Genomic DNA, 72089 nt, shown 5'->3' with positions numbered 1-72089 from the left:
AGTATAGGTGAGTAGAGACAATACACTGTGGAAATCACCTGTGTTAAAATACCAGCTATTTGTGGCATAAACAAATGAGAATGAAAAAGATTTGAACAACTCGTTCCACCTTTAATGTGACACATGGTGTACAAAACAAACCAAGAGTTAGTTAGTTAGCAGATCTAAGTCAAAACTAATGTTGAGATCTTTATTTTCTTTATCTTTATTAATTATACATGTTTTTTTATTTTGAAAGCTAAAAATCATATTTTGAAAACATAACCATGAAACACTACTTTGATTTGATTTATAACATAAAATCCCTACATCAAGATTTGTGGCTGTAAGGTTAAATTATTATGGAAATATTTGATTCAAATCTAATTTTTATGTATAATTTTACATTTCTTAAGGTTCTTAAAGTCTCCTATATCCAAGTGTTGATGTTCAAGGTCAATTTTCTAATCACTGTTGCTTTTTAATAAAAGAAAAATACAGAAAAACAGCCAGTTAGACTTTTGGAATGACTGAAAAAAATTCAGGACAGAAGAAATTATAATTTTTTTAAAAGTATGTCGGTCTTCTTTCATCTTTTATCAGTTATTAACTAATAATAAAGTAATATGAGTGAACCTTCAATGGACAAAAAAAGACCATCAGAGCTGCTTTTGTAAATTTGCTACTCTATTATGATGTTGACTTAAACTAAAATCATCTTTTCCTTTGAACAAAAATTATTTGAAAATAACAAAAGCTTTAATTTTTTGATAATGTAATCCTCACATTACCTGATGAAAAATCTGAATGAAAACACATTTTGAAAAACTCAAAGTAATTTCAGAGTTAAGTCATTAATGGGTAAAACAAGAATCCAATGTTTCCTTTTCAGATTCATACAACGGCGTTTATGTTTGTTTAGGAAAACCTTCCCAGCCCAAACGCAGTCAAACGCTTGAAAGCAGCCATTAGGCAGTCACTGATGAATCCAATTTTCCTTGAATAAAGCAAAGCCGGTGTCATTCAGCGAGTCACTTAACCTGAAAGGCTTGTGTAAACATCCTGTGCGATAAATGGGCATTATCTTAGAGGAGGCCAAAGGCTGGTAAGGCTGGGAGTTGATGGAAATAACTAGAAAACAGCTATCGCTTCCACTTCCTGGACTATACGGATGGCTGTAATGAGTTTTAGTGTGTGTGTTTTGGGGATCAGGAGATGATGAAGAGGGCACTGATAGAAAGTAAAGCAGAGGAGATGAGGGGGGAAAGGGAATGAGGTGTCTGGGATGTTCAGAGTAATAACAGGGCTCTGAGGTGGGTTTGTTAGCAGCCATGACAGTCACACCAGTCCAGATTATTCCTGACTGATGTGGCTGGAGTCTGTAGGGTTGTGATTGATTATGATGCTTACCTAAAAGTGTTTCCTTCTCCCCTTTTCATGGTAGTTTTATCCAGATTAACTGCTTCAAGGCTGCATTTGTAGTTATTAGCAGCTGCTTCGGTTCAGTTTTGCCTAAACAAAAAAAGGGATTGACTATTTGTTGTGTTCTGGCAATTTTGCACCTCTGACATGATGTGAAGCAGAGATATTTTGGTCGTAGCCCAGTTAGCACAGCCACTAGCTTAAAAACCAAACTATTAGCCCACTAGAAATTTGCAGAACTTTTTCTTACATATGTTGCAGTGGGAGAGACTTGCGAATAATTCATAGGGGTTCTGTGCTTTAGTTTTTGTGAAGTCTGAAATGACCTTGCCAGCCAGAACTTTGTTGTTGTTCTTACAGCCTCAAGTAAAAGAAATAACTTTGCTGTTCTTGCAGAGCATGTTCAAGTCCTGACAAAAGGCAACTAGAACAAAGGATACCTATAGGCTAGTGTTTTTTAAAATGGGGCCTCTAGGGAGAGCTAAGGGGGCCTTAGAAAGCTGGAGGGAAGATGAGGGGAAACAAAGCAAAAAATAAGAATTTAAACTTTGTAACGATATTTTTGTCATAAACTCTAATCAGTTAAAATAGTTTATTAAAATGTTATTTGCTCAACTTTCTGATTGGCTTCAGTAGCTTGCTCCTCAAACAAGTGTAGCAATATCGAAATAGAGACGTTTCTGACAAGAACAAGACTGAAGGAACTGTCCTGCTGTATAGTAACTGGAAGCCAACTAAATCAGAAAGCATGACGCAGCATCTATGCTAGATGAACATAATTGTTATTGGTACATAAAAAATGAGAAAAAAAACCTGTTAAAAGTTTTGTTTCTGTATACATTTTGTAGCATTTTCTGTGGGTTTGTAAACGGATCCCTGTCAAGAAGCTAATGCTGTTTGGAGGGCCGTACATGGAAAAATGTGGGAATACTTCACAAGAACACACAAGTAGGACTCTATGGAAGATTACTTATATTTACTCATATTACTTACATTTAATAGCCCACAAGAACAAATTGGCCCAGATGACGTGTCAAGAACAAGACGCAAGAAAAAGTGCATCACTTTCTAATTGCAGTTCTGAGAGAGAAAAGATTTTTCCATTCTTTGGGATTACATATTGCCCCTTAGCCTATTACTGTGTTATCAGCCTATTTACAATGAGTTACTAGTATTCTAGACAGTATGACTTAACATTTTCTACCAAGATTCAGCAAATTCAGATTGCGAATTTGTGCTTTAGTTTCAGCTTGGGGAGACCAAACTTTAAGTGTCAGCTCGTTCGTCTCTGCTTCCTCCTTTTTTCCGGCTGCCACCAGTTTTCCGTTGCACTGTAATTGGATACTCTTCATCTCCCTTCTCAGACTCTGCTTTGAATTTAAGTGGAGCTCAACCCTAGCTGTGATAAAAGTGTGCAAGTGTAAGTGCCTGTGACAGCTCACAACTCAGGTCACGAAGCATCTCAAACGGTCTTAGCCTGCCAACAAAGAAGCTGAATTCTGTCGCAGCCTGAAGGTTTAGGGTCTCAAAATGGTTAAATTTAGCTGCAGTTTTAATTCAATGGTTTTAATTTAGACTTTTATTGCTTTGTTCTCCTTATTGGAATGCAAGTGCTAGTTTGAGCTTGTTTTGTAGGCTGGAAGCACATAAATAAAAAATCATGCGACAGCTCTTGCATGACAGACCCGTCATTATCTGTCCGTCAGTCAACTTTGCAGCATATGCATGCACACACTGAGCACATACACACCTAAATGCACACATCAGGGGCAACTCAGAATATTTTGAATGAGTGTTGTGTCATTTATTATCCAATATACGGTCAGGAGCAAAGAGAAAAACAGGTTGAAGAACCAGACCTGGCACCTCGCAACCATTCTGACGCCCGACTCAGCGCAAAACAATTTTGCTCCTCATTTCTGTTCATTTTATAGTCACTGGATCTCTGTAGGATGTCAGAACAAATTCTTCCTCTCTGTTTGTGGACTGAAGGTGACAGGAGCTCGGGATCGGGTGGTTGACATTGGTGGAGGAACAGAAACAAACAGACAGAAGGAGAATTTTCACATTTAACGCCCGTCTGCCTGATAACTCGGAAAGATTTTTTTCATATTCCTCCTTTCAACTTTCTTTAATCTCACCTGTATGTCATTATAGTTAGAAAATTTGTAATTATAAACCATGAGTACCAATGTCAGCATCCAGCAGCTCAAGGCTTCCCTCCCCTCATCATTCTTTGTATCCTGAGTGTAAATCAGAGCCTTAAGCAGGCAATATCCTCAGCCAGTCCCAAAGCGCTCTCTTATCTTTAATCCATATATTGCCTTTTCAATGCAGCAATTTTCCCATCTTTTCCCTCAAGACTTATGAACATCAGGTTTTATTGGTTGAAGTCTTCGACAAGTGGAATTAGAATGGTGTGAGGGCAGGTGGAGGAGGAGCCGCACATTTATTTGGAGCAGAGTGAGAAATATGGGATGCCTATTAAAGTTGTATTTTTCCCAGCTGTAAAAAAGTCTCGATCAAACGGGAGCTCGACTGTTTGGGATGTGTTTGGGAAAAGGTCACGCCGCTGCTTCGCTCTCCACACACAATCAATTTGATCCTGTGAGGCCAAAGGGTGTAGCAATTGAAATGACTGATTATGCCTCACTTAGCACTTTAAAAAATAGTCATTAGTATGACTAAATGCCATGAGAAAATAGGTAATCGGCAATAATAAAATGTGACTGACAGCTGGTTCTTACCAGGCTGTGATCTTTATAATGCTGCAGCTGTGACTAAACAGGTAATTATTAGTCTTATTAGCTCAAATGTAAAATATATTCTACATTCATTCTGTGCATGTTTGAGTTTGAGAATTCAGTCATTTGTAAATTATCAATATTTTTGTGCATTTGAGGATCGGTTACAAAACGTTCAGCTTCATCCTGCATCGCTCTAATTGATGTAACTTGAATCACGCCTAATTTTAAACCTGAAGGAATGAAGGTTTAATTTTTACAGAAAAGCAGCTGGGAAAAAAAACAGGTTGGGGAAATAAATTTGCACTAAGAACAACAGATTGTTTGGTTTAGCAAATTTAGCAAAGTCTGTTTATAAATGTGAAAAGAAAAACATGATGACACATTAATAGATTATTAATAGTGTGTGTATATTGGGATCAAGGCTGTACAGTTTGTAAGGTTTGACTCCATCAGGACAAATATGTTATTTTTCCCCAAACATTAACATTTCTTTCTAGTTCTTCTTCTTTGAGGATTGACCTCACAAATGAATTCAATTTAATGCTCTATTTGCCCCTAACGTAGGTCAACTCATTACTTTCACATTTAGTTTTATTCCTTCTGTGAGATCTGGTACTAGTTTCACCAGTTGATTATTTCACTGATAACATTTTTTATAATATAATATTTTCAGTGAATTTAGTACTTCTTTTATCAATATTAAAGGAATTATTTATTCAACACAACCTCCTATATCTTGCTGGAAAGCAGATAGTAAATTAGTTTATTCTTTTTCTAGTGTACAAAGATATTTAAACTGGAAATACTTGGTAGGATTTTGTGTTTTTTGCAGCTGTTCTGGGTTCAGTTCTCATTTTTGCTGCAAGTCCTCCCCTTTACTCTCTCGCTCTGTCCATTACCTGTCTGATTAAAGCTCAAAGCTCAGTACAACATGTGCTCCAAATATATAGACACCAAAATTACTGCAAATTTGTGCACATAGTTCCCTAAGCAAAGAGAACACATCTCCCACAAACTTTCATTTGATAACTGGTGTTTGATAGGCTCTGATTTTTCTCAGGTTTTGTTGATTGTTCTAATGTTTTGCAGAAACAAGTCCTGTTTTATGAAAGAAAACTTCTGGATAATCAGCACGCTGATGCTTTGGTTATTCTATCCAGCATGTCAGCAGTGTTGGAGCAGATCGGCATTGTCCTGGGAGAGAAGAGCAAATTCCCCATAATCTGCATTGTGATGTCTGCATGTTATTGTTCTTCTGGTTTAAGCCCTGATTAGACAGCAGACTGAAGGTATTTGTTCTGTGACATGCCTCCGATTACCGAGGCACACAAAGTACACGACCAACACAGACAGCCATGTGTTCAATGACTGATCACAGGGAAAAGGTCAACTGGAAAAAATGTGCATCACGCTACATGTTAGGATACCTAAAGACCATGCTAAGTCTTTGTGCAAGTCACACTGATGCATGTGCTGTGATGAGTGTGGAAACACAGGTAAAAATCTGACTCATAGGTGACTCAGCAAATCATGAAGTCCTGCTACGATGACTGAGCATGTTCCAGACTGCTGCAATGGCAGATTATTCAAATCTGCTCCTGACTAATGACATGAAACTAACATGTTCAAACCATATTAACAGACATATAAGTAGGCACACGTGCTTTTCAACATGTACTGCATGATAAATCCACTCTACTTATGTTTAAGCATATTGTTTTTGCCCTGTCTGTCTTAAGTTAAAAATAAATTCAAACTTGGGAGTTCTGAATATGCTTCATTCATCATTTTGCTTTTGATGAAAATGGTTGTTTCTTCTAGATCCAGCCAAAAAGAAACAACTTTTCAGGCCAGAGCTTATTGTTAAGGAAACAAAAGCTGATGCTCAGCAAACTCTTGCTTCCAGTTTATCACTGACTGGAGCTGGTTTGGTGTAACAGGGGCTGGAGATACAAAAACTACTCTGACAGCCTGCTGAAAAGTCACTTTAGCCTTTTTTTCAGTTCTTTTCTTCCTCACTTCCGACAGACAACAAAGCAATGCGTTCTTGTTCATAAAATCCACATCTCTTAATGGAACACGAACGCACACGACTATAGATATTCGAATACAGCATAGATCACCAACAGTATTTCAGGATTTTATGAACAAGATTTCATATTTTTTGCAGTGCTTCTTTTGCTGTGAGTAGAGGTGAGGCACTGGAAGGGGAAACAGGACATTTTGCATGTAATCTGTGCGGTTACTGCTGACTAATGGATGTAGGACCCCAACTCTGTCCTACTGCAGTGTAGCTTCAGGGTTATTTCACAGCTTTCTTTGCCAATAATGTGAGCACTCAGATGGTTTTATGGTGATATTGAGGTGTCATATGTTAGTAGCTCACTTCTCCTACAATTTTCTTGAACGTAGTGTTGCATACATGTGACTTATCTGAACTTAAATTAGCAATAACTACCACATAATAATGCTTGCTTAATCCCCAAACCAAATTTTTACTTTTAAAGATTACTTCTTTGTTCCTGGAATCAAGGTGGGTCCCAACCATGTAAACAAATTTAGGTCCCCACAGCACAGCTAATGCAAACTGACACACACATGCACACACACGTGTGTCGTTCACCAGAGTCTGGGACTGTAGCAATTAATGGGGCAGCAAATGAGATTGTTACTGATGTGTGGTAGCAAGTTGAGTGAGGGTGCGGAGGTGTTGCAGGAACACAGAAGAGAGCTCGGGGAAAGCAATAGGTGTGAAGATGTGATGCAAATTAGAAACTTTTGCATTGTTTAAATGGGAGTAAAGTTACAGAAAAACATTTTTCTGTAACTTTCTTATCCCTTCAAAACAGGTGTGAACCTAAAGAGGCTGCAGGAGGAACAAGAAAACTTCGAGATCCTGCTTTGCATTAGTTATGGCCAAATGAAATTTGTTCTCTTACATTATCTCCACATTTGTCACCTGATTTCTTTTTCCAGAATAATACTAAACAATTTTAGCTACATGTGTACATGAAATATGCAGGAGACAGTAGAAGAGTCTGAAGAACATATATGTCTGAAGAAGGAGTCTCCTCTCAGCGCTGGCCTGGAGCGTTTTTCACCCGTCTGACGTACCTGACTCAAGTCTAGAACAAAATTACAAATGTCTGATTTCAAAGTGCAGACGGGTCGAACGCGCTGCTAGAGTTCAGTATGTTACCCAACAGAAAACAAGTAAAGCCATACAGTAGTTAATTAAACTACCACAGAATGATGCAGTAGAGAATGCTGTGCTCATTAATGGATCATCCTCCATACTTTCCATCACTGATTAAACATCTAATAAAATATCAGTAAAAAATCAATCTTTATTCAGCCGTTATTGTGCTTTCTGAATATTGAGGAGTTGCAGTTTGACTGATTTTTAGTTTGTTTTGATCTGAGGGTCAATTACATCTGGAGGTGTACTTTTACCGCCACCTTATTTCTGGTCTTTACGCAGACTAACAGGGTGAAATTAGCATTTTACAAATATGAAATCAATACCAAAAACAGACAAACAAATAGATTAAAGGACTTTACAGTGCTCTGGTGCAGGCGTTATTGAATGTCTGCGACTGAACAGAATAATCCATTAATAAATTGATGGACTGTTTTTCTCTAAAAATAAAAGCACAGTGACTGATGTTAATAAGGGAACCAGGCCCACTTAAGGCTCTTAAATTCGGCATTTGCTTTTTATCTGCGTTCCTGTCCTTTCACTCACACACTTATTATGATCCATATCCTCCATATCCTCTGCCATAAAAAATTTCTGATTGCCTCTGCTACTCCATTTGTCTCTTCGTCCTCGCTTCTGATCCTTGGTGACTGAAGAAGTGGCCCTGGAATATTGCACTCCAGAGGAATAAAAAGGGTCTGCAACAACGTCTTTCCTGAAAGCCCATATTTTGCTGCAGGTGGATGCTGCTTCATGAGGACGAGCCATCCATTTATATCACTTAACCCAGAGGACACACTATTAGAGAGCTGTACAGGAAGTAAACACGTTCTGCACATACACAACCACTCATGCAAAACAGTAAGAGGCCAAAACTCAGGCAAGAACACACTTATAAAGACGTGCACTGATACATCAGTGTTTCTTATATTTTAACCCTTTCATGCACAGCGGTCACTGCAGTGGTCAGCTGTCTAAAAACCATTTTCTTGTATTTCTGTGTTATAAATGTAGACAAACCACTAGTGAATCATACAATACATCATCAACTACTGGCCATCCACTGCAAGTGCAAGAACATTTTAGTTAAATCCAAAATGGCAGACAGATGAAAAAGCAACTCAGGAATATTTGGTCCCTCTTTCTACTGTAGAGGACTCTGCAGGTAAAAAAAAAATATAGTAACATCAGCTAACCTCTAAAGACTGATACTACTGATGAATTTTCCAAATAACTTTGTATTTGGATAAACTTACAACTGATGACCTAGAAAAAAATCCTAAAAATATGTATTTTTTTACTACCTTTTTTGTGCTTTTAAAAAAATCAAAAACACTTTGGAAAAAATCCTGACATAAAGGATCATCATTCATGCATGAAAGGACTGAAATACCTAGTTGAAGTTTTCTATAAGTGTAAGTACTTTTCGCCTTTTTAAATATGATTAAGACTTTATTTTATGCAATTTTGCAGGGTGCATGTTTGTTGGTATGAAAGTGTAAAATTGGACGACGGGGCAAGTAACTTATTTCGATATCACACTCTGATATTTTCATTTAATTATTGCCTGACCCTATTAGACTGAATATGCAATAAACATTCAATAATATAGAAATTCCATAACAAACTGAGTATTTCATTTTGAAATCTCATACAGTTCGTTTCTGGTGTGAATGCAGACAGGCGTATAACCAAACAAACTACAGGAAATCTACGTCTTTTAGGACTTCACAAGCTACAGTTGCTGGGAATGATAGTAGAAATGAGTTGCTAAAGCTACTGCTGTACGTACAGAAACTGTACTTGATCTTCTGTTTTCTGCTTAGCGATTCTGTGGGCAGCAATTTGTGGGTCAGGGGGGTGCAGAGCATCTCATCTTCATCTTATTCAGCTTGCAGCTTTTCCTGATTCTGTTCCAAGATTAGAACTATCACATTGTGAAACGTGTTATACGAGATGCTCTTGACATTCAAAATGGTATTGCAGTTGTAATAACAGCATAAATGTGAATAAAATTAACCACACTAAACAAAAATAATAAAGTCCACCTTTAAGACTTTCCTGGTCTGAATACACCGTGAGTGGGCAAATATTATATGCTGAATTATTGAGAAAATAGGTCAGCCTGCCATGCTGTTGGAGCCAATTTAAGCATTCAACATGGAGTGGTAAGTGATGAAATGTGGGCCCAACTTGACTGCATCTTCTCCCATCCTGTTTATCCAGTAAATAAACGACAAGGAGTCCAGGAGAGGGACACTGATGTCGTTAAGATGTTTCCGTAGTCAAAGGGTTTCATAATCAAACATGTCAGGATGACAGGCTTGTAACCACTAAATCCTGTCATGTTGTGGCTCTAGGAAAATAGGAAAATGGTGGAACATTTGAATCAGGAGGGAATCTTTCACAGCTCCAAAAATGTGTTAAATATCTTCTGATTGCATACATAAGCTCTTGTTTATCTCCAGCAGTTAGTGGGACAGATGCTTCCTCAAAGACACAGACTGGACAGTGTATGGACAGAACTTAGACAGGGCAATTAACTTTAAAATGATATTTTTGTGGCATCCACAGAGAATCCACATATGAACAGAGAGAACAAACAAACTATATGCATCAACCTTTTGCTGCAAGGCAACAGATCTATTACTCTACACCTCCTTGTGGTCTCTAAGAGTTAAAACATCTGAATAGGAAGAGTAAATCTCCTCATACATCTTTCTTAGTAACATAACTGCTTCTGTTGTTCTCCTCATCTGCTGATATTTGATGATGTTTGCCATCAGTTTTGGAAAATCCTGGTGGGGAGCTAAAGAGGACAGAATTTATGCCTCAGCACTGCAATCAACGTTGCCGTTACCAGACTGCAAAAACTTTGAGGTAATAAAGAAAATGACCCTCTGTGATGGAGTGAATTAAAGCAGAAGCAGTAATTCTTTAAACTTCAGAAATGGAAAAATCAGTGCAAAACTGTTCGAGAAGGATTTTTAGTGTGAACCGTCTAGTTTATAGCAGCTTTATGGTACTGTCCTGTTTTAAAATAACTGCTTTTTAACGCTTGCACAGAGGGTACACATAAACACATGTATACACACTTGGAGGCAAGTAATCTTTCAGGTGCTGGCACACTTGCACACATAAAAGTACAAAAAAAGTAGAGTGGCACATTAGCGGAGGGCCGTTAATGAACTGAGTCCCTGCCAGCAGTAATGAGGGTGCATATTTAACTACATTAACATCCCATTCTCTCTCACCAGTGCAGCAGGCAGGGCGTGACAGCGCTCACAGTCAGACATATTACAGTTATTTGTTGCAACATTGATCCGAGCATCAGGAAACTGCTGCCTTACCAGCTTACGGGGAGGCAGGGGGGGATTTTTTTTTTTTTTCTGAATCTCTAAGTTCTTTGGATTTGCTCTGAGCTTTGTTTGTATTTGTAGTAATGCTCTGAGAAGGTGTGCTGTTTGCTGCAGGGCTTTCCTTTTATGAGCGTCACAGCAAAGAGAGACTTCTGATGCAAAACTGAGATATTTATTTCCTGCAATAAAAGAACAGTTGGTGGTATAATAATAAAAGAACAAATAGTTGATGCAAAAAGAAATTAGAACTGCCTCGTACACCAAACCCTGCATGCCTTTACAATTGAGCTGCACAATTCATCAAATTTTAATGGTCATCACAATGTTAATGTGCAATAACTCAATTCCAAAGGAAGGATTGGCAGCAACATTTGACAAGCTACAAGATTCCAGATGTCATGTATTAAAACTGCTTGCAAATAATATATTTTGCCAGCTACATATAGCTTTCCTTCACTGTCCTTCACGCCTGCTTGTTATGGCAAACACAGCTTCCTTAGCACATAAGCCAAGCTGACATTAACATTTTTGGACAAAAATATAGCACAAGCTTTCAGCACCACGTGGTACACAAGTGCACCAAATATTGCAACAACAACCCAACAATGATGTTAACATAATCTCACAACATGCTGTGGTCTCTGCACTGATCAATACTTACTCACCACAGCATGCTGAACGCTTGAAACTCAAAGTAAAACTGACAACGTGACCCATTTTCTGCCACATATCTGAATATTTAGGGAAACTCTTTTAAAAAGGAGCTTGTGGTTTTGATATTGCAGATCTTTTAGCTTACTTCATGTTGTTGGACAGAAACTATTTAAATGATTTCTTGATTAAAGAGTTCGAAAGGTAATTGGGCCTTGATGTGGGTAATAAAACTGAACCCCAAAATGTAGTTAAACACTTAATTTGATGAGTTAATGAGATGATTTTTTTACACAGGGCCAGGCTGCTACGGGTAGATTTTCCTCTTAATACATTAATCCATCATTTAAAAACTGCATATTGGATGTACCTGCATTTTCTTTGTATTATATTAATATTTAATTATCTGAAATATTTAAATGTGACAAAAAAAAAAGGAAAAACAGAAGCCGTGAAGGACGTAAGTTTTCAGCCATGATAGTCCAGTAGACTTTGTTTGATTGGGACCATATTTGCAACATATGTTACATTTTCAGCTAGTTCGCTTTCACACTGCACTGTATCATATGATCCAAACCCTTTAAACAAACCTTTTCCCTCCCTCACCTGTGGGGGCGCTGCACTAAGAACCACCGAAGGAAACAAAATGAAAGCCTCTGAAGAAGACATGAGCCCAACTTCCATCTTAACAAAATGTAAACAAAATTGGAGCAGCGTCAGAATTGTATGATTTCTCTTCTGTCTTTGGCAAAAGACCATGAGCCATTTTCCCCACTAGCACTAGACTCTTGCATTTGTTTCGGTTGTATTTACCCAAAAGTCCCTGTGCTATCATCCACTTCCTGCTTTTGGAGCAGACTCTGGTACACTTGGCATCGGCATGCATTCGAACTGCACCACAGTTCACTTCAACCGAACTGAGATTCAGATTTTCAGGCATAGCAGAGTTTGTTTTTTGGTCCTCATCAGAGTTAATTTTTGCATTCACACCTCCCCAAATGAATCAAACATTCAAGACAAATGAGCTAGAGTTGGATTAAGGGTGAACGCACCCTAAAACGCAGAGATTGATGGGAAAAATGTGGGTTGATAAAACTGCAATTGAATGCAGCCCTACTTTACAGTGTGACAATTTGTTTTTGAGCAGGCAGATGCCAGTTACATTTCCAGTGTGCAATGACTTTAATGAGAGCTTCTTGATGCATGACACATCATGTACATATTTGACCATGAAATGAAAGCATAATTACATCAGGGAGAGGCTTTTGTCTTTTCATTTCCTCTCCTCTGTGCTCTGTTCCTCTCAGGTGGCCCCAGCCCCTACAAGAATGCACTCAGGGGCAGCCTGTTTCCTCAATCTCTCTTCTCCTCCCCCTGGCACACTTGTAGACTCGCAGAGCTCTTTGTAAAAATCATTGTCAGGCCAGGGCTGTAGAGAGTGGAATAAATAGAGAGAAAGGATTTGACTGTGTGATGGGGCTGACTTGTGGATAAAGGTCAAACAGACTGATGGCTCCAAAGCACAAGGACACAGGGTTATGACAGCTTATATCACCGCCGTCTTTGCCGCCAGTGCCATCAGCGTTGTCTCCATCACTGCAAGTTTTATATTACTAGTAAGTGGCATGAGGTATCTGACGTTCCAAGGCTTCTGCAAATTGTTCTCTCGACAGTTGGAGCTGGTATTTCTCTCTCTCACACAGGTTTTACTTTGAGATGAATAGCGATGTTTAAGTGGTGGCTGGGGATGCCGTCAAATTGTCCTTGAGTGTCACACAATAGACACAAAACGGAGGAGAGAGTGGCGAGAATGGGAGGCGGAAAGAGATAAGAGGGAGAGGGTTAACAAAGAGGTTGTCAGAGACTGAGGTGCTTTGTCATTGTCGGGAGCATTTAATGAGCAAGAATTAAACAATGACAGCCTGTAATAACCTGAATGTTGCGCGAGCTGATGCAAAAACAAGAAAAAAAGAAAACTCAAAAGTCAAGAGTTTTCTTGAAGCTGTTTGGCTAGTTTTGGCACCAGTGGTACAACCTGTTCATGGCCTTATGCACACCCTTTGTACTTTTTTTTTTCCCTTTATAACCATAAGTTTTAAGTGTATTTTGAAGAGTTTTTATTCGTCAGACCAACATAAAGTGTTGTGTAATCATAAAGTGGAAGAAAAATAAAACACACTTCCACATTATTTTCGAATAAAACTGTGGAAAGTGTGGCATGTCTTAGTATTCAATCAGTTTTTACAATGACCTTTGGGCGTTTCCACTGCAGGAAGCCTTACAGGAACTCTGGTGGTTTTCCACAAGTAAAAATCTACCCAGAGATCGCTGGGTAGGTAAGACGTTTTTATAAGTGAAATAATCTGGAACAAGTACTTTTTAATCAATATTAAGGAATAGTTGACTTAAAACAAGCCCCTATATATATCGCTAAAAAGTTTCTCCAATGCATGAACTCATGGCCATACAGTTACCCAGAAAAGTACCAATAAATAGTTCTTATTGTTATCACAATAGTATCACCAAATATCGTGAATAAATGTCAAGTCCATATTTCCCATACCTACTGGGAAATACATAATACACCCCTTCTAGTTGAACAAATCCAACAGATAACAGAATAACTTAATTTACTTGATTGGAGGTTCATGAGTTGAACTGTTGCTTCAAAATGAAATTAAACATTTAACAGCTCTAGTAGTTGTAAACACAACTAGTCTCTGTTATACACTCTTTCTCCTGCAGACAAAATAACCACAGAGTCCTAATGAGCACGATCCTGCATGTTTTCCCCTCGCAGTCTGGTGAAAGGTTGGGCCACCCAGGTCTTCTGCTTTCCAGCTGATTCCAATTAGATGCTCCCATTAAATAATACTGTAATGCAGCGGTTTACCGAGAACAGAGGAGAGAGGAATAGAGCGCGTTAAGAAAGCCTCTCTTCTCCAGAGGTTAATCTTCCATTTTCAGCCTAATTTACAGAGCACCAGGAAACAGGCATGTAGGGAGAATGAGAAACAGGGAGGCAAAAACAGCAGAGGTGGTTTGATCTGAGGGGAGAGATGCATCAGAGCTAAAAAAAAAATAATTACATTTACACAAAAGAGAAATAAGAAAAAAGGCCTCAGCGTCTCCTGGATTCTGACCACGCAGCAACACCACATGTAGCTAAAACATTTCATTTGTTCTCTGTCTGAGTGGAAAATGACTGGTTGTGATCCAATCAGACGGCCTGTCACCGAGACGTGAGACTGAGCGAATATGAGGAAACGTTTACAGGCCGGCCCACCCTGCGGCAAGCATCAATCTCCCCTATCAGATTACGCGTGCACTGAAATAAATCCAGAGCGACTGGCCGATATGCAGATCACACCGCTTTATGTAAATGACGGAGGAGCTGTCTCCAAGGTGGGTGGAAACTCTGGCAGAAACGCCAGTCGACACAGTCACGTTCAGAGCAAGAGGGACTGCTGCAGACGACTGCCGTGGCATGGCATCAAATGTTTGAGAAACAATGCATCAAACACGTGTCAGATGAGGGAACAATAATATTGTGAATATGCTGAAATAGGTCAAGCTCAGTCCAGCTGATCTGAGATCTTTGTGCAGAAGCTGCATGCGTGAGGAGAGTGCATGTCTGCTTTGAAGAGAAGTTTTGTGTCTGAGTACACAGCACCCCCTAGAGGATAATCCCAAAGTCCCGTTCAACTGTGCATGTATGTATTCTGCAAAACACAAAATCTTACCTAGTATTTTTGTGTGCAAATATTTTACACTTGAAATAAAATCAAATTAACTTAAAAGTAACATTTCACCAAGAAATGAGTTTGTTTCAAATCAGTAATTTCTTAATACTGATGGAAATAGTGCTACACTGGCAGATTATTTCACTTATGGGAAAAATGACTTGTTATAAATAAAGTAATGCGTCACTCACAACAGTACTATTTTCATCAATATTAAGGAATTATTGACTTCAAATAAGCTCCTAAATCTTAACAGTAAAGTTATTTGTATGTTAGTTTTGTCTGATTTTAAGTGTATTAACAGAGCTCTAGAAACAACAGAAATACTTGGTAAGATTTTTTTTGTGGTAGATCTGTGTGTTTGAGATTTGGAAATGGAAAAATGGTAGCACACATTAGACTGAGCAGAGACTCAGTGATAGTTTTGATAATCTGGATTAAATCCTTCTGGGACAGTATTAAACACCACGAGTCATGCACGCACACACACACACACACAGTCTATATTTTCTAAGATTACAATACTACTTTTGATACCAACTCATTCATTTTTATGTGGATTAGATCTCTTCATCTCTCGTCCACAACTTTGGGTTCATTCCATCTGAAACGTGAACACACCTGCTTCGTTCTCTGATTCCACCGATCAAAAATGTAATTTAGTTTGTTTGCATGGAGATTGCACCACCTACAAACTCCTGCATATCTGTGTTTCCTGGGTCGTTTGGAGAACTAAGGGGTGGGCAGAGCTCTGCCTGGCCCAGAGGGAGCATTATAGGTTTGATTGGATTGGGGTTGGGGATTTGTGTATTAAACTGAGATTACGATGTGATCCAGCATTTCACAGGGAAATCCACTCAACAGTAGTCCATTGACCTCTGCGCTGCCTGGTTTTATTCACTTCTGCCCTGCCCCACTGGGCTGTGGCCTCCCCACTTGTCTTTACAGTTTATTTACTCCGCCCCAGTGTGTGGTGTTTTCTTGTCTTGTTTTTCTACAACCCACTGAGTTCAGTTTTAACCGACATGGTGTTCCAGTCTGTTTTATAACAGAGCGGATTTACACACCCCTCTTCTTGATAAGCCAAAATACAACCATGTTAATAAAAAAATTCAAAAATGTTCCTATTCATTATGCACAGCAACTCATCTCAATATTCAAAATTAGGTCATAAATTAATGTTATGATAATAAAGTTTTGACATTTGCTAATTGATTCATAATCGTCCTTGTACATATTTAGAGGCATTCAAATTATTTTATCCGTCATTGTTTTACACACAAACCAAAGCTCAGAGTCAACAACAATAGGAGAAAATAATAGGAAATTTCCAGTAAATGGATAAAGAGACAATAAGTAAATTTGTCAGGCAGGCTGCCCAGAGGCTGACAGTAACGCTGAAAATCTGGTCAGTACTGTTTTGTTCTGCATCCGTTCTCTATTAGAGTGGACTAAGAATTTGTTGGGTTGTTAAACAAAATCATTTTCTTCCAAATAAAACATTTAGGCCTGTTACAATTTCTGAAAACTAGAAGACTGTTTTATGGTCTGGTGGTTGCATTATGTTCTGGGCTTTTATTCTGAAGGAACTGGGACTCTTGCAAAGTTCAGTGAAATTATCAACATCCGCAAATCGGTTCCGACTCTAAACCTCTAGATCCCTGTCAGAAAGCTGGGGATAATAATGAACATTTTGATTTTTGCGGGATATACGTCAAATCAACTGTGGAAAAGGGTTGCAGCATTTTATCATCACTTATCTATTAACAGGGTGTGTTCCCTTTAAAGCAAATTGTAGCAAATTACTCATTTGAATTTCATTTTTCATCTTCTCTTTTCATTAAGTTTTACTCACTTCAATGTTATTTATTAAAATTAGTTTGATTAATTATGGAATAAACTGTAAAAAAAAAAAGACTCACTTGGTCATCAGCATTTCAGACACTGTTGTAAACAGTATTGACCTCTAACTGATTGTAAAAGCTTGGCAAGCAGCTTCCAGCTGAAGACCAAAGTCACAATACAGACCAAATTATTGAGATGCATTGTTATTGATCCCGCTGTCTGAGTCTCTGCAAGCAAACCATTGAATACATTTGCAAAAAAAGATCAAACTGTGCCTTCAATTGTAGAAACCGTCTAGGGCGGATGAAGAAACCAGACAATGACAAGTTTTGTCCAAGTGCAATAAACTGTACATTCATCCCAGATCAATGTAAAGAATCTAAATGCCTTATTTTCTATAGAAGCATAATTTTACACTTAAAATTAACAGCAGTTCTTTTAACACTGAGGTTTGGAGATATTTACCATCCTCTTTCTCACGAACTACGTTTCCATTACAAATCGCCAATGTTGAAAAAACCCAATTTCGCAATTGCGGTGTCTTCATTAGATAAGAAACACAATTAAAATCGCATGTTAATAAGTTTGTTCATGCAATAAGTCATCAATAAAACATAATGATCATGTGACTCATGATGCAAAAAAGTGCTTACATTGCAGTTTTGTAAAATAAACCCATTTCAATACAGCCAAAAAAACACTTCATCCTACCATCTTTCTATCAAAAAACAAGAGTTTTATCGAAAATGACGTTTCCATTTAGTACATTTATTTTTGGAAATGTCATATTGTACAATTATATGGTCAATAGAAAAGCAGCTGCTGTGCATTGTGCTGAGATTAACCTGGGTCCTCAACCAGCCTCTCATTGTGCCTGTTGTTTTTAAATGCTTCTCAAATCATAACTTATTTTAAGGTTTTTGACAAATCTCATTACCATCCAAAACCAGAGGGAATAACTAAACAAGAAGTGCTTCAAGCAAATAAATATATTTATTTAATTGTTGGTATTGGATTTCCTCCCATCAATATTAATTTAATTTTGTTGCATCTGGAAAAATTAATTCTAAGTTCTGTTACCAAAGTCAACAGAATGCCGACTAAATTGATCGTAATCTTCATACAACATCAGCTAATTTCATGTTTTCTGCTCTGCTCTTTTACTTGACTTGACTCTTCAAAGTTAAAAACTAATCTGATTAACACAGGCCCCTCTGTGAATTTTTTTCCGGCCCGATCCGTTTCAGAAATACAAAGACACCGCTGCACATCTGTTGCACTGATCTGTTCGTTGTCTGGATGGTCGAGGTCGCGAATGAGCGCCTGAGTCCCCGAGAAGATTAGCTCACAAAGGAAATCAAGATTCAGTGAAAGAAGACGTGTGACAACTCTTTATTTCTGTCCTATGGATTCATGTCTTTCCGGGCGTGAATCCATAGTATTTACCATGGGTCGACCTCCCCCATCCCCGACACTCTCCTATCTGTCTCTAAACAGAGGTAGAAGTATTGGCTCTACAGAAAGGGACATTGATTTTCTGTCAGAAATGCAAGGGCTGAGGGCCTATTAGGCAAGGACCAGACAGACGGACAGATGAGCATGTGCGCACGCACACACACACACACACATTAGCTGTACCACTTCATGCATCTAAACGACTCCGGGTACAAAATTTGCAATATTTCTGCATGCACATCCCCACTGCAGTGGGAGGTATAACTACCGAAACACAGTTTCGTCGTTGCATCATAGTGAAGGTAAGCATACAGTATCTGATGTACTATGTGGTCCATATGTCCCACTGGGACAGCAAGTGTAAAAGATGGAGACCACCTCAGAGGACAGCAGTTCTGCTATTGCATTGTTTGAAAAACAAAGTTATTTTTTTCATTTTACTTCACACACCTAAATGAATCAAAACATTAGGTAAATTAGAAATTTTGACAGATACCATTAATCACATAAAAGTAGATCGATGTTTTCATTTATTAAAGCTGCAGTACGTAACTTTTATACAAATAAATTGTTTTTACATATTTATTAAAGTTATCATTTTGTCGTGACAGTATAAGACAAATAAGAAGTGGAAATAAAAAACTTCTACATTGTCCCAGTGCTCCCAGTAGTAATACACCACTCAGTCAGAAACAACCAATCAGAGAAAGGAGGAGGGTCTTCGCACTGTCAATCATTCACATGTACTCGCTGCTCACCCTTCCCCTTTCTCTCTTCACCACAACAGAGCCTACCATGAATGCTAAGGCTAGTTAGCATAGCCACCATGACGAATAAATGGTTTTCCTTCAAGTTCTTTCTTTGTCATTCGCACATTTAGTAGAGAGTACAAGAGTTTGATTGACAACACTAAGACCCTCCTCCTCTGATTGGCTGTTTTTGACTGTGTCCATCCACTGCTCATTTTATAACACTTTTCATTCTGCTTGTGTTAAGTGTACATGTTTTGTTACAGGTTAATTTTCAAAATTTTCTGACCACAAAGGGACACATTGAGAAACTTTTATTTCACTCTCAGAAGCCCACAAAATATTTTCAAAGAAGTCTTAATTATTCCCAAACAGTGGGCCAGGTTCAGCACAATTACATGTTTTCTGCATTTGAACAATTGTCGTCCACTTGAGTCACAAAGACTTTCAAAACGACTTTCCCTATGACTTTAACATTGAAGTGTTAAAGTCAAATTAATTTTGACCAACTTCATCTTATCAGCCAGGTTCTTTTTATCTATTAATTAATGGCAAAAAACATACACTTGTATACCTCTAAAGGTTTGTAATGATCATTCTGACAAGATACCATAATCTGTGTCCAAAGATTATATATATACATTTTTTTTTATCAATCTTTTCATATTTAAACTAAAGCTCAGACCAACGTTTTGGATATGGCTGTAGCTCCCCAGATTGACATTCCCGTATTATTTCCAACCGCTTGCAAGGATGAAAAACTGGTGCAAAAGTGTGATAATCTGAAAACATTAAACATTTTCCCTTCTTATGCTGTTTGAAATTGCACATACAGGCGTAGTAGTGGGTCTTAATCAGCTCCACATTGCCACATTTTTCCTCTCTAAACTTCAAATGCTTTCTTTTTGCTCTCTCTCCCTTTCCCTCTGAAGGACATTTGGTTGATTGATGGTGGTCCAGGCGTTTGTAAAGAGGCTCCAGGTGGAAAGCTGTTATCAGCTGCAGGCCAAAAGATTACCTCCAACAGCTTCCTGCTCAAACTTCTCCTGACTAAACCCACCAACATCCTGACGGCCCCCAAGATGCCACACAAACTCAAACATCCACTTGATTTATGTGCATCAGCAGCAGCAACAGAAAAAAAACGTTTGTATAGTTTTACCTACATGCATACATGCAGTATCTACAAATGCAAGACTTTGTGAGTCTTGGCTTTTGGTAGTTCTAGAATAGCAGAGTTATTTGGATTGCAGAAATTATGCGGGGAAAAATACAGTGTGCTGAAATCTGAGAGTAATTTTTATAAAAATATAAAAATAAAAACCTGATATAGGGCTGACTTTGCTGAATTGACACTAGGTGGAGTCTCTGCTCACTTACCAGTTGAGGTTAAAACTGACCAATAGTACCAGTAGAGACAAGGAGGATGAGTTCACTAAATGACAATAACGGCGTTATTTTTATACAAATTTCTATGTGAAACAATTTTACAATCAGGGCTGAATCATTTTACCATTTCAATATCTGCAGCAGTCTATTAAAAACATCCACATACTAATGCGAACCTGAATGTTACTCTCTCCTGATAAAGTCAGAGGTTGTTTTTCCAGTGTTGAGTGCATCTTGTCAGTAATGGAATCCGTCTGTTCAGAAAAATGTTTTTCTGTCTCTTCTGCAGCAGCTGTATTTGTGGTTAAAAAGAGAAAAACTGCAACTGCATGTAAAAATAGCTATGATTAGTTTTCATCTGCGAGACTTGATGGGCATGTTTGCGTGTACTTAAGGCAATCTGGGTCATGAAACTGGTGCAGAAATAAAGCAGGTTTGCAAAACTTGTGGAAAATATAATGCATAGCATCACCTCTAATTTCCCCCACTCCACTTGCTAATCTCCTGCTGACCATGTTTAGCCTGCTTTCCTCATTATTACCATGGAAGTGAAGAAACTTGCAGAAATATTCATCATTTAAGTCTTTCTTTGCATCAGGTCTGGCATCTGATTCAGCCACTCCTTCAGTCAGGCTGGTTTTGAATAAATTAGTCATGCACTTTTTGTCAGACCATATAGCAAAGCCAAACTGTTGCCTTTGAATGAGTTGAGGTTTATTTTAGTTTTATATCTAGACTGTATAATGTTGCAAGGCGAAATGTGGTGGTAACATGAGGTTCACCAGGTTTCTAACATAAAATATCAACATCATCTCATTAAAGAATAACTCTTTTGTTTAGTTTACATTTTTTAGTAGTACGAAAGTATTTACCTATCCTCAAATGAAAATAAAACCCTCAGATTTACCCTTTAGATTGAGCAGGTGAACGTCATATTGTGCCTTTAAGTCTCCATTAGACGTGTGAAAAGTTTTGTTAGGTTGCACAAAAGTCTTCTTATCTGTTGTGGTATGCAGTACTGAACCTGTTGTCTCAGAACTCTTTACTCAACTTTGTCTCAGTTGCACCACACAGTAAGTCTGAAAAACATCTCAAAATGTAATTCTTTGAGAATGATGTGCACATAGAAAAATGTTGTCACAACTGTACAAATTGTTCAGTATGTTGCACAAACCACATCCTCTTAAAAAGGTTTGCACGAAGCATACTGTACTTCTTCACGTACCTGCCTGTGCGTTCTGTACACCTGCAACATGCAGTGATGTGTTGAGACTCCCATCAGTGAAAAGACTCCATTAAGGTTAATTGAAGAAAAGTTCAGTGTAAAAAAACGTCTAATTTGAGCTTCAGTCTCCTGGAGGTAAATTTGGGCAGAAAATGAATCGCCATCCTGGCGCAGACACAGAACAGCCTTGGGATGCATTTAAATGGCATAACATGCAAGAGAGGAAGAGATTTTTTTAAAGTAAGATCTGTGCACAGACTGTGATGGAAGCAAGAAAGATGAAAGCAGCCTGGTTTAAGAATAAAAGTCTGATGCACTTTGATAAACGAAGGTGACTGAGAGGTTAGAAACAGCAGAAAAGTTCCTGTATTTAAACAGGGAAATTACAAAACAATAGATTAATAGAATGTGTTCATTCAAATGATGTTTTCCAGATGTAAAAGTCAATCTAAAGATGCTGACATGTTGATAAATATACATTGTCCTAATTTAAACAAGTTAGTAAATAAATGAAAAATTAAAATATTGCACATTGGAAAAATAGACTCAAATTAGGTAAAGGGTTTGTCTGGGTAATAATAGCTGGGTGTTGTGGTTTTGCACCAGATAAATGTCATTAAAACAGAGAGAGAAGTAAAGTGATGAGACTCTCCTGGTTAAAGACAAAGTGAAGAATAAGAAATAAGCACAAACTGGACATTTTAGCCCAAAATGCAACGTAAACTTCTCCATCTCCTTGTGAATGCTAAGCTTCTCTCCTTGTACTCCGGCTTCCTTTCACAATTCAAATTACATTATTTTTAGGTTAGCTGCTGCCTCTAACCTGTACTTAAGCGTAAGTCTGTCCACTTCTTGGAATTACTCATCCTCTTCCCATTCAAATTAGGATTAAGTACTAAAACTCAAAATTACCCCAATTTTTTTAGCTCCTGATAGCAACCTTTTGGGAAGGATTAGGGGCCACACTGAGAAAATAAATATAATATATAAATCAAGTAAATTTATAACAATGAAATCGAAATAATACAAGACGACTTTATATTATTATGAAGTCATAATAAGACTTTATTCTTGCAATACTACGCCCTCATTCTCGCATTATTCTCATAATAATATGTCATTAGTCTTGTATGAGTTTATTCTCATGATATTATGACTTTATTCTGGTAACTTTACATTTAATTTTTTTCTCAGTGTGGCCCTAATACTCTGTTGCATTAATAAAAGTCAAACATTTACTCAGTAGAAATAATATTTTGCACATTCATTTGTTATTCAGAAATGTTTTCCTTTTTAAAGATCATTGAACCAGAAGGAAAGAAGTTTGTCTGGGAACATTTTGATCGATTATGCGGTGGATTATAATGCTGATTTAATTACTTACATCAATATACTTTGGTGCACCTTATCAACCGCGGTAATAAATCAGTTGCTTCTCTAGCTTCAGCTTTCACCCATCCTCGTTGCAAGGCTCCAAGCATGAAAATATTGCAACATCTCTGTGTCCTGCTCTCACTAAACTGCAAATCTTTCATCTTCCTAATCTTCATCCGGCTTTCCTTTTCTACCGTGGCGACGGGCAGCTGTTCAAACTTGAAGGAAGATTTAGCACAAAAGAAGAAACAGAAGCAAAAAGCAGAAGAGCACGGAGGCAGGCAGAGCGAGGGGATGGATGGAGAGCGGAGACATACGGTGAAATGCAGCCCAGCAGATGGAGACCTATAGGGATATTTGGAGGATACATGAGGCAGTTATCAGCCTATTTGGTTTCGTCTACAGGAGCGCCCAAGTGTCACTAATGGCAAAGTAGGAGCTGGTAAACACATTTCTGTGACAGCATGACACTGCTGAAAAACAAATCAAGCTCGCCCTTCACCCATTTCACACCCTCTCAACCCTTTTCTCTTTATCTCCTTCAATTACTCAATTCTTGTAACTCTGTTTCTGTCTCTATCTGCCTGGGCTGTGAGTCCATCCTTCTGTAGAACTTCACTCATGCTGTCACTCCATACACTCCCATCGCTCTCTAATTTTTGGTATGTGCATCCAAAAGCTGAAAAACAAGGCCATATGTGTGGGGACAGCAGGCCGTGCTGCGCTCCTGATGTTCCTGCTGAGGCAGTTAAGAGTCTCTCAGCAGGCCGCGCCCACTTCATCCCTGTGCAGGACATGTGGACAATTGGCAGCAGAACAACACGGTGGCTGCTTTCTGGCTCCATGTCCAGCAATGAGACCGAGAGCCTAATGAAGCTTCTGGGTCCTTGTGTCGACTCGCTGCTTCTTGTACAATGGCCGTCTGAGCTGCTGGTGCAGAACCGGATGGCAAATGAATGAACTGTTCTAGTTTTTGCAGCATGAAATGTGAAATTAAATCTGGTTCTTCATGCACACATTGATATGCTGCTTTGAATACAGTATAAACTGTGCTGCTTCAAGGCTCAGCTGGGCGAAGAGAACAAATTCAGACTCAGCATCTATCATGTGAACCTTACTTAAAGATTTTTAGGTTTAACATATAATGAATCAAATTTTACAAATAAAAACAAGCAGAATTAAAAATTGTATTGTGGATGTAGTGAAAACACAATAAAGTCTTCAAGTCTTTATGGATTATCAATAAAATGATAAAACATTGAGTTTTAAAATTTAACATAGATTCAAGGAATATTTTGGATTTTATATGACTGCAACATTTTAACAAGCCACAATTAAAATGAGAAATGGGAGCATAAATAAGACAGAAAGAGATGGCTAAAAAGACACACATAAAACATGAGACAAAAGTTAGTACCGTTGGTGAAAAAATGATCTGCGCTTTTAGTTAAACATAACTATTTCTACCTTATTGTAGCTCTAATTTGTTTTTACAAAAAGGACTAGAGGATTTGTAAATGCTCCAATGTGTAATCCTGCAAAAGTGTTTTTATCCCAAACCGAAGGTTTGGTGCATCACAGATTAATTCATGCAGTTACATGGAGATTATGCTGAAGGAAGAATAACAGGAACACGGCGTGGGCTGAATTTCACAACTGGATTTCACATCAAGTTTCTGCCGTGATGGGTCACAGAAGGCTATTTTAACAGCTCAGCTTAAGTCAGAAGTGGAAATGGAAAATGCTGAATCATTTAGATCAGAAGTTTTTGAGTATTCACTCTGTCACAAGCTGCCTTGCCATCATCTCAGACCAGACTGCCCACTCTCCTCCGACATGTGAAAAAGAGATTTTTATCCAAACAGCTGCTACTTGTTGAATTCTCACTCTGTTTTTGGTCCTCTTTCTCTAAACTTTGACAATAGTTTGTCCCCAACTCGATGCCTAAATGCATCACGTAGCTGCAACGTGACTGAGTCACTGTTTGTAACAACAAGCACTGCAACAGGAAATAAGGTGACAGGTCAGTGTGTAAATATGCTCAGGCTTTTGCAAAGTTCAATCCCTAAGTTCTCAGACTGAATTAAAACTGCATCTCAGGGTGTTTTCACATCTGATAACCCGTTTGAATCTGTTCTATTGGGGACCAAAGTTGCAGCATTTGTTACATTTTTGGTCGGTGCGGTTTGCTTTCACACTGAAAAACCTGTTTCCCTCCTTGCCTGTGGTGGTGCTGCACCGAGAACCACTGAACAAGACAATGACCGCAACTTCCTTCTTCAGAAATGTAAACAAAAATTGAGTGGCATCAGATTTTAGCGATTGTAGGATTTCTCTTTTGTCGGTGGTAAAACATCATGAGCCATTTCTTACAGTAGCGCTAGTCTCATGTGTTTGTTTTGATTGTATTTACCCAGAATGCCATGTGCTTCACTATGCGTCCTGCTTTTGGAGTGGTCTCCATTCACATATGCATTTTAACCATTCAAGAGTTCACTTCAACCGAACCGACCGAGGTTTTTCTGCATTCACATTTCTCCAGACGAACCAAACATTCTGGGAAAATGAACAAGAGTTTGATTAACGCGGATCAACAGGGCTGGTGTGAATGCACTTTTAGTTATGCTTGGCACTGCGCTGTCACAAATACCCAAGCCACGGTAGCACCAACTCATTGCTTATAAAATTCAGTGCACAACAGTTTGAAAACAACACAACAGCCATGCTGATAATGTGACACTTGGTTTTAGCTCTGTGTCCCTTTTCCCTTCTCCATCTCCTCTGTATGTAGCACCCTTCATGCGTTCTCTTATCAGCAGAGGTGTCAGAGGAATGAGCTTAACACTTACAACAAGCAATGTGTGTGTGTATGTGTGTGTATTTAGCAGGGTGACACTTCAGATCAGCCATGCGGTGCCACAGGGGCCGATGCCCATGTGTTTGGGGGGTGCACGGGTCACTAAGTTACTAAGTACTGCAGAGAGAAAGCCAGTCGGGGGCGTCTGATGTTTACAAGGGTCCTAGGTAACAACTACCATCAGCTGGCACAGTGCATGGATGTGTGCAACTTAGTGTGTGTGTCTGCAAACCTCTTTGTGGACTTTAATTCTTGTGAGAAACATTAGTAGCGAACCAGAACACTCCCATCTGCCTCGACTCTGTCCTTCATTCTGCCTCTAACCCATTTTCTCTTCCTGTTTCATCATGTCTGAGTTCCTTCTTCACTCACTCCTTGTTTCAGTTCAAGGTTTCATTTGCCTTTTCTTTGTTTCTCCATTCATTTAAAAATGGCTGAATCGACGTTGCTTTCATTTGTCTGTTTTCGCCTCTTGTCTGTCATTTGCACCACCTGTTCTTCTTGATGGCACTCCATATACTATCCCTCCCAGAGTGCTGCCACCCGGTCTCACCACTTATACACACATTTTATTGCACTCACATGTGCAGACATTTAACATTTTTTGGTTATTTGCTACCAAAATGCCACCGTTGTCGAGAGCTTCTGTCTGTCTCTTTTCCTTCCCTCTCCACTATTTTTGCACTTGTACACACCACTGCCTCCAACATGGGGAACAGTCAAACCGAAAACAATAAGCGTTATCACAACAGCCACTGAATTCAGCGAGATAAGAAATTCATTAGGTGCCGGCTTGCTAATGACGTGCAAAGAGATGAAATTATGGCAAGGACAAAAAGGGTGGGAGGGATGGTGATGGAGGAAGAAGGAGGGGACCGTGAGGGAGAAAATGTTCTCCGGAATGGGAAGATGCACCCTAGCATGCCGGCTCTGTCATTTTCTGACCTCTGAGTGCTGAAAAATGAAAGAAACTTGTCATTTAAGAACTTTTTTCTCTTTTTCTCACTGATTTCTGTAGTGAATGTCAGCTGTTATAAAAGATGTTAGTGCTCATAGGTTATTAAAAATCTCTCAAATTCAGTCTAGAGGAGAAATTCTACCTTTCCAAAGTCTTAACTGCACTTCAAGAGGACTTATAAATGCAGTGTTTATATTCTGACTTGTATTAATTGAACAAATAAGCATGGAAAGTTAGCAATGTATTTGAGGTGGGGGGAATCAGTTATTATACAAAATGTCTGTCTGTACTGCACAGAGAAAATGTAAAGAAATCAGAATATTAACTAATCCAAAAGCCAAAAATTCAACTGCTCACTTACCTGCTGTTGGTTTATCCCATAAAATGTGCATCCGGTACACAATTAGATCACCTATGATTTAGATATTACCACAATAACGATCAGATAATTCACTCACATCCGCATGCTGAATGCTTGTAGCTAAGTACAGCAAACAACAGAACGATCCCAATGGTCTTGGGTCTGCACGAAAGCTGCACAGGGCCATAATAGAAAAATGATGCACCTCTCACCATGTTGCTTTATTTTGCTAAAAAGCAAATCTGATAAAAATGTTGTAATATAATGACTTATGCTTTTAAGTCTTTGAAGGGACAGTATTATGTATTTTCCGGGCATATAGTTGCATTTAAGAGCACAATCAAGTAACTATGTAACCTTCATAAAAATGGTGTGTATCAAATATGATTGAAAATAAATTCAACTTTGAAATTGGGCCTCTGTCTCTTTAAACTTTTTGAAACTCCTGCTATTTCTGAAACTATGCCTTCAGGAAATTATGAAAATATCACTACTCTATGAACCCTTTAACAATGTTTTTATCGGTGTTGCACTGAAGTAACTTGAATAATGAGCTCAGTTGATGCACCGTTCCACCAGATGTTTGTTAGTTGCTGCTGACTAGTCTGAAGGAGCTTAGTGGGGGAGGTTAAAAGGTTTCTCAAACATGCAAGGTAACAAACACTCCATATACGTTTACAATGAAGGAATAACAAAACATGATGTAAAGCTCGAAAAAGTCGATTTTAAGAGCACCAGCCATTAGGAAGAATGAAAAAGGGACTGAAAATATGTCTGTTACATTTTGTTGGGGGTTTTTCCCCATGTGATTCTTGTGTGGGAAGAAAAAAAAATTAAATCTGCAGGTCCATCTGCATCACTTTAGAAACAGACCACCATAATCCCAATGTCAGCGCCTAAAATTCCCTCTAAAGAACACACACACACCATCTGGTGCCCACGTTAAACCATTCCCCTCACACACTCACCTCTGTGCCCTGTGCTGGATTACCCTCTCAGTATTTACATCTTGCAAATCCAGCCTGCTTCCTCTGATAGGGGCCATGTGTAATCTGAAGGTTATGATTGCTGGGTGTGCATGTGTGTGTGTGTGTGTGTGTGTGTGTGTGTGTGTGTGTGTGTGTGTGTGTGTGTGTGTGTGTGTGTGTGTGTGTGTTGGGGTGGGGGCTGTAATTTGTTCCCGCTCAGCATGGGGAAAGTATCAGCATTTGTGACATCTGTTCAACACAGGGCCCACACAGGACATCTGCACAAGACAGCAAAATACCTACACACACACACACACACACACACACACACACACAGCCCTAATACTGTTGCTATACACCACTAGAAACCTTCATGTACACCCAGGTACAAAAATGATGGGTTTAGTAGAGAAGTCTTTGTTAATGAAGGTGTGAAGACTTCCTAGCAATGTGTTAGAATTAATTAAATGTTTTAGATACGATATGAGTAAATTTCTTCATTTATCCTTCCTAGCATCTTCCTTATTTTTCCAGTACTTCTTGTTTCCTCCAAAGCGTGCTGTGTCTGCATGCAATTACAAGTTCAACTTTGGTCATTTGACCAGATTATATTCTTATATTTCACAACCTTGTCAAAAGGATTTTCTGCTTACTTTAAAGGGCCTCCAACAATCTTCTTCTTCAGCAGTGGAGTCTTGTGCAGTGAGTGTTATTAGGCCTCATGGCAGTTGGGGGAATTTCTTCTTGTTTTCATAGATAAGCCATATATGCAATTTTCAGGTCTTTCTGAAGAGAGTGTATTTTTGATTGCTCTGTACATCACTTTGGTTGCCTTTGGGTTTTAAAGTGCTTTATAAATAAATAAATTAAAGAATAAATGAGTGGTACTTGGTTCTTGGACAACCCTGGTTATTTTTTACTCCTCTGTAAGAAATCTTATGAGGAGAATCCAGTCATGGTGGCTTTATGCTAAAAGGACTTTCTTACCACAGGCGCTTACTGGAACATTCAAAAGTTTGGAAATATATCTGTAGCAAATTTAATTAATATGTTTCGCTACAATATAGTAAATAGGCACCTTGCTTTCACCCAACACGAGGTCTGTGAAAACTAGTTAACCTTTTTATGTTATTTCTGTTTGAGATGACTAACATGTTTTATGAAGGATCCCCACTTTTTGTTTTCATTTATTCAAACTTTCATGAGTTTGAATAAATGAAAACCGACCAAGTCCAGTAGACAAGTCCAGATTGTATTTAGGTTGAGGTTCTGGGGTCCAGACAAAAAAAAAAAAAAAAACTACTCACAATGTCTTTAATTTCAGGACCACTTTGGTTCTTTTCTGCATGATTGGTTCCATTTCTGTTCACTCTTAAATAAAACCAGAATACTATTTGGAGTAAGTAAAGGTCAAACTAAATTAAACTGAAATAATTTTCACATTTGATTAAGCAGAATCAATGATAACCCGTGTTCACAGAGAAATTAAAGAAGTTATTGAAGCATGCATATTTTGGAATGATGAGGGGATGTTTTAGATATTTTAGTTAGACCTTAGTTAGGTAAAGTTTCTGAAAAGGCTTAGAATGACATGTAATAAAAAAGAGGAAGTTTCAAGCATGAGATTTTTTTATGATTATTTTAGTTTCAGGCTACAATCATTGAGTAAGTAGGAAAACCATTTCAGATAATAAGTTTACATCCTCTCATTGACATGAATATTTGCTATTCTGGACCGTCTCTTAAGTTCATAATAAAATTGAAAAAACTGGCAAACAATGTACCAAGCAATCCACATACTTTATTTGACACAATTTCCAAACAACATAGTTCAACCTACATATCTGTCCAAACAAATGATCCCGAAAAGGAAGTTGTGGTTGATTTAAAGTAACCTGATTGGTTGTCAAAGGTTTAAGCTTAGCACCACACTGCCCCCTATGGGTTTGGCATGTTTAAAACAACGCTGAGTGATATTTTCATGTGGATGAAAACTTTTCTGAACCCGTCCCATGTGAACGATATTCCCAACAGTCCCAGCTGTGCAAGGCTTATTTATAAAAGTAACCAATCTTTTCAGCATAAATAAAGTGTTACACAAAAGTGTCAGAAAAGAAAACAAAATGACAGAGTGGTTCTGGTTTGTTTTCTTTTGAAATAAATACTACTGAAGAAAAAATGTGTACCTGAAGCCCATTTATCAGTTCTGTCTGAGGAAAATTCAGTGCAAACCATCCAGTGTACATTTATGTCAGTAAATAAGTGCCAAAGTGGTCGTTCTGTCTTTTTACATTAAATTCAGTCAGCTAGACACATCACACTTGAGCCTCCTCAGTAGTTTACCTGTTCACAAACCAGTTGAGACTATTTCAGTCAGAAGCTTCAGTGGTGGGTTCACTTCAACCCCCCAACCTTCCCCAGAAAGCAGCAAAAAGGCTTTTCAATCCCACTTTCAAGTGTTTTGTAAAACTCCTTAAAGGAATAAGTGTATTTTTTCTTTGGTCAAATCCCAATTTAATCCTCTTTTTTCCCCTTTTGCAGAAATACCACCAGAGAGGCGAGCAGGCGCCTGAATTGAAGTCAGATCATCCGTCTGTTTCTCGTCAACTCAGTTGGGACACAAACAGAGAAAGAAGAACAAAAAGAAATGAATTCGTAGCTCATGCATTCAGGGGAAATGGATGTGGCTGGGATGAAGTGATGATCATCTCTGTTCTCCGCTAAAATGAAAAATGATGGCGAGGGAGCTCGGTGCCATTTCCTGCCTGGCACAGGAAGCGCCCATCTGGAGCTCAGCGCCGTCTGTACTCTGTTGTTTCCCCGTATGCTGTTGTAATAACTCTTGTATCTACTGGTTTTCCTCTACTTCTAAAGCAAGGTGCAAAAGGGAAACCATATTTTGATGCAAGATGCTGCTGTGTGAGAGGAATGATTAAACGGACAGTGACGATAGTGGAGTAACTCATTGGAACTGGAAGGGTGAACGGGTTGAAGGGGGGTTGCATGTTGGCAGCTGCCTGTAAGACTGTGACATCCCACCATCCGCCAGAAAGGCAGGAGGAAGCCACTCATCACCAGCATGACAACCAACGTGTGGCAAGAGGAGGGAGGAAAGTTATCCATCAACGCACGACGCAGGGATGACTGCACCCTCAATCACACGCACACACTCGCTGCTTTCATATTTCATTTGAATCATCAAGAGCAACTGTCTCCGAAAGGAAATCTCTGACTGTATGTCGCGCTCTCGCCGCTCAACAACATTATAATGCATTTTCCCTTGTAATGAAGTGACTGCTGCTGCTCCCCACAGGGCGAATGTTCAGAAGACGCAGACAAACTGAAGGCACCAGAGGAGGGAAGCAGCAATTCAAGTGTGAACAGAAAAACAGCCCACAGCCAAACGCTTTCACAGAGACACTGAAAGCAGCTGCATGAGGAGTTCATTTAAAGGAACCAAACCAATGAATCTGAAATATATAGAATAAATCCATAAATGCATCTATGCATGTGTTGATACATGTGGATTAAAATAGTTTCTTTAGAGGAGACTGCAAAGTGCCATCTGTTTATTATCCATGAGGAATTTATATTCTCAACTTCTTCAAGAAAACGAACTAAAAAATTCATAATTTCGTGTAATATACATGCAGCACATGATAAAAGACTACAAATGGGGCTTTGCAGCATTAAGGCATTCACTCAAATTGTGGAAACTTAGCACCATCCAGTGGTTGATTTTGCACTGTCAAACATTTTCAGAGATGATGAACAAGTGCAGAAAAAAAACACCTCAAACAAACAGCTTTCCTGTCTGCACACGGAAATAAAAAGAAATCAGCCAAGATGTCGGGAGGAGAATGGTGGAAAATGTCCAGATGCCTCAGGATGTCATATTCATTATATATCAAAAATAACTTTGACTTTGCAGTTTGGTGCATCAAAATTGGCCTCTGTCTCTTCAAAGAGGAGCTATGATGTTTCTTTGAACAGGTCTGTATCTATGGGCTATACAAAACATACATTTTTTTCACAGATTAGTTGGCTCAGTTCTGCCGGTTTTGAGCGCCTTTCAGTATGATGTCTCAGGGCCTCTTGTCACTTTAAACCCAAATGAACAGCTGCAGGCCACGCCCCCCAACTCAATATTTACACTTATACATCTTTGAACATCATAAGCCTTCTGCACAACTAACAAGAATGCAGCAAGTGGTTTCTGGATGTTAAGTCAGCAATGAAACACTTGTCTTTCCTAGTTGCCATTGTACAGCACATACAGCGGTAAATCCAGCTGACCAAATATGCTGGAGCTCTGCTGGGAGATAACTGCCCGTTGATTGTGACTCAACAATCAAGAGATTTTACATAAAAATCCCCCTTTAAACAATCGTATGCAAGTAGAAACACCATGGAAATGTGCAGCCATCATAATCTTTGAGATGGGTCCTTCTGCGTCTGTTCACACATTAACCCCAGAATTAAAACAAAACGCCTTAAGAAGATTCTGGTGGTGCTTCAAGAGGAAACTATTACTCAAGAACATCAAAAATAGCACATTAGAGCCTGGAAATGACAATCATTAAGAAAGAATACTGATATTTAGAAATGTTAAAGTAAGAACTCAAAACCAAGTTAAATCTTGGGTGCAAACAGGTTTTCCAAATGTTACTCTAAACGTGTTGCCAAATTAGTGACAAAAGGGCAAAATCTTAAAAAGCTCTGATCTCAGAGTCTGGGCAGAAAAGCTGCTTGCCTGACCCAGTTACTAAATCAAGTCTGTTTAAAACTCTAAAATGCTGTTATTATTCATATTTCACATTTTTGTTGTGTACCAATAGGAATCTACTCTTCTGTGTTGGTGGCTTTTTCTATTTCTATGCAAAATAGTGCAAATAGTGAAATAATGACTCAAACTGCTTAATGCAGAGGAGATGACTTCCTGCCTACCCTGAGGAGAAGCTGCACAGACATTGGTTTTGCATCTACTGGGCCAATGCTGCCCTCTGGAGATTAATAACGACAAAATTCCTTTAGAGGTAGTCAGGCATGACAAAACGTTTTTTTTTTTCCTTTTCATTTGATCAAGTATGAGAAACAGAGATCAAGATCTCAAAATGAGTGAGTGAGAAAAGCCTGACCTCGATATTTTACTGGAAGGAGGGCTGCAGCGGTTTCTGTGGCGATAACCAACAGACATCTATGCAGCCTGCAGAACAGCCAGAATAATGAATGAGTGATGAATAATGGAGGAATAATGAAGAATAATGACTCGGGATTAAAATACACGATCAGGGATACACACTCAGATGTGCACACGCGTGAGAATGGATAATTATACAGCATTACCATTTATCTCTCTCTCAGAAACAACGTGGTTCCACTCTCACCTGTGGTGCACACAGCTTCAGTTACACTATAATGTCCCTGCTCACCTGTTCTGTGCTGCACAGCACATGTGATAGAATACAGGTAGATCTTTCTCTAACTTCACTATGTCTTAGTTTAATGATCAAAGCTGCAGTAACATTTATAGAAACAGTGACATGACCGTAGGGTACGAGACTGATAATCTATGGAAGAAAATTGAGCTCCTCTGCCTTCTCCCAGTCAACTACAAACAACCAATCAGAGCCAGGAGGCGGGTCTTAGTGCTGTTAGTCACAATCTTGTGTGGCGCTGCTCTTCCCCTTTTGTCTCTCCCCTTGTTCTCTGGTACACTCCAGCTAGCATAGCCTGTTGTGAATGCTCAGGCAGATAAACGGTTTTCCTGTAACAATAACTTGTTTCTTCACCATTAGCTCATTTAGTAGTGAGTACATGAGTATGATTGACAGCGCCTCTGATTGGGAGGAAGAGGAGAAGATCAATCTTAACCTGATGACAGTTTTGACAAATACCTAAAAAACATTCTTTATAAAAGTTACATTCTGCAGCTTTAACATCTAAGGTATTTGTTTATACTTTAACATTGTAGATCTTTTTTTCCTTCCTTGGTCAACAGGAAGTGACAACAGGGCAGAGTGCATGATCACAGCTTACTCCTCTTCTGCAGCAATAAGGGAACTGTGGGTGTAGTCATCAAGAGAGAGATGTTCAAACTATGACCAACAAAGGCAACGGAAACTTTTTTTTTCTTTTACAGGAAGCAACATTTACATTCAAGGCTTCCTTAAAACAAGATGAAGTTCACTGCCACACCTAAAAATACAGTGCATCACAAACATAACTGCAGATTTAAATTGGAATGTTATGATAGACCAAAAGAAAGTAATGCATATCTGCAACAAGGAAGGAAAATTATACATGGGTTTCTAAATTTTTGCAGCAAAAAAAATTGGAAGAGTCTGCTGCACATTCTTTGAAGGCCACATGGGTTTGTCAGAAAGCATTAGAGAGCAACCAGCATCATGAAGACCAACAAAGACAACAGACAGGTCAGGAAGAAAGCAGGTTTTAAAGCAGCACCACAAGCTTTAAGCACAGAGCTCTGCTTAATCCACCACCTGAACATGGAGGAAGGATGGAGAAACTCCAAACCAAGAAATGACCGTCCAGTTAAACTGGCATGCTGAGCAGAGGACAAAGGCATGCCATACTTTTAAGATTCTGCACCAATTTTTTTTTTTCTGCTCCATCACATAAAATCTCCCAAAATACACATAAGTTTGTGACTGTAATCGACAAGGAAAAAATGTAGGGGTGCAAATACGTTTCTACAGATCTGCAGTTTGCCCCATGTAAGAATTTGTCATTCATAATTTTGCCTCTGAAAGTAGTAGCTTCATTAAAGTTAAATGTTTCATTATGTGGCGCGGATGATTACTTGTGGTGGGCAGCTCTCTTTATTCCGCCTATGAGTTGTTGCTAAGTGCTAGCGGCATGGGGATGAATTTTGCGGCGTTTTGTGAGAAAAATAAGGATTGTTGAAGTTTGGGTGCGGTGGTCAGACTATGGTAGGTTTTGTTGCGTGACGGTTTTGGAGCGAATGGTAGGAATGGCACTCAGAGAGAGGGAGAGAGGATAATCGTAAAAATATTCTCGATTACTAAAATATTATTTTACAACAGCCCTACAAAAGTGGGAATGCAGGGAAGTAACGAGTAACGGGAGGAACTAGCAAGGAGTAACAGGAGAAGAGGGAATTAGATACTGAACAAAAGTCCTGGACTGGTGAGATAACGACTGCAGATGTGAAGGGAGAGAGGGAGAGTACACAAGGTACTAAGAAATGAATCCAACACTAAAGAACAATAAAGTAACGAGGAATAACTTGAAACAGGAAATAAGCATGACTAGAAACACTAAAGGACTAAACTAAAGTAAAACAGAAACAAGATTGATCAAAATTAAAAAGATAACACCTTTGCAGCAGAGTTAACAGCCCTAAGTACCAACTAACAGCACCTCTGATGACAGATCGATGTCTTGCTTGTTGACTTCTATGAGAAGCTGAGAATATAGAACAATTTACAACAGATCTCTCTGATGTGGTTTGAGGGTTATTTTTCTGTCGTTTTCCACTGAACAAAACCAAAATTCACCCACATGCACTGCAGTAGTAGCTAAGAGAGCACAAGAAATGGTGCAGCTTCTAATGGCCTGTTCTTTATAACTTAACCTACTTAGGATGTTTTGAAATGAATCATAGAGACTCGTGACAGACCGCCGAGTCTCACGTAAAGTGACTGCATTAAATATTATTTACTGTTTTAGCTTTTCATACCAAGTCACTCAGGTTTACTTCTACTATGTGTTGTGAAACCTGTGTCCGTCCGTTTTTCACTCGGGACCGTATCAGTCTGTTTGTTTTAGCAACACTTTATGATGCAATCAAAACCACTTCCTTTATTATAGGAACATCACAGTGTCACATTAGTAACTGTATCTGCAAAAACACCTCAGTAGCTACAGCCCAGTTCCTCTGTAAATTATGCTTATTATATTCAAGTACTTCTGCTTGATTCTTCACTTTTTCACTTCACTTGTTGAATCATTTCAGGAGACCCCAAATGTACTTGAGCTTGAGGTTACGAGCGGATAAAGTCGTATTGCCTTCAGGCTTTTCAGTTAGCAAGCAGAATTCATGGTTTCAATAACAACAACATCATCCTGATTCTGAAAGTCGGGGTAATTTTAGCCCTTTCTCAACGGGTGATTCAGGTTCCTGTGCGTATTCACACCCACTGTAGTGAGAAACTCGCTGCCAATGGAGACAGAAACCACTTGGCTAGAGCTTAACCAGACATTAACCAGCTAGAGTAAGACTAGACAACAGAGAAGTGGCTTTTGTAACCTCATGGATGAGTGGTTGAGGGGTGAAAATGTTCACCGCTTAAAAAGTGGTTTTATCAGCAAATAAGTTATTTTCATCAGCAATTAAAGTTCTTTAAGTGTCGATTTTTGAGACGTTTTAGTTCGTTTCATGTTGGCAAACAAATCTGCTTGGGTTAGTACATAAGAAACTTTTTTGAGCGTTATATCATGATGTTGCTCTGATTCTTTAATGCATGTTGAAGAAATCACTTGATTGTGGTGTGGAAACCACTCGGAGTATCAACAAACTTCCTCCATAGAGCTGCAACCCAGCTGAGTTTCTGCCCCACAGAGCACCCCATCCCTGCGTCTTCTCTACTCAGTTCCTCCAGACTAGTGGCAGCATCAATTAGTAAACGACTGGTGGAACTACACGTCTGCTGAGTGCGTTATGAGAACTACTTCTCAGTGCATTGCTGTTAAGAACGGTTGTTGAAGGCAGATCAGAAAGAGCGGGAGCTTCTTAAAGAGACAGAGGCCCAATTTCAAGGCGTCAAATTTGCGAAGTCAAATTTCTTTTAAGCAATTTTTTAACAATTGAAGGCAACATATTTAATTTATTGTGCTACAAAATAGCTCTGTGTGCCTGGGAAATGTATAAAACTGCCCTTTTAAGTGATTTCTGGGATTAAGGTGTGGTTTGTGATACTGAGCTCAATTTTTAAAAAATGTAGCTAATTAAAACTGTTTCACATTGAACCAGGCAGGGTTGAGATCTTTGTTTAAAATAAAAGCTAGCCTGACGAACTGAAATACTCAAGTGACTTGGCAGCAAAAAAAAAAATGGGGCAAAAACTTTTTACAGCTCTTTGACAGATGTTGAGAAGATACTAAATTAAAATGCCGACTGTCAGACAAGGTTGCTGAATATTCTGAAGCAGGTTTCTTTGTTTTGTGCAGAACGGTTTAAAATCCAGTTGCTCCTCCTGGCAGCCAGTGAGCAGCTCCCTCAGGTCAGCAATCCAATCTGCCTGCTACAATCTGAGCTGCCGTCTCAAGCTGAGCCTGAAGGAGACTTCTGTCGGAGATATGAAACTCCGAGACCAAACGTGTTGCGTTTCTGATAGACTTGCCTGCCAGCTTTGTTTTTTAAAAAATCCAATAAAAGCTAGTAAGAAAAAAAACGCAGTTCTTCCTTCAGGTTATAACGGAGTGGCAGATTTTAAATGTTAGAAACTTTTCCCGACCAAATTATGTTTTATAAAACCTCTGCTGACTTTCTGTGCTCATGCTGTGGAAAACGGAGCGTGCTAGGGTTTTGTTTTGTTTTTTTCTTCCTTTGTGGAAGCTTGTGTGATCAATCATCGCATTGTTTTGTAAATTTTTAATGAAGGGAAGTTGAGACTTCTCTTCCTACAGTTTCCATGTCTCATACTTCCTCCTGAGTTTGGAGTTGAACAATAAATCAGCGTTGCATATCACACACAGAAGAAACAGGAGCAGATTCATCACATACAACATGTTTCTTTGCTTTCTTGTTTTTTCCCTGTGTGCAAGCACAGGTAAGTAAAATGTCTCAAGGCAAAAAGTGAGAACAGCTGTTTTTTGATGCCTTTTAAAATGTCTTTGCAGTGAAATGCGTGAGTACTACTTCATCCACAACTACAAACCTGATGAGGACAACTTCGACGGAAGGTAATACACACCTGGATTTCTTTTTTTCTTAGTTGATTTAAAAGACAACAGTAGCTTTGTAAAAGTAAAGCTGGGGTTTAAACCAGCAGAGATTCGTAGGTCTAGATTGTCCACCTTTTTATGGACAAATTCATAAAAAAAAATGCAGGTTTTCTACACAATCTGATAAAATACGGAATCCTTTTTTTGGAGGAAAAAAATTGGGCATGGAATAAAGCTTAAGTTTGAAGAGAGAAAACGTCATTTCTGAAAATGACGTGCTTTCAACACACATTTTTATTAATGTCCTTAATTGTTGAGGTTCCTAAAAAACATGCATTTAAATGCCTGGATTATATAAAACCCTCAAGGTTTCAAACGCCTGGATTAGACACAATGTGAACAGATATCAGTTTAATGCTGGGTAAACCACTCCAAGCCTCAAACTAATCAAACATTTTCCAGAAAAAAGTAATAAAACATCAATCTATTCAAAAGATTTGAGGTCTGCCTTGCTCCCTTGAACAAGCCAAGATAGGTCTGTGTGCTATACAAAACGTGTTAATTACATTTAATACACAAAATTATGATCAGTTCTGCCTGTTTTGAGCTCATTGAGGGCTAAATGAGCTGCTGCTGGTCGCCCTCCTAACTCAGAGTTTAGGGCCTCAGACTCTGAAAATGGATACAAGCAGACACACAGTGGTACAACCTTACATATCTGACCGCAAAGCACAACCAAAAGCAAATTAATTCAGCACAAAAAAAAAAAATTCCGTAAATGCAATCTTTTCTTTACATATATTTTCGAGGTTAGAGGAGAAAGCACTTCTCTAAACATTAAAAAGGAAAATCAGACTGTTGGTAATGTCCAGGCATCTAGCATATTTTCAGAAACACTGCATCTCCTCCAGTTTACTATAATTCTGACAGTAAATGAGCAGACATTGTGAGTAATGTAACGTGAGGCACAGGGCTAGCAAAGGCGTCAGTTAGCACAATGTTAGCTTATGCTAACTGACAAATCATGTTCATACCAAACAACACAAAACACACAAACGCATCATTACTTATATTGCCATCATCTGCAGATTTGTGACAAGTAGTAGGAACATAACCTTCCCTCAGTCCATGTGGTTTGGTAAATCCTGCCTGTAGTGTTGGTAGTTTTCAGAGGACTCTTTCAGAAACTACAGCAAACTACAACTTTCTTCAAAAACATTGCAGGCAAAAATAAAATGAAGCAACGTAGCCGGGTTCTCCGTGACTGGGAGAAAATGAATGGACACAGCAAAATACAGCGTCTCCACAGAGGTAGCTTAGCGTCTTGATTGGAGTGGGTGGAGCTGCACTTGGGTTGCCAGGTGAGGCACTGGACTTGGATTTAGGTTGCTAGGTAACGAACTGTGACATTTATTTGCACAAAAAAAATGGCTGTTTTTTGTTTGGTTTTTGTTCTTTGTGTGTTTCCAGAACTTTTAACATATCTTCACCACTTCTCTCCAGATCACTTCCAAATGACAATTTTACTTTAAATTTAGAAAGTCAGAAAGCTTTAAGTTAACTAGAGTTGACTTCAAATATGGTATATTGATCAGGCTGGGCAATATTAATAAAACATGCAATAATGTTGGAAGTTGTAGTGATGATATGGTGCAATAAATCAACAATTATATCAACTTAACTAGACAGTATTAGCATACTTCTGCTTTGACCTCATTACAGACAACAGCAGGGTTTTATGTGACTTCTGTTTTGGCATAGAAACAACTGTTTTGTACTTTTCTAATTGTCAGTATAAACATTATTTGCGGGGGTTTTTTCTCAACTTTTTGAAGTTGATATTGCATACAATTACCCTAATAATAAATTTCTTATATATTGTGAAGTTGTAGTTATTATTGTGACAGCTTTGAAATGGAGTTATATTCTTAATGTTTTTGAATCTTATTCACTCAAATAAGTCAGGGGTGACTGTGTGGGTAGAGTCGTCATCTTGTGATCAGAAAGTTGTAGGTTTGATTCCAGCTTCCTCCTACCACATGTCGATGTGTCACACTTAACCCCCAAGCTGCCTACCAATCTGCATATTGGTGTGTGAATGTGACTCCAGTGTAAAGCTTTGTTTGAGTGGTCAAAATGACTGGAAAAGTGCTATATAAGTGCAGTCCATTTAATAAAAGTGATTTAGAAAAACAGCCTGATTTATTCTTGTCAGCTGATTGGAGAATTGGTCCCCACAGCATCTCTTCCTGACATTTCCATTTTCAGTAAGATCATACAAGATAGATTTGTTTTAGTTTGTTTAAGCATATGAAGAAAGTGTTTATAAACAGAAAACCCAACTTGTCACCATAATCTCATGATCTATACCCAAAAAGACTCTTTATTTTGTATGATATTTCCAATAAAAACAATTAAACATAGTGCTAGTTGTGCTGTTTAAAGATTATACAGGAAAATGATGCAGTACAGTAACCATATATGTATGAAATATTAATTCTAAAATAAGATTATGGCAGATCATGAATCTCTAAACTATGCTTAGTAGAACTAAAAGCTACAAACAAAAGAAAACACTGCTTTGCTATAATTTTTTTATGAAAATATTCTATTTTTCTTATCTTCTTCTGCTTCTTTCCACTATAGCACCAACAACAATAGCGACAACAATACCACTGGATTCCCTGCATCTTGTGGCCACACCAGACTACCCAGTTGCTGCAGGTCTAACAGTTGAGCTACGCTGTCAAACAATAATCCCACCACAAAACATTATCTGGTCCAGGTACCATCTTCAAAATCAGAGCTGGGAAAATGTGGGTTTGGGTCAGGTACTGCTCCTCACCGAGCCCAAACAAACTGGGATGTACAGATGTGAAATCCGCATTGGGAATGTGGAGCGCGTGAGCCAGATTCACGCTGTGTACATCGTCTCCATATCAACAGCAGGTCGGTTGGTTTTTTAAATAATCTTTTCTCTATTATTACCTGATTTTGCATGATGACAATTCATTTCAAAACATCTTCTCAGTTGGGTCAGATTGCTAAATTGTAGAGATCATAACTCTGAAATGACCACAAGGACATAAAGCCTTGTCTGCAGCAAGGAGAGAAGCCTGTCAGACTGATCTGCGGCTGACGAGCCAACGCCAACAGGGTCTTGCAGCCCTTCAATATTTATTCACTTCTAAGCATAGGCGTGTCGTCATAGTGATAATTCAACAGCAAAAACAAGCATAAGAAAATGCATTCCATATGTGGAAACTCTTCCAGAAAGCTGCATTTGACATTTTCAGAGGATGTCACCTATCTTGAAAGTGTTTTACTCCTTTCTGGAAACCACATCTTATTACATCCTGAGCCAGGAATTGAACCAGGACCTTCTTGCTGCAAGGCAACAGTGCTATCAACTGCACCACTGTGCAGCCCACCAGTTATTTTTAAAAAATCTATATTGGCCAAAATTTGAAGTGACAGGTCTGTGATCTGCCAGAAAACTGCAATCAGTGCAAATCTTTAAGTTACTGTGTTTGAGTTTCATTATATGAACTGAATAACTGTCATTCTTGATCATTCTAAGTAATCAAGATAAACCTGCATTATAAAATCAACCAAATCTTCCTTAAGTTCAGATAATAAACTGTAACAACTGAACCAAACTGAAAAATCTTCAAAACTGGACCATGCTTTAACCGTATTGTCTGTTTTCATGTCTGTTGTTACATTAAAACTTGAAGTTTTTGTCTCTGTTGACAATCTGTTTCCCCATCTTGTTTCCCTAGGAGAGAACTTAGGAAAAGCAGCCTTTGCCTTTACTATCTTGATCTTGATTGGCATCATCGCCGGTCTGGGTTGGTTCTTTTGGGAAAGATCTGGCAACAAACTAAGCGTTTTGGATGCTCCAAAGAAAGGTAAATATAAATCTGGTTGAGTCAAATTCTTATTTAAAGCATTTGTGAATCTTTAAAATGTATTTATTTTCTATTAGATGTCCCGCCGCCACCTGAAGTGATCCCAAAGTGAGTTTCATTCTTGAATCTCTCTGGGTAAAAAACGTGCAATATGACAAGAGTAATCAAAAATTTTCTTTCTCCAGGAATTTGCCACAGACAAATGATGCTGATGTTGATGTCTACATGAACTATACAAGCAATACTGAACCCTACACTGACCTCAACCCTTCCAACCTCGCAAGGGACGATTTCTACTCCACTCTGTCATAACTGATGATGTGAGTGGGTGTGGAGTCAAATAATTGTTTGGTTGCTATGGTAATCTCTGCAATGCTGTCTGAACTTCCGTGTTTTATGGTTTCAGTTAGATTTAATCTACTTTTACACATTTTTTCGCAATGTCAACGTGGTGAAAGCCTTCTGTGGTCTCTGGCCAAGTTGTCAAAAATGTTTGTGGCACCACTTAGGGCTAAGTGGTGCCACAGTGTGGAGTAATTACAATCAATCTTGAGCAGTACAGCCTGAAAAACAGTTGCTTCTTTCAGATTTCTTCTGTTTTTGCTTCTTTTTTTCACACGTACATGTAACAGTTTGGGTAATTTTAAGACATCAGGTAAAGTAATTTTCCTCTCAGGTAAACGGTTTCCAAATGGTGATTTCATTTATTAAAGGTCACCTCCTTAATACAGACCTAACGGTCATGCTAAACTTACTTTTACATGTTTTGCGCTAAATCATTGTCAGATAATAAGATTTCATCCTGATCAGTTCTGCTCCTTTAGCTCCTCTCACATAGAGTTGCTTTAGGGCCTCCTGTCACTTTAAATCCAAATAAGTCCCAACTCACTGTTTATACTCACATGTGAAAATGGCTGCAAACAGTTGCACAATTATATAACCATACATCTTAGAGAAGCAGTAGTGGAGCCTCCTGCAAAATCAACAAAATTGCAGAAAGTGGTTTCTGGATAATAAGTCAACACTTGTCTTTTCCAGCAGCCACTGTGCAGCGCACACGGCAGTGAAAAGAGCTGGAGCTCCATGTGGGGTTGCTAAGCAACGAGGCAGTAAACACTGATTGTGATTTAATAATCAGGATGTTCATTTTTCAGTTCATTTTCTTGATACCAAAAAACTTTAACTTATTTCCAAAAAATGACTTGGGTTGTTTCTTTCCAAACAGTAGAAACCTACAAAAATGTGCAAAATGTGAATTTTGCATAATACATCCCCTTCAAGAAAAAAAATCCAAACCAAAATGAATCAATGTTAAGAAGTAGATGAGATGTGTTTGTTTGAATGCAGCATGATGCAACGCATCTTACCCCAGACTAAAAATATTCAAGAACAGGTAAGAAACACTCCGTCATTAGGGAATGGATGTCAAAGGCTTTGAGACTCATGCAAACCACAGTAAGCACCATGCGAAGCTTTCCAGAGGAGGCAGCGTACCGTATTCACTTGCCTCAGGTAAGATCAGAGGTTAAAATAATAAAATAAAATATGATAATAAGAAAGAGAGGCTGGGGAAAAGAACAGAAACACCAAGTCCTGTTTCATTAAAAACCTTTCATGAAGATTTACATGGTTATCTAAAATAAAAGTTATAAAAATGCTTATATAGCTCTGGAAAAATTAAGAGACCACTTAAAATTACCAGTTTCTCTGAGTAAAATGAACATTGTTTTTTTTTTTTCAATGAACTACTGACATGTCTGAAGAATTCAATGGAAAAATGTAGTATTTATTTGCAGAAAATGAGAAATGGTCAAAATAACGAAAAAGATGCATTGCTTTCAGACGTCAAATAATGCAAAGAAAACAAGTTCATATTCATTAGAGACAACAATACTAATGTTTTAACTCAGGAAGAGTTCAGATATTTGGTGGAATAATCAGGAGGGTTTCAATGCAGTGGTCTCTTTTTATGTCCTTCTATTTATAAAACTTCTGCTTTCTCAGTAAGAACAGAAATACTGCAGAATGCACCAACTAAATACAACATGTGTGACGTTCATTTGCATAGTTTTATTAGCATGTTATCAATATACAATCTCTTACAAACATGTTTTTAGCCATTGAACAATTTCACGTTTTCACATTAAAGCCACAGAACATGTATAGCACTGGCAGACAGGAAATGAGAAATGGTTTCAAAATATTTAAGAGACAAACTCTGAAGCACACAGCATGCCTTAATTCACGCTTCAAAAGTCATTGTACAATAAATAAAGTCCATCTGAGCGTAATTTAGTAAAAGGTCCAGCTGTTTTGTGAGAACATTTTTGACCAAACAGGATCAGGAAGAACAAGGAACCACAGCCAGCTCAAGGAGGAAGTTGTGGAGAAATTTAAACCAAAATTAGGTTAAGGAGCGGAAAGAGTCACACCAAGATATGTTGGTCCACCTAAACTGAGCACACCCAAAGCAAGACGTGGTGGTTGCAGCATCATACCGAGGGGATAGAAATGGCCAGAAGGATGGAGGTAAATACAGGGCAAAAACAACCTGCTGGGGCTGCAAAATGCAGGAGAGGGAAGGGAAGGTTCACCTTATTCAAAAATACTTTATTAATCCCAAAAGGAAATTAAATAGGACACTAAACATACAGCCAGAGTTTAGATCAAAGCATATTAGGTGGTATAATGGTCTAGTCAAAGTCCAGACCGAAATCCAATTAAGATGTAAAAATTGATGTTCACAGATGGTCTCCTTCCAATATCATTGATGATTAATAATTATGAAAATGGCACAAAATCTCAGTCTTTAGAATCTTGAATCCGGTACAGCTAAAAATCAAGTGAGAATGCATTCTGCTATATCTTCTGGTAATTTCAACATTTATATTTTTTGACAATTTTAAACTCTTTTGCAAATTTTGGCCCCAAGCATTAAAATTAATTGGAATTCCATAAAACTCAGCAAAGACGTTGTGCTGTTTGACAGCTCACTACTTCTGCTAACATCAACCTAGAAACTGCATTTAACTTTTAAACAAGTCACAAGGTATTCAGCTATTTTCAAATGCTTCAGCCTTTTCATACAGTTCACGGTTTTGCTAAAACCATGATTTAAGTTTTACACAAGTTTTTGGCTGTTTTCGGTTTTACAATGTAATCCAATGACTGAATTCTTCAACTGCCACAGTGCTGTCGCTTTCTCAAATTTGGCAGATTTATCACAAACACAGTGCTGCTGTTCTTAAAAATTACACTCTACAGAAATAAATTATGCATCAAAACGTAGCCACAGGCATCTGGTTTAAGGGAATGTGAGCATCATTGCCATATGTTTTAGGGTTTTCTTTAAAACAATCCCTGAGTTCAGGCGCTTTCATTCTCATGCCTGTTTCGCAAGAAGCAATTTTTCTAGTTGGAGTGAAAGCTGCTGCTACAAACTGTTACCACTGAAATCAAAAACAATCTTCACCATCTGCTTTCCAATAAAATACATTACATCTTGAGATAATAATACAACAAACTCAAGGAGTTTCAAAACTTTTAAAATATATAGTAAAACCAGAACTACACTAACAACTTAAATAATGAAGTAGAAAATCACAAAACTTTTTCCATCAACAGAAAAACTTAAATGTGCAGTTTTTTGGCAACAGCCCGCGGGGCATTGCCCTCCCACAGAGTCAGCCGTTCTGGGTTTACACTGTGCAGCAGTGAAGGAGACCTGCTGCTGCTGTGCAGAGCTACAGGTGTTAGAATCACGGCAGCAAACCAGCAAAACAAACTAACCGACTGTTGAGTAAAGCTGTTGGATGCAGGTAAAGTTAGCTAAATGTAACTCTTCTTGTTTAGTCGTCTGTCACCTAGTACAATACAGAATATAAACTCCTCACAATGTGGCTTTGACTGCAGCCAAGTGGTCCGACAGGCTGAAAACTAAAAGACACGGTTAGCGTCGTGACCGAGTGGTCAGCCATGAACACCAACCGGCACAGCTCCCACTCATAGGGTCACATTTTTCCAGCCCAACGACGAGAAAAACTTTGCAAATTATATTTGTAGATGTTAAATATTCTTACAGTACTTTGTTAATTGTTGAACTAGAAAAATATGACCCTAAGTAAAAAAAGAAGTGAAGAGCTGCCTCTCTCGCACCTTCCTCCACCATCGCTCCTTCTGGTGGAGGAAGCTGTGAGAGTCCCTGATGGACCCGCTGCATGCAGTCACTATTCACACCACTAGGTGGCTCCAAACAAACGCATCGATCAATAATCTCATAAATACATACAACCCTACAATCATTCTGACCAAAACTCACAAAGACACACACAAGCTTTTATCTCTGTTACATAAAAGATGACTAGCTAATACCAATACAGCACCTTAAGCTTAACAAGTAGTAGCCTGTAGGCTACTGATGTTGTCTATGTTACATAGTTTCGTTTTGCCCCCCCAGAGTCAGCCGATCCCCCCCCTGTTAAACTCCTCTGGAGCCGGGGTGGGTGTGAAGGAACTAGCAAAAAGAATAAGTTGCAAACATTAAAACAAAACATAAAAGTAAAAAAAATCAGTAGTCCTGTTCAGTATGTGACATGTCCCAATAAAGACACCTGTTCTCAGGTGTTCTTGTGTCTGTCATTGAGTTATTCCTCATCCGGCTGTGGGTGGATACTCTGAAGTCTCTGGCTGTGGTTCCTGCTGTCCATGGACACTTGGATGTTCTCTGACTGGGAGCAAGCCTCCCCTCTTGATAACTTTTTGATGTGCTCCACAATGAACCTCCTGAACTTCCTTGTGGCAAAGAAATACACCACAGGATCCAGGATACAGTTGAAGCCCATCAGAAGCAAAGTGATCTGATGGGCGTCGTTGAGTGCCTGCCGTGTGTCCTGGCTCCAGTTTACATGACCCCAGCCCTCCTTTATGTTCAGCACAGCCAGCGCCCAGGGGCCCTGGACGACATGGTGGGGCATAAAGCACAACACGAAAACCCCCACCACCGCCAGGAGCAGCTGGAGAGCCCTCCTCTTCACCCCTCTGGCCTTGTTGGGCCTTTTAAACGTAGACGTAAGTGTCCTGTTTAACGTCCTGTTGGACTTGATTGTGTCAGAGAAAGCCTCTGACTGAGGCATACTCTGAGAAAGCAAGTTTCGGGCAATCAGGAAATTGCACACCACAACAAGAAAAAATACAACAAAAAACATTGCAATTATTAAGAAATGAATAATTGCCACTTTAATCTTTTCATCCTCCGTTTGATTGTGGTACGCTTCAAAGCATCGAGTTACGTTTCCGTCATCGTTGGTACCTGGTCCTGTGAAGAAGGGGATGGACAATGAAATGGTAAACACCCAGATTACGACACATACGATGATCCCACGGCGCCTGTGGTCCGACGAGGCTGCATCCAGAGGCCGAGCGACGGCCCAGTACCGGTTGAGGCTGATCGCTCCGAGGAACAGGATGGTGCCGTAGTTGTTGATGAAAAATAACGATCCTGCCAGCTGGCACATGAAATCCTGGAAGACCCAATCCCCCTTACGCCTGTAGTACCCAATCCAGAAGGGCAGCGCACAAACAAACAGGAGGTCAGCGATGGTCAGGTTGGTCATGTAGATGCGTATTTCTCCCATGGCTTTTGCTTCACGGAGACACCGCAGGACGAACAGCACGTAAAGATTGGCGAAGAATCCCACAACAAAGATGATGCTGTACACAACTGGGAAGAGCACGTAGCGAAACTCCGAGTCCAGAAAGGTGGAGTTGGCGTCTGCACCCATCGTTTCTACCTGAGGGAGAGAAAATAACACAAGAATAACATGAAGCAGTTCAACGACAAGACAGTAAGAGAGCAACTGGGTTCAAGAGTTATTTTGAGGTTCTGCTCAGGATGTGAAAGTTAAGTAAGTCAGCATATTCTAAAAAAGCTGATAGGACAGTGGGGAAAGTGACTTTCTGGTTATTAGTCAGAGCCGTGCAAATAAAAAGAGCCAGAGGTCAACTCTACCGATCCAGAGACGAAACAGCAGCTGTTCGATTAGGCAGATGGGCTCTAATGGATTGAAACCTCTGTTTGGAACAAATATATAATTTTACATTTGCTTCATTCTTTTACTCACTTTCTAACCTTTTGTTATTTTATTATGATTAAGCTTAATTTCTTTGTGTTATTCTCTCTGTGTTCATTATAATTATCATTTTGAACATTTCTGTTGCTAATTTCTTTTCAGTTTTTGTCTTCATCTAAACAAGTATTTGTGTGATTTATTAATCTTAACATAAACTTAACTTAAAATCTTGAATTTAATAGTGATTTGCACCACTAATCATCTCATTTCATTTGAAATGTGAATACTTTTAGTCTTGATTTATTTTTTTATCACGTTAGCTGTAGCTGCTTTTATAGAAAAATATTTTTGAGTTTGTTTGTCACAGCTACAAAATGAAAACAAATCTGTATGAATGCAGTGGTAGACTGGATGAATTAAAAAAATGATACATAATGATACTGATCTCCTTTTTAAATTCCAGAGAAAAGCTTTTACGTACAACATGTTGGAAACTTATCATCACTGACAAGTTGCAGACTTTGTTTCTTTGTTCTTTTACTCAGCAAACCACACAAAGGAGACACGTTTTGCTTTACACCTTCCTGTCTGACTGTGCACTTTGCTTCATTTAATCTTTTCAATCTTACTGGAACTGAACCTCAAAAAACATCTTAGAGGTGACTGTCGTCAATAACATTTTTCCTTTAACACAACTTCTTTATTATTTCTCCACGGTGCACCACAAACTCTCACCGATGCCCCCAAAACACGATGAGGCAGCTGCTGAATATTCACCAGCAGAAACATGTTTTTTGTCACATTTACTGTATAAAACAAACCATATAAACCAAAATCAGACCGAGATTATCTAAGAGTTAAAGTCGGACCAAAGTGATGCATCAAATCGCATCACTTTGTCGTTGCAAGAGATTTGGTCTACAAGAGATATTTGATTGGATATCGTATTTAAACTGTCCTGCATTCACACTCAGCATGCAAGTCACATATTTTGATTTGTCTGTTTGCTCTTGAAGCACACCACAAGTCAAATGAAAATGAAATCATGGGAAAGAAAAGAGGAAGTTGATGTAGTCAAAGAAATGTAGGATCATAGTGGCATGCTTCCCTTATCTCAACCAATATTTATGATAAAACCTCTAAGGGATTCAAACCAGAAAACCAACAATTAAATTATTATAAGACGAACCACTAAAACAGAATTACAAGAGGAAGCATTAAAACCTCCAAGTGGTTGTGGCATTCAGAAAAAACGGTAATTTGTTGAAAAGAGTTTTTTACCACTAAGTGAAAATCATCTAATTTCTTGTAATTAGATGAATCTGGCTGTTAGCCTCCATTAATTGAGAAGAAAGCCGGATGCCACGATGCATTAGCTTACCATCCGGTTATCTGATCTCCAATAATTAGTATTATTTTATTTCTGCTAAGTTCAGATTCGGGGTTTTGCTAATGTGCAGTTGGACCTGTAAATTTATATATCCATGCAGAACATTTTCCAAAGAATGTAAACTATGAAACGAAACGTTTTTATTCTATCGTGGTTTGTTGTTATCTTGTGTTGGCGACTGTTTCAGTAAAAACATTAGGAAATTAAAAGTTTCAGGAAATTGTTCCGAACAAGCATTCTGAGAAGACATAAGAACGAAATGAAGTGTGTGAAATAACATGCTAGAATTATTTCCGTAAGATGACACAACATGTTCTTTGTCACCGTTCTCTGACGCCACTATTTCTCAATTTCATGTCAAAATTGTAGTTTGTCTCTTTCCACCTCAGAAACTCTACCAGAGGATGTCAATTATTCACGCTGCATGTCATAGTTTGTTGTGAACTGTATTGGTTATAACAGATTATCATCTCTGCAATGATTATTTACTTATAATCATATTTTAGCAGTGATATATTGCATAAATATACACTAACTATTATAATCTGATTTTAAAAATGCAGCTAAAGATATTAAATATACACCGACTCAAATTTTTGACTCACTTAATCTTTAAATTTTGGGCTTGCCTAACCTGGAAATGTACTTGGATTACTTTATAAATGTACTTAGTCATCTCAGTCAGACTTATGCATCCCACAGAGGCATATTACAGACACCAAGAAATATATTTCAGTATAAAGACTTATTTTCAGTTTTGTCTGAATGTGTGCCCATTTTACAACTGAGGTTAGTTTTAAATATTAGAAAGCAAATTCTTTTCTAAGCATTTTAAGGTTATTTTGACCATATGACATGGATGTTGATTAAAAAAACAGAATTACTGAATTACGTTATATACACTTGCACTATAATTATTCACTTTTTTTTCTTTTAAAAGATATTTCTTTAATTTTTAACTGATTCAGTTAAATTACCTTGTCTAGATGTTTGTGAAGTTGGTTCAACTTGCATCAATTTATAGGATAGAATATCTGCCATCAATTAAACTGAGATGATCAAATTGGTTGTTTTTATCAGTGTAGCTGACTGTGAGAAAATGTTAGCAAAAATAAACTTTTTCCATTCAGGAAAAAATCTACAAAGTTTTTTTTTTCCGTTTTATAAAAAAAAAACTCTTAAACATTTCTAAGTAACTGTGATATACTTTTGTGGGGTTGTTTGGAGCCACTTCATGCATAATTTTGAAATGACATCAAACTTAGATAATGTTCTGCTTCAATATCAGTGACGTATGAATAGTTATGTTCTTCCTTGTGAAATCGGCTCACTCTCTGAACAACAAGAAACATTCAGTGGCAACACTGTATTCATCTGCATTTTGCATTTTTTCCCCATTCATCACCTGATTTGTTAGACAGAATCGGAAACCACCAAGTTGGATGAGTTCATCTCTCTGGGTCAACATCATCATTTCATAAGTTAGTCACTGTTGACTCACTGTAAACTCAGCAATTAAACCGAAAGAAAAGGTTTAAACTCGCAGTGACTCCCTTTTTAAAGCTTACTGGATAAATGTTGGGACTGAAAGACATGAAATCTATCTTAGTAGCAAATTGTGTTAGGTTTTCATTAATTTTAGTTGAATAAACTAGAGTTTTTAGGTTAGCACTTAAAAAAACTGAAAAAAGAAAAAGACAGGAGTGGGAACTATTTCCCAGAATGCTTAGCGGCATGTTTCTGTATCCTGACATGGAAGTGTGTTACATTGATCTGACTCTAGTGTTTTATTATTTTATTATTTAATAAAATTCATTATCAGATCTGAAATTTGAAACTCACACCTGATAGTGTGAGTAGAAGTAATATTTGTGCTCTTTAACTTGGTGAGGACAGTTTTTTCTTGCATCATGTGAAATAACTTTAAAATCCATCATTAAGTCAAAACTCACAATTCAAGAATAATGAACTGAAAAATCAATGTTTAGACAACTTGTCTCTTGTTAAATCTACTTAATGAACTTCAATTTCTGAGTTAAAACAAACTATTTTCTTGTTGACTTAAATTGCATTTTCAAGGCAGCAGGTGGACTTCGTTACCAAGTTAAACCCCCTTCAAATGTTTTACAGTGTAGATTGAAATTTTACATTGTCCATAGACAGAAGGCAAGTTGTTACTGTAGAAAATAAAGAGAATCTGACCCAGTATAGAGCCCTGGGGGACACCAGTTCATAAACATAGCAGTTCAGATTCATAATTTTTGGTTTTCAAAGCTTTTGAACAAAATAAACTGTAGGATTTTAACATATTAACATCGATAGAACATTTTAAAATAACAGATGGGTTAAGTAGAATATAAGTGATAAGTTTTGTCTAACTTCTGATTCAATCATCTTTAAAAAGCTTGAAATAGAGATGGTCATGATCAAGGGGCTGGTGCTATTCAATAACAAGAAAAAACAGATCTTATTGACAGATTTAATTCAGTTTTAAGGCCTTTGTTCTTTTTTGTTGGTTTGCAGGAAAGCTGTGATGTCTGGACACAAATTTGATGGAGCTTATTAGTTTTCTGCATCATGGGATTTGTAGTTTTGTCACAGCACAATAAAACCTAAATTACCCATCAAAAACCACAAACCACAAAACAAGTATATATCACTTATTGATGAAAAGGATGATAAATAAATGACTGTACATTACAAGAGATAGCTAAGACCTATAGTGTGTAAAATCTGGGAATATTTAAGATTACTTTTTAAAACTTTACAGAAACCCTGTGTATATTTCCTGAATGCACCTTTAAAACTGGACTGTTTGTTAAAATGCTGTGCACTAGTTACAGACAATGCAGAGGTAAAGTAAAGTAGCTCTTCAGTAACTTGATCAAGAGGTTCAAGACTCTTACATGAGTTCTTGGCCAAAGAAATGCCTTAGCTAAACTGCTAAATATAGGCATACCACATGACACCTATAGTTTAAATCAATGTTAATGAGAAGTCAGAGACAGAATTCGAGTGACCAGAGACCTAAATACAGCCCACATCTTCCTGTTTCTATCAACTTTGAGCACATAATGTTCCTCTGCTGCCTACTTATACTATAGCCTCAAAAATAATTTAACCTCTTCAGTACTAAGATCAGTCACTGAAATCACTGTCCTGTTTGAAGGTCCAGTAATTCCCCGGCTTCAGCTTCCTCACAGAGAGCGAGATATTTTTCCACTGTGATGGTTGAATCCATCTTGGCTGCAATATTCCAGCGCCAGAAGAAGCAAAGCAGCTCCATTGCATCACAAAGCCACCACCATGCTTCACTACAGGCATGGTGTTCTTTTAAGATTTGCTTCATGTTTGGCATTTAGCATATGCCTAGGTGTTAAAGAGGAAATGCCTCGGTGTTAAAGAGGAAACTTTAGGTCCTGCAGGTGTGGTGGAGTCACTCGAGTCTTTGTTAACTTAATGCATCTTTATCCTTATTTTTGCAAAAGGTAGTAATCTGTTTTCTCAACTTCCTAGACTTTTCTTGTGGCTAACCTGGTATGCAGTGAGATGAAAGCATTACCAGTCAATAGTTGAGTCATATCTCAAACCTGAGATCAAATGTGTGACACTGCAGTGATAATTTAGTGGTGAATTTTGAAAGAAAAAAAATCACAGTTCTGACTTTTGCCAATAAATCTGTCAGAATTGAGTCATTTAATTCGTTTTATTCTGTCTTTGCCTGTCAGTGGACATAATCTTATGCCTGAGTTGATCCTTTATATTTTTTAAATGATATGAGACACCCTGTGTCTGGTTTTATGCTACAATAAATCCATAGTTAGCTTTAATATTAGCGATGTTTACTTCATTTTTAGATAATAAATTTGAAGGATATTGCTTCTGTTCTGAGCTAAAACCAATAACTTGGTTGATTTGTGGGATAAAACAGTGAAGCTATCAGTTATTCTCAGCGCAAAACTCCCAAAGTAAAAGTTCAGACAAACTTCGTTCCTTCAGTTTCAAGACATTTCAGGTAGTTGAGAAATTAACATCACGACGCCAAACTTCTGCATACATATGAATAAACAATCATTACAAATAAATGTTATTTTTCAAAAACATGAAAAATGGGCTTGCTTTACTTACTCTGAGTCAGGAGAGCTCGACTTTATTGCGTCTGCTCATACATCTCTGTTAATCTGAGTTAGTGTGGATTTAATTGATCCACATGCTACTGTTTTTATACTGATACAAAGAAAATCGAGACCATTTCTTACCGTTCAGCTTCTTCTTTTTCTCTCTGGATGACACAGACGCCTTTCCGTGAATGTGAGTCGGTGCCGCCCGGAGCGGCTCCTCCAGCCGCGTCGGGGGTGTGTCCGTCAGAGAGCGTAAAGACGCAGTGGAGCCTTTCTGAGAAGGAGGAAATCCCCACATGAAGCAACTGATCTCGAGTCCTCCAAAAACTATTGAGATGCCCAGGTTGTTGCAAGACTGGAAATCTTCACTTGGTTTTTATTCCCCCCTTCACGGAGATGCGGAGTTATTCTTCCGCTGAGGAAAAGGAACCAGGAGAACCGTCAGAATATTATGCTAAACTTCTGCTTCAAGCATATCTGCTCGTCAGAAACAAATGATTGTTTGATTTTTACTTTTGAAATATAAAAAAATATAAAAGAAGTTTTAATTTGTAGCGATATTCTTCATATAAAAACAATGTGCCAAAATAATGTGTCAATATTTCTGTTTCTGTTTCTCTTTATTTATTTATTTATTTATTTATTTATTTATTTATTTATTTATTTATTTATTTATTTATTTATTTGTTTTTAAATAATTTTTATTCTTTATTATTTAATAGTTATTTATTAGCATTATATGTTGGTATTATAGCCGCTTCTGTACCTTTTTTAACGATGGTTGGCCTATTTTTGCCTTCTTTGCTACTTTTATCCTTTGTTTAGCCTTTTACAATATTGTCAAATTCCTAAAATAATTGGCACCAAAAAATCACAATCTCTTTCTTTCAAAAAGATTTTCCATGCAAAAACAAAAAGAAAAAAAACTTGATAAAAAATAATTTGTCATGATTCAATAGTAATATTCTGCTCATTGGTCCATTAAAGTGAATTGAAAATACATTTTCTGCACTTTTTGAAAGCTGCCTCCTTTAAGCTGGACTCCATTCAAGGTTTAAATGAGTCACACGCCATTGTTTTCTTAATATCTACTATGGTTTTACTAAAATTACAAACTTTTTACCAATTTTTTACGCTTCAAAAAGTGTTTCTTTCTGCAAAGGAGATGTAGTAAAACATTACGTTTGTTACATCTGCTTCAGCTTATCTGCTGGTATTTCCTGTTTTAAAGTTTTAGTCATTTCATTTTACATCTCAACAACTGTTTTAACAGTGATCTAAGCTTCAAATGCAAATTTTAGCTTGATTTTGTGATTCTTCAACTTATCTTTCTTGTCTCTTTCTGCTGATTTTTACAACAGTTTTGAACACGTAGTTGTGAGGTAAAACAAAAAACGCAAACTTAGTTTTAGCAAAACTAAAAGTCTGCAGAAAACTAAGTGACTGTCTTGCAGAGACAGTCACTTACTGGAATATGACGAGTCAGGGAGGGATTTCGAAATATTGAAGGAATAAAGCTGCATAGGAGTGATTGCATTCCTACATCTGAGCTGCAACTTCAGTGACTGAGTTTATGGCAGCAATGTTTCACAAGAGGCACTAAATCTGCAGTGTGGAAGCAGAGAACGCATTTGAAGAAGATGTTTCATTCAGGAAGACATTTTTCTTTGTTATAAAGATGACTCAGAGGAGATAGAGCAGGCAGAAAGGAAGCTACTTTTCCTAGAAATTAGTGTCATAAATTGGTCTTCTTTTCTACATCAAGTAGCATTAACTCTGATGACTCCAGGGCTCAATGGCTACTTTCTATTCTTCCAACATTTTATCAGCATTTCAACTCATTCTCCCTCCAATGTTTCAAAATAAAATTGAAATGACAAACATAGGGGATTAAATGGCATGGTCAAGAAAGTAAGACCTATGGGACTTCATCTATGCATTTCCTGAGGTGAGGTTGCTTTTAGCTTTTGAAAAACTGAAACATGAAGACTTGTATTTTATGCAATGTATCTAACGTGTGGACAAGTGTAAGAATGCGACCAGGTAGCACAGAAAAAGTTGCAGGAATTATGGTTGTCTGGAAGAAATAAGTGGATGCCACTCATGTTTAGCCCTGGTCCTGTCCATGACCCATGACTTTTTAAATTGTTACATTAAATCCCAAAACATCTCTTGAAGGTAATTCGATTTTTCAATTTCATTTAATTCAGTTAAATTAGGGATTTAAGAAATTCATCTACTTGTCGATTCAAGATGAAAATGAGTTACAATCGATTAACTTTCACTTAGACCTTCTTTTAATGTTGTAGTTTGGCCGCCACCCAGAAGAGGGCGCCGCTGGTCATCCTTAAGCGGACCCGTCAACATAGAAACAAAGATGGCGGCCATACCAGAACGATAAAGAGAAGAAACGGTCTGAAACGAGTCCTTTGTAGGAAGCAAAATACAATTTAATCGGTTCTGTTTCGAAATGTGAACACTCGACACACTGCTGGTTTCGTTAACAGCACTCATTCAGCCGATCTGCTTAACAGAGCAGAGTCAGCTTCAGAAATTACGGATGAAGGCGAAGAAAATAAATTTTGAGACCTTTCCTGAGTTTATGCATTTCGTGGAGCGAAGTTTTAACATCCCTTCAAGAGCAACCACAAACTGTACTTTTGGATGAACATCTTGCTGTAAGTGATTCACATATTTTATTCTTTTCATCTGTTTTTTCCACTCAGCAACACAAGTGGTTCCTGTTTGTTATATTTTATAAGTATGTCTAATTTTAATAATGTGAGAGCCACAATTTCTGTTTATTCAATCAGTGTTTAATACAACTAACAAAATGTAAAAATATATATTTTGTTTTTCTGTTCTTATTCAGCTTATTTTTTAAAAAGTAATTTATGTTATGGAAAGACTGTCGGCCCTCTTGATACAAGAGAAATCTCGGGTTTTTAAGAAAATGCCCGCTTATCAATTAGTCGATCAATAAGATCAATCAACTTTAGATGAACTCATAAATCGAATTGCATCATAAATTTAAATAATCAAATAAGTTACATTTATTTATTTGACTAAAATAAAACATGAGATTGTTGGATATTAAATGCTCCACAAAAATTAGTGGTGCAAAATCCACAAACTTTCTTTTTCCCTACCCGGAAACATTCATTCACATTTTTAACAGCATCTGTTAGTATAAGGCAGTGGCTTGTTGTTGGTCTTCTCCTATTCAGTGCGGGTTTATTTTACATAAAAGTTTAAGTGATGGGTGTCATGCCACTAATGCCACAGGACCACAAGAGATGAAAGGAATTTGATGTTGCATGTGATGTTGACGTGTGAAAGGTAAGGTAACTACAGATGGATTTGTTTTTGAATGTCTACAATTATTTACCTTTCAGGTTTTGTAGCAACTTGGGATGTGTTAACCTAATTAAGCTTTTGTAACAGTTGTACTTTTAGGAAATTAAACTTTCTGTTGTGGCACATTCTTTATTTTAACCACAAGGGGGAGCCAGAGACTGAAAAGAAATACGTTGTAATAGGAAACTGTAGTTTGAAAATGTGGCTAAGTTAAATAGTGATGGAGGGAAAAGAAAGATTTAGTTTTTTGGGAAAGACTGGACTCATTAAGACAATTAGAAGAAAGGAAATGATAAGTAGAAACCAAGAGATGGCAGTAATGCATCTCTTCTATCATTTCTTTGTCCAGTAAATCTGTTTAAAAATTCGTATGTAATCTTTAAAACTGTTTTTATTTTATGCTGCTGTCTACCATTGCCAGATCTCCCTTAAAATCTCATTTTTAAGACCTGGACCTTGCAGAGAGCAGCATTACTGGTATTAAAGCACATTCTTTGTTTTAAGGTGGAAAAGCAAAATACAGGCATTTCTCCCTTTGCAGGCATCGTCACCCCACACATGTTGATGATTACATTTTTCTGCTGATTGTTTAAACCTCCTGATGACTTGATGAGTTTTTTAGTCTGACCGTGATATCTGCTCCGCTCGTCTTGAACATTACCTTTAAGACTAAGAAGTTAAATCCAAACCAGGTCCAGATAATTAAAGTTTTTGCTCCTGCTGTTTTAACGAGGTTTTCCCTTGCACTCTCAGCCACGCTGCTTCCAACTTGCTCTGTTTTGATGCTGGCTGGTTACGTCATTAACAAGCATTACCAGTAGATTACAGATTAGGTTGTACAATCCTCGCATCATACATAACTGTCCTTGTGAATTTGGAGACTATTTGGTCTTGATCTACCAAAGTGGGGACCCAAATAATTCAGCCACCTTAAATATTCTGTTCCCTCTCCATAACATGGGAACAAATTCATTTCCCAGCAAGTCGTTTACTCTGTTTCTCCTCTTATAAAGAACAGCAAGTCGTTTATTTTATTTCATCCTGGGCATGAGGTTTAGCTTGTGAAATTACTCCTAACTCATTTGTCCAAGGCTTCAGTGTGGCGTCTCTGCATGAAGTCGACTGAGGAGCTTAGTTTGTGTAAATATTTACCTTTATAGAACAATAAAATGCTGCTCATAACCAGAGGCGTTACACACAGTAAACACTATTGTCAGTGGATTGTTCTAACATGCATTTACTTATTCTAACATGCATTTGCTTATGTTAACTATAAAACGTTATTATTTTAAGAAGTTTTATATTGAAAATTGTTTCTTCTTCCTTAATTGTCATTTTGTGTTATTGTAATTAAGTTTTTATTTAGGTTTTTAAAATGCTAAAAAAATAATTTTTGTTGGTCTATCATCATTTTTTTATTCTTGAGATGGTTTTTGTTCCAAATCCCTTTGCATTAAAATTTGTGCTGTAGGCCATTTACATTTTTCTAATGAAAGTTTCACAGAGTCTGTAAACAAAATTGTCATTCAAAAATAGGGATAATTGAGAATGAAGAATTTTGTCATCCAGTTTTTGGTAGAAAGAGAGAAAGAAAGAAAACAACAAATCATGCAAATGGAAATCATTGCTCGTTTTAATTTATCATGTTTTTAATTGACTTATTGCGACAGGCCTGATTGTAACTGTACATATATCTATAGCAAAACGGTTGTTTTATTCTTACTTTTGCCTTGTCATTCTTTAATGTCATTAATACAAGAGAACTTTCTCTGCAAACGTTCATGGCGACATTGTCTAACATTCAATCAACTGCGCAGAAGATGATGATGGTGTGACTGACTTTTTGTCAAAGTGAATGAAAAGGAAAATATTCTAAACTTTTCAATAAAAATAATGCTCGTGGTGTCGCCAAAATTAGGTTTCGCGTACATTCACAAAGCGGACTATAGTGCACCAAAAAAACTTCCTTTGGTTTAGTTTAACAAACTCTGGAGTTTTTCGAATGTTTTTAATAGATGCAAGCGGACCAGCAAGGCCTCCAAATGCCAGACGCAAACTATAGTGCAAGGCATTCTGGGTAAATACAATCTAAGCAAAGGCGAGAGTGCAATGCTAGCAGGAGAAATTCCTTGTGCTCTTTTTCCAACAAGAGGAATCCTACAACCACTAAAATCTGACACCACTCCATTTCTGTTTACATTTTGTGAAGAAGGAAATTGCGCTCATTTTGTCTTATGAAGTTTTTCTGTCCTTTTCTTCAGAGTTTCTTGGTGCAGCGCCCCCTCAGGAGAGGAGGGGAACAGGTTTTTCTAAATAGTTTGGATCGTTTGACACAATGCAGTGTGAAAGTGAATCTCTCCAGCTGGAAATGTAACAGATGCTACTTCGGTCCCCAATTGGACCGAGTTTACCGGGTGATAAGACCTGGACCCTCTTTCTCTCTCTCAGTCCACTAAAGTTCAGGGTTCACAGATGACTCCATGACAAAGGCTCACTAGACAGAAGCTCACAGCCTTGTTGGAAAAAGATGCAGAAGCTGAAAACTTCTAAAATATACATTTCCAACTAGATAAGCCAGATAAAAGCTGGTTTTAGAGAGCTTTTGTCTTGCACACCTTCCCAGGCATAACGTACCTGTTACAGTCAATTATGGAGGGTGGAGTTAATGCAAAGTCATGTAAATTAACTCTCTCGTCCCTTGTTAACACGTCCAGGTTGCACAACAAGTTAGGGGTGAATTATTTTGAAAGTTTGAGAGCCATTTTCTCTAAAGTCTCATTTCCCAGGTGACCACATTCAAAAGAAATAAATAAGACGTATCTAATTTATTTCTTTTTTAGATTTCCACGTGTTTGACATCAATGGAAAGGTTAGACTCTACACTTTCAGAATCTATAAATAACTCAAAATGCACCTAAGACTTGTTCATGTTCATTCACACATTTCTACTAAACAGTGCTGTATAAAGTACTGAATTCTCAGAGTCAAGTAAAAGTATAGGTACCTCTCCAAAATATGACTTTTGTAAAAGTCCAAGTCACTGACTGAAATGTTACTTGAGTTAAAGTCTTAAAGTATCTGAAATGTCTTGTACTTAAGTATGGAAATTACTATAAAAATGAATGTACTCAAGTAATGTAATGAAAAGTATAAGTAAAACAAGGCAAATGCAGTTTGAATGACATTTTTTATATTTTGGTAAACTTGTCAAATACACTTAAAATAATGTACACAACCAAGTGCAGGCAAAATTTAACCTAATAGATATACCTGCAGGCATCATTTAGTTAAGAAAATTAGGTGCTTTACCTATACCACAAGGTTAACTTAACCTGCTTTACAACTGAACCAGCTTCTTAGTACCCCCTCCAGGACGGAAAATACAAAGTTTTTTAAGCCTTAAGTTTTCCCTTCAAGTAAGGTCAGTGCTGAAAATGAGAAAAATAGTCAGTGCAGAAAATGCGGCCAACATGAAGTAAAAAGGCCGTTATGATCAGTGGCGCAACTACACATTATTCAGGTGGATGCGAAAACATAAATCGGCGCCCCCCCATCCACCTCTCCCCCGAAGGAAGGTTGAAGGAGCGTGGGAAACATATGCTCGCTCTACGAGTTTTACCTACGTGAAGAGTAAAACTCGCCACATTTACCTCGTTACGTGCGCGAGGTGAAGGAGCGTAAGGCGCGCTGACGTGTATGGGAAAACAGAATTGGCGCGCCGCCCCCTCCAGACAGGGTTTTGACGCCCTGTCTGGTGCTGCGCCCCTATGCGTTGCATGCGCTGCATACCCCCTTTTTGCGCCACTGGTTACGATTACTCCACTTCACAAACTATTGGTGTGAAGATAATTGGCCTTGCAAAAGTCAAGTTAAGATATTCTGAAACTTTTAAGCACTAAATACAATATCGCTATGGCTTCCGTCCCCCCTTAAACAGAGGAGTCTAGGTAGCCTGCTGCAGTCAACATTAGGCCTAAGCTAAATACACCACGTGTGGAACTGAAACAATGCCAAAGTTCATTTATACAGGTAACGTTATGCTCAAGATTTCACAATAGTGCCTAGTGACCAAGCTATAGTTACATTAAACAGGAGGATTATAACCATTTCATAAGAGGTTACCTCGATGCGTTTCTTCAAGTTGGACGGGGAGTTTTAGTAAGATAGAATTTCCACATCTTTGGGCAGGCATAACATACACTTCATGCGGTACGACGAATCTTTAACACCCACGAAAGAGTATATTGTGTTTAAATAAGCCCATGGGCTCTCATCACCAGCTGGTGGTTCCCCTGGAGCCGTGTTCAACGTAGTTGCAGCCGTTGTGGTCTCCGTCTCCATGTGGCTGGTGTTGATCGCGAGACTTGATTTGTGTTTAATGGGAGAAGCGAAACGGGTGTATCCTATGGTGACGGGTGATGAACAAGCCCAGGCAAGTAGGCTACCGACTTTGTTGCAGTCAATCAGTAGGTGGGGTCAAAACACTAGCGTTTCTCTCTCTCGCTTTTTTGTAACGAGTATCTAAACCACAACATTGAAAATGTATCGGAGTAAAAGTATGCAATTAAGTTTGGAAATATAGTGAAGTAAAAGTGAAAGTTATCAAAAAAAATTTCATACTCGAGGAAAGTATGAAGTACTCCAAAATATACTTAAGTAAAGTAGTGAAGTGTTTTTAACTTCGTTACAATACAACAGTGGTTCTATTAATGTGAAAATAATTGTTTTACAAATACCAGCTAAACTCTCACGTAAGAGATTTAAATGTTCAACAGTTTCAAAACATTTATCTTTGCAAAAATTTTAAATGCATATGAACAATAATGCATAGATAACATGACATATACAGAAACATACAGGTAAATATGTTTGCATTAGAACACATCTTTTAAAAATAATATTCTAAAACAGCAGGTCTTAGTTTCAAAAATAAGAAACAAGATAAAATTAAAAAAAGTAATAAAAATATTAAAACCTTAACTAATGTATCGTTCAATGAGGACTAATATTTTTAAACAATAGTATCTGTGTGGGAAAGAGGAGAAAGCATGCAGACATCATTCCCTTTGTGCTGTCAGGCATCATTTTATATTACTGTCTGATCGCTTTAAACAATGCAGAAGTCTGTAACGCCACACACAAAACCCAAACCAATTGAAAAATCTTTGTACAGCATATTCAAGGCCATACCCCTTAGTAAGAGCATTTCCAATTCAACAGGAACGCCCGCTGATAATTGGTGGCTGGGAGTTAACTTTGCACCGATTTTGGTTTTAAATAGGAATTGTCTGTTGTTTAAGACTGGGAAGTGTTTCATGTTGGTGATTGAGCTCCATCTCTGGCATCATGGTTGATCAGTTTGTTGGAAAGTGGAAATTAGTCGACAGTGAAAAGTTCAAACAATACATGCAGAAGGTTGGTGAGAATACTTTTTAAGTGAATCTGATGGGTTGTGGTTGTATATTTTCAGGCACATTTATACTCACATTTGGTTGTTTATAGGTATGAAAGAGCCTTTACTGACATTTGCCTGCTCAGCCAAGCCTAATCTGATCATCACCAGGGATAAGGAGACGATTTCAGTAGAGGCTAAAAGCATTTTGAAAACGCACAAAATCAAGTTCAAGCTGAATGAAGAGTTTGATGAGAAGACACCAGACGGTCATCAGGTAAAGGTTAGTAATTCTGTCATTAAGTCATGTGCAAGATCCACACTTATAAGCCACCATATTTACACTTCTGTTTTTATTCCTCATTAGTCCAAGGTCTTCCCGAGGGATGGCAAACTCATCCAGGAACAGCGCTGGGTTGGAAAGAGTACAACGCTGGAGAGAGTGATTGAAAATGGAAAGCTTGAAGTTGTAAGTAAAATGATTGATGCAAACTTTATTTAACTTGCAGCTCTAAAATCACTTCTTCTCTTTAAAATGTACTTCAACTTCAAATTAAGCTGCACCAGTGAGGAAATGTGTGGTAAGGTGCAAAAATCTCAGTTATATTTAGTGATCCGTATGTTGTCAAACATCTTCCAGCTGTGGCACAGTAGTTTTAAAATAACTAATAGTTGGCCTTTTGTCTCAACAGAAATGCATCATGGGTGAAGTTGTTGCAATAAGAATCTATGAAAAGGAAGCATGACCTCCCCATAACACAAACAAATGCAACTTTCTGCTCAGTTGTGGTTATTTAGTACCGGCTCTGCCTTGGTGTGTCCTTTCATTGACTTCATATGTAAAGGTCTACAAATATGCTGTAAAATTGTGGGTGGAGCTCATGTTCAGCTCCTTATGTACAAGTTTGTAAGTCTGAGATTTCTAAGCTACTCATCAACACAAAACCGAACTGGAATGATTTTCCCTGCACTTAAAAATTGCAACTTGTTTGGAGATGAATTTGACCTGCCATTTACATGAAGACTCTCTTTATTCAGAGCAAATGCTAATAACACAATAGAAAACCTTCTCAAGACTCTTCAGACAGCAAGAATTATGAGGGATTGAGGAGTGGAAACAATCAGAGAGGCTAATTATACCATATTTGACACCAACATAAGTTTAACTGTAGTGGGTTTGAAGCATGTTTTCTCTTCTCCCATCAGGCTAACCGGAGACTCTAACTTGTCCCCAGCAGTTGGTACTTGTATTAATGCTCGCCCATTTCTGTTTATCTCTGTGGTAGACTGGTCACTTGTCTAAGTTTACTTGTATTTATCCCTATTTTGAACTGGAACAGATCTTGGTCTTCAACAATCCTGCATTAGTACACAAGTACAGACAAGTATGCATTCTTACACACTGTTTTATTTCTGGTAGCAAATGAGACATGTTCTTGTTTTAGTATTAAGCTTTAATGTCGTTAAAAAAGCAATACATTGCACAAGAAATCTCTGAAGCCAGAACTGTGTCATCAGTGAAGAGTAGCAGGTCCTCTCTTTGACTTCTGCTCTGAGTCAGAGGAACTTTCCTAAACCTTTTCCTTGTTGGAAAAAAATAACCTGGGACTTTAACCAATCATCAGATGTTTTTCCAGTGAACACTGGGGTTAGCATGTCTTTTTGGTGAACGATATATCTGACTGCTGTCTCGATAAAACTTTGGGGTATTTTATTGGCTTTTTGTGGTTTTATGATAGACCTCCTGGGAAGGAGACATGACGAGGACTGATCTGCTATTTGGAAACAGACTGGAGGCAACGTGTGAGATGTGTCAAATTAAACGGCTAATTAGATATTCCTCCTACTTTTTTCCAGTTGAACTTCAGTGACTCACCACAATACTAAGGAAGACTGTTGCCCTTAGGCCTCCGTCTTACTCTGGTGGTAAATCTTGTTGTGAATCAGGTACAGCATTAGTGTTCGTGCTTATTATCCACCTTATTCCTGTACTGTAGGATTGATTAGGGCTACAAATACTGGTGATAAAGTGGAAGTTACACCAAAGCAGTCTGCTTTTATTGTGGTTTGATTGTTAATGGCGAAGGATATTTTTGAAGTAAGTAGTTTGCATTTAGGTGAAATCTCTTTTTTGTCTGTTTCCACACTTACAGACATCACTACAGAATACTCTGGTATTTGTTGCACTGTTTGTGTCTATAATCTCATGAGGCCAAATGTATGGCTTTAACAAGCATTTTTTTGAACATGCATGCTAAGAAAAAAATATTCCTTCAATCTGTGGTTCAGCAAAAGTACTGTGAAATATTTCTTATTCTTCCACCACTTTATGTGGCTTTTTGAAGGCCTAGATGTTTAAAAACTCACCAAGCTTTACTCAGAATTGTCCACCGCATGAAATTTTAGTGTTTTAATGGAATTCACCCCTAATGTCAGTCTGCAATTTTGGGTCAAGATTTCATTTCTGACTTTTCATACATGTCAAACTTCAACAAACTCGTCCAGTTGGGGTCAGTATCCCCTTTTGGCATGCAGGATTAAAAGTTATTAAAATCTTGAATTTTTGTACTGAAAGAATGGGGCCAGGCCTCAATTAGTCTCAACTTTCTAAATGTTGTAACTATCAGAAAGTTATCTCACAATCCATGTTCTCATCTGCTGACATTAAAACCCCACTCCCTGAGAACAGGAAGTCACTTTTTGTTTCTTGGAAAGGTTCACCTCTGACCCTCTTGACCAAATCAACAGACAGATAATAAGTTGGTCTCACTTGCTTTCGCTGGAAGGTGTGGTCATGGTGAAATCAAGTCAGACATCATGCCATTGCCATATGTTTATTTCTAAGTTATCTGATTGGCACTGAAGTGGACTTGAATGATTTGTCAACCTCTAAAGCAGAGGTTCCCAAACTGTGGGGCGCGCCCCCTAGGGGGGGCGCCGTGTTATTGCAGGGGGGCGCGGAAGCCGTCTGGATAAAAAACAAACAAAAAAAAAAAAAACATGAACACTGTATACGCTGGGTTTTTACCTTAGAATGGCCAACTCTCTGTTATTCCTATGTCAATTTGATACAGTAGAGGCTTCCACACTTCCCATATCTGTGTCCTCTGTCACTTTTATCAGCAGTTAAAACTGTTTAATCCGTTGTTAACATGTTGTACCCTGTTCTTCCGAGCCGCCTTTAAACGCAACATGAGCGCTATGACGCTCACGCTGGGTTTCCACCTGTGAAGGAGACCTGCTGCTGCTGGGCGGAGCTATGTAGGTTTGTGTTAGAATCACGGCAGCAAACCAGCAAAATGCAAAGAACTTTTCACAGTTTTTCACCCAAACTAACCGACTGAGTTGAGTAAAGCTGTTGGATGCAGGTAATGTTAGCTAAAAGATGACTAGCTAATATCAATACACATAGGCGTAGGAAGCGGGGGTGACGGGGGGGACATGTCCCCCCCAATATTGGAGAGAGTCACATTCGTCCCCCCCAATAATTTCACCGCAGTTGCGAAGAATTTTAAAATCTTCCACTCGCGTGCTTTTATTTTGAAGGCGCACAACAGCGGATTCAGCAGAGCGCTTCCTGCCCCTCCCCCCTCTGAACGGCTCAGAGTAAAGGCAGCAGCAGAGAAACTCCGTTTGAAGGAGGTAAACTGTCAGGAATGTTGCCATGAATATCGCTCGGTTATAACATCTGGTTGTCAGTTTACTTTCATATATAGAACTAAATCTTTTAGGTTAAGCCGTTTTAATTCTGGGATTGTCACATGTCCAAAATTTTACTGCTAACTTTAACAGTTAGCTAGTCTAGTCACAATGATTTATTTAATCAGAATGAGACTGAAACAGCAGCGAAATTAGCCTTTTTATTATTTAAAGTGAGCAACACCTGATCATACTCGACCACTTAACATGTATTTACATATTATATTATATTATATTATATATTTAGGAGAACAGCAGTGCTAGAATGATGCTGAAGGAAGGTGAAGAAGCTCTGTAGAGATCTTCATTTAGTTTATTGAAATATGTATTAACTGTTTTTAATTTTTAAATAAACTATTTTATTATGAGAGGAGCAGGTCAGGGAAGACATAAGAGAGCCAGGTGGAGTTTCAGGGTGTGAAGATATAAAAATTATATTAATTTTAATAAAACCAGAAAGGAGAACAGGAGGAGACTGATGTCAGGTTGATTTCTTTCAACATTTCAATATTTTTTTCATTATTTCCACACCATAAGGTTAATGGTTAGGAGACAATAAGAAAAGTGCTTGAGGAGAGGTTTAAAAATAAATTAATGAAAATTTTTGCTACACAGTAAATATAGTTGAGATGAATAATAATGTATACATCTGAAAATTAAGTTGTGTAAATTCTCATTCTGTATGATAAAAACATACTTTTTATATTTAGTTCACATTCTGACACTGTACATTACTAAAGTGTCTGTTATAAATCCATGAATCCATGCAGGAACATCAGGCTGCAGAGAGTCAGAGGGAGGCAGAGACAGAAACACATATCTGTAGATATTTTAGTTAAATGTTTGCAGGTGAAAATAACAGGGGAAAAAAACATTTAGTCTTTTTGCCTCAGTGTTTTTCATGAATCTTTAGTAAGTTACTGAATGCAGGGCTGGAAAGTGAGACTGAGTTAACAGTGAGGAGCTAAGGTGTCTGTTAGACGTGAAAAGTATAATTTTTATTTATTTTGTAGATCAAACTGTTGCACTGATGTAGAGAGATGTTCAAGAAGAACAAAACTTTAGATTTTATTTTTGTTGGTCAAATTGCTGTATTGAGTTTAAAACTGCCGAGTCCTATTTTATGAGCTGTTTTCTACTTTGGTTTTAGAAAGAGGTAGAACCAGTTCAATTACCAGTCAATTTATATCAAATCTGTTAGCCTGTCTGTGCTACCAGAGTATTTAGCTTGCTAGTTGTGAGGCAAATGCTAAAGTGAGTCTTCATCCTGGAATGACGGTCATTATACTATGCATAACTTTAATCTGATTATTGGATTGTAAATAGTAACGTGTTAGAATACTTGTTACTGAAACAAGGGTCAGATTAGAGTAATGCATTACTGATGTGTTGATGTCATAAATAGTTTGACATTTCTGCTTAAGATATTTACTGATCTGTCAGGTTTCCGATATGCGTCCCCCCCAATGACAGACTCGTTCCTACGCCCTTGTCAATACAGAACCTTAAGCTTAACAAGTAGCTTGTAGGCTACCGATGTTGGTGTCTATTTTCAGCTACATACATTCATTTTGCCCCCCAAAAAGTCGATGCTCCTCCCCCCCTCCCCCTCTCCCCCCGACCGTCACACGCGTCGTTTCAACCAGACAGCCATTTGTAATCCACAGGGGGGGCGCAGAAAATGTTTGGAAACCACTGAGGGGGCGCAGAAGAAAAAAATTGGGAACCACTGCTCTAAAGAGTCTGACAGGATTCCATTGGAATCGGACTCAACTGCGCCCCCTAGATTATCTCTACAGCTGAATCTTCCTGATGCATCATTTGATGTCCACCAAGCTTCCACACCAGTGTGTCATCATTGGTGTGGTATCTTGATGACTTTAGCCCATTCATAGAAGAAACTGAGGTTTATTTGGTGACTCAATCAGCTTTTCCCAGTGTACAATAGAAGGTTGAAACCAAATCCACTCACCATTGATGGCCACACATGACATGTCCCAAAATCTACAGGAAGTCCTTGCCAAACCTTCGGCATCAAACAGGAAGTGATAACTCTTGGCTAGGTTGGATTTCAATCAAACTTTTAAAACTTGCTGCTGGAGCTTGGTGGTGACGCGACCCATAAACGTCCTTGACGCGGCCGTCATGGGTTCGAGTCCCGACCCGATGACATTTACTGTGTGTCGTCGCTCTCGCTCACAACCTGTTTCCTGTCAGACCACTTTCGAATGTAGACCACTAGAACCGAATAAGAAAACTTGAAAAAACAAAATTGCCCCTGGAACCGTACTGAAGTGGACTGAAGACAATATGGAAGATTTGCCAAATGTTCTATGGCAGGCCATTTTAACATAAAATCAGTTTCGTCTGACGATCTGTAATTACATTCTATACATCTAAAACTTCATTTTGACTATCCGTGTTGAAACACAGAGTGCTATAATCGGATAACTGCTAACCTGATTCAATTCTTAAACCACTTAATTTGTGGTTGTGCTTTTGCTTTCTTAAACTTTTCCTGCAGTCTTTCACTCATGCATGGAAATGTGTAGTTGTCTAGATCTGATGTGTCTTGAACTTAATTGATAAGGGCTCCCATTCAGTCAGTTATTGTACTTTTGTTGTTGTTGGCTCTTTGACAGCATGTTTCTTTTAGACTTGAAAGCTTGATGGCCCTAGAAAAACAAAGCTTGTTGTATTTTAGATGACTTCTGAAGCTGTGTCATCAAGCTGTCAAGCCACTTCTCCACAAATATTAAAAAGCTTTATTTTTCTTTTGATTTAGTGTGACTGGTTGAAGGACGGCCAAGTCATTCAGTGACTTCACTGTAAAGTGAAAGTAAATCAAACTCTGATAAAGTTAAACTAACTTTATCAGATATTGCTTCAACACTATAAACACTATAAATTGTGGAGAATAAGAGGTTGTTTTATTCTGTATTTATTGGGTTTATGCTACACAGTTTACCGTGTTTATTTTTATTTTTGCTGTAAGTATGGATAATAATTTTATGACAAAATGGCATTCAAATTTCAATTATAAGAATAAATCTGAAAATTTATTTTTAAATGAGGAGTTCCTGCATAAAAGGACCATTTATTATTTTTAGGTAATTGAATGACAGCAACAAGCACAGATATTCCTTTGAAAAATTTTTTTATACTTTTTTAGGACACAAGTTACATAAAGAATAAATAAAATAAAATGCGCACAAAACCTGCATTTAATCATAGCTTAATATTTGTTGATACACTCAATGAAAAGTCACTGGATAAAATAGTAAAACTAATCATCTGGACACTTTGAGGACTTTTAAAGATCAATAATTGGAATTTATCATGTAAACAATAAATCCACATTCTTATTGTGTAAGAAATTCGTCATGATAAATGATAAAAGATGCGATAAAAAATGCCCACCCATATGTCTGATACTTTATCTCGCCATCAAACTGTCCAGTCCGTTGTGGCGACTCTTGTCCTAGAGGTTTGCAGAGACACATACAAGAAATTGTTAAAAAAAAAAAAAAAAGTAAAAGTCCAAACCAAGACGGATAAACTTGTTTGCATCTTGGACTCCACTAAGTTTCTTCTCTCTAATGTTAATTTTTAAGCTTTCAGTTGCTTTTTTCCAAGCTCCTTTTGTGAAAGTTAAGTGAATAAATCATAAAGTCTTGCAGCGTTGCAGTCCCAGTGCTTTTCCGTGTGTTTACATGCAGGTTGGGTGTTTATCTAATCACTAATACAAACGGAAACTACACAACGACACAGACAAACAAACACTGCAGGTGACAGTTAAAACTAATCCAGGCAGTGAAATGCTGTGATTTCTCTGCTCCACCCCGGGGATGGATTGAGGACAGAGGTGTTGCTGGTTTAACTGGTCTGTGAACAAGTTAACATCAGCGCGGACTCTGCGCTCGCACAAAAAAATGTTTGTAACTCATGACATGAAGCGTTGGAGAAGGCAAGGTCCGAGCTGCAGAATCTGGAAAAGGTGCACAAATCTGCTGGAATACCATCAAGAAAAAAAGGAAATTATTAGCTACTGCATTATGTTTCAAAGTTTGGAGAAGATTTCAGAAGCATTTGCTGTGAAACAGGAAATAAAGCATGTTTTTAACAAGCTGTTCTGCTTAAATTTCAGCAAGTTTAGAAAAAAATGAATATTTTAATTCAGTTTGACTTACTGAAATTCTAAACTATGTTGATCCAACTTTTAAATCCATTTTTCTTAGTGTTACATCAGATAACTTTGTGTTTTGATTTTATATTTTCAGCCACAGTTAAAGTTACCGAAGGTTTTACTTTGTAGCTCTTTGTCATGTGTCCCAGGATCTCATCATCGTCGTCATCGTTAAGTCCCTCAGGCTGTCTTGGCCTTTGTTCAAGTGAAACTCTCCTACTCTGTCTGGGCATGACGTTGACTTTTCTAGGCCATCTTCTCCCACATTGTGGCGTTTTCACCGCACAGCGAAGCTCTAAAATAAACCTCCATACGTTTGCTTTTCAATAAATTACGTTTCAGAAACATTTTCAGCTGTGACGGCTTGGAGAAAATTAAGGTAAGTGCCTTGAAAACAAGACGGAGAAGAAAAAAAATCACAGTAAGAGGCAAGTTAACGGTTGGCCTACACACAACAGAAACTGCAGCAGGTACAAACATGCCTGCCTGTATCACTGCACAGAAGTCTAATGCAACTGTGTGTTTCAGTGCTTAAATGCATTACGCACTTTTCTAATGCATCATTTTCATCTTGGCCTCCTTAAATCACAGAACTTTGAATAAAGTTTTCACATCCTCTCCAAACCAACTGGAATGTTTTAAGTTCAGCAGGATGCTGGTGAAAGAATTATGTTTTAATTCAGATTTAGAAGGTTAGTGGCTAAGTTATACAAAGTTTTAGTTTGTATAGTTTTAAAACTGTCTAAAAAAACGTATTCACCCCTTTTGATGATTGCTTTTATTAATCTATCATGATCAACAAAATGTGGCATTTCTGACTAAAAACATTTAATGTCAAAGTGAAAACTGATTTCTAAAAATGGTGGCAATAAAATAAAAACATGTAACACAGAATAAGTGGCTGCATAAATGTTCACACCCTTCAAGTGATTTAGTTTGGCTGCAACCACAGCCAAAGTGTGTTTTTATATTTTCATGATGTGAAGCACTTTGAAATGTCTTGTTGCTGAAATATGCTACACAAATAAACATCTGGATGTTGCATTTCTTCCTGCTAAAATGTTTTATCAGTTTTCTTGGGGATCATGTGGTTTTAACTACATTTCTTTTTTAATGGAAACACCAGAATAGCAAAAAAGAATATTGGCGTTCCATCAATAAATCATGTTTTTTCAACTTCAGCAGAATATTGACAAAGTTTTGTGCAGATTTGTAATGGAAATACAGCCAATAACAAAAAATTAGGCAGGTTATATACATCCAGATTATAAACTATTATTGCAGATTAAATACTAAATTAAATAAATTTTCTGTTGAACAAAAAAATTCACACTGAAAGTAAAACATAGTATTTAAAGTTTGAGCAAATCATGTAATTTTTCAGAGCTTTCTGAACTTTGCTGACTAAATAAGTTTATATTTAAACAAGTCTGGAGATTATGTGAGAGATAAAATTCTGAATTAGCAAAATCCAAAAAACCAATTCATAATTCATAATCCTATGCGATATAATGTCTGATGACACTTTTGTCATTATTGCAACATCTCAACACCTCTCTGCACTCAGCAAGCATATTTTTACTCAGATATAATTTTACCAAGACTTCATGCATGCTGACAAGTCATGCTAACAGTTTTGAAAGTGGATAAAACGCCGAAGCTGCCAAAGGTCACATATTGTAGCTTATTGAACATGTTGAGCTGAACGAAGATGACGGAGTAGATGTTCTTAAGAAAAATACTTTTGCTTCCTG

The 72089-nt window shown here is 38.0% G+C and overlaps 3 protein-coding genes across 3 annotated transcripts; 2 read left to right on the top strand and 1 right to left on the bottom strand.

The window, feature by feature from the left end:
* Positions 1-37943: 37943 nt before the first annotated feature.
* Positions 37944-42710, top strand: LOC106926877 (uncharacterized). Its single transcript, XM_015002044.2, has 6 exons — positions 37944-38096; positions 38167-38229; positions 40858-41160; positions 41994-42122; positions 42200-42230; positions 42308-42710. Exons 1-6 carry the CDS (start codon positions 38054-38056, stop codon positions 42432-42434), a joined length of 696 nt encoding a protein of 231 aa, XP_014857530.2. The 5' UTR covers positions 37944-38053; the 3' UTR covers positions 42435-42710.
* Positions 42711-44172: 1462 nt separating this feature from the next.
* ptafr (platelet-activating factor receptor) lies at positions 44173-54286 on the bottom strand. The gene is made up of 2 exons (XM_015002041.2): positions 53840-54286; positions 44173-47911 (listed from the first exon to the last, which is right to left on the bottom strand). Exon 2 carries the CDS (start codon positions 47900-47902, stop codon positions 46766-46768), a length of 1137 nt encoding a protein of 378 aa, XP_014857527.1. The 5' UTR covers positions 47903-47911; positions 53840-54286; the 3' UTR covers positions 44173-46765.
* A 2061-nt stretch (positions 54287-56347) lies between these two features.
* LOC106926884 (fatty acid-binding protein, liver-like) lies at positions 56348-64496 on the top strand. Its single transcript, XM_088002590.1, has 4 exons — positions 56348-56379; positions 62561-62733; positions 62818-62919; positions 63143-64496. The coding sequence occupies exons 2-4, from the start codon at positions 62563-62565 to the stop codon at positions 63194-63196; spliced, it is 327 nt and encodes a 108-aa protein (XP_087858716.1). The 5' UTR covers positions 56348-56379; positions 62561-62562; the 3' UTR covers positions 63197-64496.
* Positions 64497-72089: the final 7593 nt, after the last annotated feature.

The sequence above is a fragment of the Poecilia mexicana genome, unplaced genomic scaffold, assembly GCF_051168715.1.
Source record: "Poecilia mexicana isolate PSO_F unplaced genomic scaffold, ASM5116871v1 scaffold_22, whole genome shotgun sequence".
Lineage (NCBI taxonomy): Eukaryota > Metazoa > Chordata > Actinopteri > Cyprinodontiformes > Poeciliidae > Poecilia > Poecilia mexicana.
Note: the sequence above shows the minus strand (reverse complement) of the source record. Positions and strands in the feature narration are given on the sequence as shown.

What these genes read in the sequence shown, in the direction of transcription:
- LOC106926877 (XM_015002044.2), top strand. Translation starts at nt 38,054, where the DNA reads ATGTTTCTTTGCTTTCTTGTTTTTTCCCTGTGTGCAAGCACAG. An exon ending in TTCCCTGTGTGCAAGCACAG is followed by an intron (nt 38,097 to 38,166) that starts GTAAGTAAAATG and finishes ATGTCTTTGCAG; the next exon opens with TGAAATGCGTGAGTACTACT. An exon ending in GAGGACAACTTCGACGGAAG is followed by an intron (nt 38,230 to 40,857) that starts GTAATACACACC and finishes TTTCCACTATAG; the next exon opens with CACCAACAACAATAGCGACA.
- ptafr (XM_015002041.2), bottom strand. Translation starts at nt 47,902, where the DNA reads ATGGGTGCAGACGCCAACTCCACCTTTCTGGACTCGGAGTTTCGCTAC.
- LOC106926884 (XM_088002590.1), top strand. Translation starts at nt 62,563, where the DNA reads ATGAAAGAGCCTTTACTGACATTTGCCTGCTCAGCCAAGCCTAATCTG. An exon ending in CAGACGGTCATCAGGTAAAG is followed by an intron (nt 62,734 to 62,817) that starts GTTAGTAATTCT and finishes ATTCCTCATTAG; the next exon opens with TCCAAGGTCTTCCCGAGGGA. An exon ending in AAAATGGAAAGCTTGAAGTT is followed by an intron (nt 62,920 to 63,142) that starts GTAAGTAAAATG and finishes TTGTCTCAACAG; the next exon opens with AAATGCATCATGGGTGAAGT.